Genomic DNA, 71290 nt, shown 5'->3' with positions numbered 1-71290 from the left:
GACAATGAATCACACGTAGGAATGTCACGTGTATTGCCATGTAACTCTTCAAGTTGGACTTTCTCCTTCATTTTTCGCCCAATTCTTCTTCCCAAAGCCAGGAACTTCTACTTTCATGCTTTCATACATCCACCATGCTGATGGCCTGTGCGATCAAGGGCCACAAAGAGAACATGCCCTCAAGCAGGACGTGGTCCGAGGCCCTGTGGGAGATACGGGTGAGTATAATGTGTAATTCCTGCCTCCCCGGATCTTACAGGTCAGTTACGGAGAAATGGCATGTGTGTGGGAAATAAAGTCAGTTTTCTGGGTTTAATGAAGTGTAGTGGTCAAGCTCTAGAGTAGAAGACAGATCACAAAGACAGTTCCAAAGTGAGTCAACGGACACTGACAGCTGGGTGAAGAAATGAAGGAGCTAGAGAGAGCAGCTGAGCTGGAAAGCTCCCTAGAGATGTTTGATTGGGAGCCTGAATAGCCATTAGGACTTTGCCACATCCAGCCCCTGGATGTTGAGAATAATTGAATGAATGAACACTAAGGTAAACACTTTTGATCAATGCTGGCCACACTGTTTTTTCTTGGTGGGGGGTATTTTTTTTTTTTTGTAGCACTGAGGTTTGAACTCAAGAGCTCTTGATGTTGAACCACTTGATGCATGGCCCCAACCCGTTTTTCAGATTGGGGCGTGTGTGTGTGTGTGTGTTTAAACCTGGAGCCTCAGACCATGATCCTTCTACCTATGGCCTCTCACACAGCTGAGATCATGAGCATGTGCCACCATACCCAGCTTATTGATTAAGCTAGGGTCTCACTATTTTCTAAGGATCGCCTCAAACCTATCTTTCTAATCTCTGCCTCCCAAGCAGCAGGGAGTGGTGGGAACAACTGTGCCAGGCTGGGAACTCTTACTAAAGGAATGGTATTTGCTCATGAACTACTCAAGAGTCGATTTCTTGGTGGTAACAGTGGGTTTAGGGGAGTGATGCTTCTAGAAACCCAAGTCCCATGATCTCCTGAAATGTTACTGCTAAGCTGGCCACTGGTGTCTCAATGCCTGTCATCCTAGCTACTCGGGAGGCTGAGATCTGAAGATCGTGGTTCAAAGCCAGCCTGGGCAGGAAACTCTGTGAGACTCTTATCTTCCGTTAACTACCAGAAAACGAGAAGTAGTGCTATGGCTCAAAGTGGTAGAGCACTGGCCTTGAGCAAGAGGGTTCGGGGACAGCACCAGACTTGAGTTAAAAAAAAAAAAAAGTTACTGCTGAGGTCCCACCGTTGTCAAGGTCTCTGTGTGACCCGTGTCACCAAGGGGAGGTGTTTTGCCCGGAGCAGTGGCCTGCTGAGGCTTATCCTGCCGTGCAGCCGCCGAGTTGGCACTTGAACATCTGGGAACTGAACTTCAGTTCTCTCCATACTGTCCGCTTATCCCTGGAACTCGCTCCCTTTCACTTAGTGTGTCAAAACGTGTCTAAAATTAAAAAAAAAATTGGCCTAATCCATCCCACCAGCAGCTTACGCTAATCAAAACACCAGACTGGCCTTTCTTCTCATTTCCTGGGCTGCCAGCCAAAGCTTCAGAGACCATACATTGGCCTCCACGGTGCTAAAACCACCCCCCATCAGAGACTGACTGCTCATGACAAAACCCAAACCCTGCTTTGTGGGCTGGGGTGTTGAGAGGGTGGGTGGAGATGGGCCAGCGCCCAAGAGGTCCTCTGTAGTCCCTGGTTTTCTCTACAGCCCAGAGCTGCCTGCTCTTGGACACAGGCCATCCAGGGCGGGGACTTGTGGTGAAGTTGCCGCCATCGGTTGGCCGCCCGGCTGGCTGGGTGATCGGCACAGAAGACACATCTTTGGGCCAAGGATGCTTGAAGCTCAGAGGCCTGGAGGCCAAACACCTCCCAGAAATGAATTCCAAATTCCCCAGGGTCTGAGGCCACGCTATTGGGTAGCCTGCTTCAGGGGAAAGTAACTGGCAGATTCTTTGCTAAGAGAGGTGTGTGTGTGTGTGTGTGTGTGTGTGTGTGTGTGTGTGTGTGTTTTAAAATCCCATCCATGACTTTATTACTAATCAAAGACCCTGGGCCTTCACACTTCTTTCTGAGTTTCTTAAGCACACTTGCTCTCTGAGCCTTAATTTGATTCATTCACTCAACAGTTATCTGTGGAGCCCCTTGTATTTCCCAGGCCCTGTGCCATGGTGGTTCAGTATAATCCCAACTCCAACTGACCACAGAGTGGACGGGCTGCCACCTGCTTCTGCTGCTCACTGATGGTCACTGGGACCAAGTGTTTGCTCTGCTCCTGGTCCTTCTGGTTACAGCTCTTCACTCGTGAGGTGAGGTGTTTGGCAAAATGACCCCTGTGGGTTTTACCTGCGTTAGTCAGAGTCCAGTTAGGACACAGAAACCACGAAGTATTCGGAACCAAGGGAATTTAATAGAAGGAAGTATGAGCTAACGCACAGGGAATCAGGTATTAAGGGCTGGGTACAGGAACAGCAGGTAGAGGCAGCAGCTTAGAAGCTGTCCTGGGGCTGGAACCGACTATGCAAGAAAGAGACAAGCCTGGGAGAGGCCTCGCCTGCAAGGGTGAGATCCAGAGCTGCTGGGGGAAGGAACTGCTGGACCCAGAGAATGCCAGAGGAAGCCCCTGAGGTGCTACATATTGGGGCTGGTGAGCAAGGGGGAGCTCACTGGGGTTGTGGAAGGTTCTGTTAAGAAGCTGTCCACCTGAGTGCCACTGCCTTGCTGAGAAACCTGCTGGGGGCACTCATGGAACTTGCCAGAAGCTGCAAGGAGACACATGAGCAAGAAGAAAAGAAAGCAGGCCTGAACGTGACACAGAAGCACCGTTCCCCTGTAGTATCTTTCCAGAACCCTCTACTGACAAGGCTTAGCATTGTGCCATCAGGTAAACAGAAAGGCCTACAGGGCTCAGCGTCAGGACCGAGAGCAGGCAATGAAGGGGGGCTTTGCCGATGAGCTGTGGTATAGCATCTGTCCGCATGACGATTACTCTATAACATGATTGATTCTTCCAAGTAATGTTAACACTAATGTATAAAACAACTGAGACAAGTCCTGGACATATTCATCTTTCTCACCCTCTGCCCTCCAGTAAATCACGATTCGCTTCTGAAGAAACCTTAAAACTTTAAACATTCTGGTTGGGCCCAGTAGCTCATGCCTGTAATCTCAGCTACTCAGGAGACTCGAAATCAAGAGGATCGCAGTGAGAGGCCAGCCCAGGCAAAAAATATTTTAGAAAGACTGGATGAAGACACACAGGGAGAAGACAGCCATGCGGTGACGGGGGGGTCGAGTGTCTGCTGAGCATGAAAGCCAAGGAACGCTGACCAACACCAGAACCACAAGAGGGAAAGATGGCTCTGCCAACACCTGGAGTTTAGACTTTGGCCCCAGGGCCCTGACATAATCCATGTGCGTGATGTGAAGCCACACAGTGTGTGGTACTTTGTCCCAGCAGCCCTAGCGAACTCACAAGGTGGCGTCAATGACTGGAGAATGCGGAGAGGCAGCTGGAAGGACCCGTAGGGTGAGGGGACCTGCTCACCTGGGCAGGCAAGCGCTCAGGAAGGGAATGTGAGCCAGGGGGAAGCAGAGGGAGGAGGTGAGCACAAGCGCTGGAATGCTTGGGCCGAGGCATGGGGGCTGACACAGGAAACCCGGCTGCCCAGAAGATGGGAGGCGCTCAGGGAAGCAGAGCAGGATTCTTCTGGACAGGCAGGGCGGGGCCAGGCGTGAATGCTCATCCCTGGTCTTCTCTTGGGCTGGCTTCCCTGCTGGGCAAGTGACCGCGTCTTCTGCTGCCTGCTTGTTACTTTGGTGATGGTCTGGGCTCCCAGTGCCTCCCTCATGGACCCCAGGGTTCCTTGACTTGCTTTCTCTCAGCTGGCCACGCCCTCCTCCTCAATTGGCCTCCAAGACTGTACACTTGAGTTTCTTCTTCACCAGATGCCACTTCTCCATCTTCTTCCTTTCTCCCAGCTTAATACCAGAGCATCCGAGAGCTCAGCCCTCGGTCTCCTGGTCTGTTATTTCTTTCATGACCTTGAATAGTCTCAAAGCAACATGATGGCCCTCCAATCTCTTGTCTCCATCTCAGACCTCAGCCTGAACCTCCAGATCAATATATCAAACCTGCTACTTGGATACATAACAAGCATCTCCTACTAAACATGCCGGCACTGAACTCCTGTTCTCCTCAGATCCCTCCCTTCCCCAATTCCATCCTTTCAGGTGCTCATGTTTACATTGCTGGCCATCGTTTACATCAATCTGTGAGGAATTCCCACACTGACTCCTCAACTTTATCTGGGATCCAATCACTCCTCCATTGCTGCTGTCCTGGGATGGTCTACTTCTGCCTCTCACCTGAGATGGTTTCCTCTGTCCTTCTGAGCAAAGTTCTAGGCCCATACCATATATGACCAGGCACTGGATGATTTAGACCCAGCCCCACCCTACACCCCTCAGGCCATCTCCTTGAAGTCTTTTCTTGTCTCCTGGTGCAGTCATGCTGGCACCCAGCATTTCCTCATGTGCTGCACTCAATCTGTGTCTGTCAGAGGAACACAGGTATGTCATTGCTGTAGGAAAAAGAAGTCAGAAGATCCAGGAATGGCAGGGGTAGGGAGGGCAGACTAGGTTGAGGTAGGGCTCAATAAGAGATGATATTTGAATAAAGCCAGGGGATTTGATCATGCTTGTATGTGGAGGGCAAGCAGGGTTCATTCTCCTTTGAAGACAACCATGAATCCCTAGGTTCTGAACAGGGGTTGGCAGGTGCTAGGTGCTCAGTAAATAGTTAATGATTATATAAGTATAAGTACATATATAATAAGCATATATATATATATATGGACATATAAGTATATGTAAGTGCATTTCCTCAGTCACAAATTCTGTTTTTAAGAATACTATTTCTGGGGCTGGGGATATAGCCTAGTGGCAAGAGTGCCTGCCTCGGATACACGAGGCCCTAGGTTCGATTCCCCAGCACCACATATACAGAAAACGGCCAGAAGCGGCGCTGTGGCTCAAGTGGCAGAGTGCTAGCCTTGAGCGGGAAGAAGCCAGGGACAGTGCTCAGGCCCTGAGTCCAAGGCCCAGGACTGGCCAAAAAAAAAAAAAAAAAAAAAAAAAAAAAAAAAAAAAAAAGAATACTATTTCTGGGACTGTGGATATGGCCTAGTGGCAAGAGTACTTGCCTCGTATACATGAGGCCCTGGGTTCGATTCCCCAGCACCACATATACAGAAAATGGCCGGAAGTGGCACTGTGGCTCAAGTGGTAGAATGCTAGCCTTGAGCAAGAAGAAGCCAGGGACAGTGCTCAGGCCCTGAGTCCAAGCCCCAGGACTGGCCAAAAAAAAAAAAAAAAAAGAATACTATTTCTCACTTTGCATTTTTTTTTTTGAGTCATATGTCTGGAACCTCAATTTGGGGCATCATTGACTACATTTTTACTTTAAGTGGCAAATACTGTAGTGTTCCCATAGTACCAGGAGCATTGATATTTAAAAAACCAAAAAAACACCAAGGAACAGGTCTGAAAGAAAACTAGATCCCACCCTGGAGGCTTTGTTTAACCCCGGAATCCAAGTTCTACCTGTTCTGACATGAATCACCGGTGAAACTGGGCAGTCATAATCTTGTAAGTTCATAGAGCAGCCACCCATGACTTCATGCACGCATCACTTTGGTGAGCGTGGCCACTCCTAAGCTTGAAACCAGAAGGTCAATGAGAACTTTGTTTAGGGTGGCATCAAGCAAAATCTCCATGAGCGAATCGTGTTCATTCAGGAAACTCAGCCACTTATATGAGCTAATAAATGGACATCAAATTTCTCAGGCACTTACTGGGGGGAAAACATGAAATACTATCTGAAAACATGTTTGCAGTCTCTCTCTCTCTCTCTCTCTCTCTCTCTCTCTCACACACACACACACGTGTGCACACACACATTAAAAATCCAATAGTTTTTCACCCTGAGAAGCTCTATGCAAAGTTTTTGTTATAATATTGATTGCCTTTTATTCATTCACTCTTTGCAATTCACTGGAAAAAGAATGTAATCAGACTGAAGCAGACTGTTTATCATAACTCATTTTAACTCTTAATATCAGCTATACATCAGAATCAGTATACTTCATGGCCAGAGGTCTCTTATTATTTTGTTCACTTATTCCACAGGGGGGTGGGGAGGGAAGGAGGCAGAGAGGGAGGGCTATCATCTCAGAATGACTGAAGTTCTACTGTCACAAATGTACCCCGGGAAAGCTTTTTCAAGTACTGTGCTAGAACTAACTCACAAGGGATGAGTGATAAATTCTCAAGAATTGCAGTGAGCTGTCTAATTCCGCAATAACAGCTGGACCTTCGCAGTGGAACTATGTTCACCTTGAAAACTGGCAACTTAGACAAATCAACCCTTCAGCCCCTGACTCCTACTCCCCACTGGAAAAAGCCAGCTTCCGAGCAACTGGCCAGTATATTACCACTTGATCTCTTAAGACAGTTTTCTAAGTTATCATTTTTCTACATGCTTTCTGACTTAAGTATTTGAACTTTTTATAGCAAATCATTTATGCATATACAGCATTTTATTTATATTTTAGCTTTGTAGATTTTTGTTGTTTTGGTGGTCCTGGGGGTTGAACTCAGGGCCTTGCACCTGCTAGGCAGACACTCTACCACCTGAGCCACATCTCCAGCCCCTTTCTGCATTGATTATTTTCAAAATAAGGTCCTATTTTATGCCCTGGCCAGCCTGGGCTTCAAGCTTCCTGCTTGTGCTTCCTGATCTCTGGGGATGACAGGTGTGTACCATTGTATCAGCCACTGGATGAGATGGAGTCTTGAACTTTTTTTTTTTTTTTTGTCCAGGCTGCTTCAAATGGCAATTCCCTCATTTCTGCCTCCCATGTAGCTAGCTAGGATTATAGGACCAAGCCAACAACTTGCCTAGCTGTTTTTCTAAAACATGGAAAAATCAATGTATGAACACAAACACATTTCCAGGTTATAGTTTTACAACTATTTGCCTTATTCCATTCTTAATTACATGGTCAGATTATTAATTGCTAACTCTCTGCCCTCCCCTCCTAGGCAGCTTTATAGTCTAATATTGATACAATGTAGCTGAGTAATTTCCACTTCATCATGTATAAAGTGGGGATAATAATAGTACACACCTCTCAGTCCCTGGGAGTATTAAATGACACACGTAAACAACTTATCACATGGCTTGGTGCTTGAGATTTTCACATAGCAACACGGCTGGTAGTGGAAGACATATAGTCCTCAAAAGATCTAACATGGTGCTCTGGCCGGCATATATATATATATATTTTTTTTTTTTAATTTTTATTATCAAACTGATGTACAGAGAGGTTACAGTTTCATACATTAGGCATTGGATACATTTCTTGTACTGTTTGTTACCTCGTCCCTCATTCCCCCCGCCCCCCACATATATTTTGATCAATTCCCATATAGGTTTGGAACACAAATGAAGCCTTTGTTTCTTGGTAGCTTAGAGTGGTTTTGAGTTTGGTGTCCTCTGAACTATGCACTTGCTGGTAGAAAGATACTCTCAGAGCAACTTGGCTTATCAACCTGCCACTTCAGGGTTGTAAGACTGACAAGTATCAATAAACACGTAACTTCTTAACTGTCAGTCAACCATCCCAAAGCAACTAGTTCCTTGCTGTCAATTTCCCTTTTAATTGCTGCCTGTGGCTCATGAGAAAACAAATGTAGTTGGGACCTTCCTGTCCTTCTACTAAGCATGGCAGCCTACAAATATCTGTCTTGGTAATTTGGGCCTTCATTCTGTGTCCTAGTTCCTCTCTCTTTTCACCTGCTCAAGGCTTTAACGCTTGTAGCTATTCCCTGCTCTCTTCTACCAGCGTTCTCCTTTGTTTGACCATTCTTCCAGCTTACTCAAAAGCTTTAGAGCTTCCTCCCTTAAAAGGAGAAAGCCTCCCTCCCACTCCCTTAACTGCTGTCTCATTCTCTGCCCCCTCACACCCTATCCATCATACTCTCCACCCAATCACTTCCCATTTTTTTCTCTTGAATCCGCTGGGAGCTGCCGCTCCTCTAGACCGTGAGAACGTTTAGTCAAGGCTATCCGTAGCATCCGTCTATTTTCTCTTGAATCTACTGAAGTCAACTGTCATTCCTCTTGACCAGTGGGAACTGTTTGGTTAAGGCTACTGATACTATCCACGATGAGAATTCAGGGGTCACTCATCTGTCTTCGTGCCTCTCCTTATAGAAGTACGTAGTAACCTTGACCTTCAAGACACATCTTGTCTTGGCTGCTGGGTTACCACATTCTTTGGTTCCTGGCCTACTCTAGCCATTCCCTCTGGGCTCCCTTTACTGATACTCCATTTCTTCTTGATCTCTGACTGTTCCTGTACCTATGTCTTGGCCCTTGGGCCTCTTCTTCCATAGCTCACATGGTTCATGGCTTTCAAATTCTACTTATTTGCTCGCCTCCCCCCCAATCTCTGCCTCCAGCCTCAGTTCTCTAGGGAGCGACAGTCCTTCCCATATGCTTTCTTGGAAACCAATAGGACTAACAGAATCCTGAACTTTCCTTTCACAATATGGCTTCTGTAGTGACTCTCGCCCAGGAAACAACAGCATCTCCCTAACTCGCTTAACGATCCTGCTGCTCCATCTCTAGCATGGTTTCAAACATCATCTGTGACTGACCAATAACCATTGCAGGAAAGGACGACCCTCCTGGACATGGGACAGAGTAATTCTTGTTGTTGAGGATACTTTATGACAATGCTCACTGTCCCATAAGTCAAGGCACACCCGCATGAGACACTGATTTCAGAATGCTCTACTAATATTGAGAATCTGCTCTGACTTTGGCTTCCAATGTTGGAGCTAACAAATTAATGTGTGTGTGTGTGTGTGTGTGTGTGTGTGTGTGTGTGTGTGTTTTGAAACCGAAAGCCAGGTTTCTAACTCAAGGCCAGCATTCATAGTTTCTTCAATCGTTAACACATACGTGTATGAGAAGATAGATAGGTTTATCCTGATTCATACATTATGCAATGCAGGCGTGCAGAAACATCAAATAAAAAAACTCCACAACTCTGCGCAACATTTATGTACCAGTTAAAAATGCAAAAATGGAAGTGTGATGTATACCAAAATGTGTATAGTATTGACACTGGTGGGGAGACTGGGCAGCGGCTTGTCAGGTGATTGGCTGTGTTTCCTTGTACGGGAATTCCCTAAGGTTAACTTCAGTTAGGGCCTGACTAGCTCACTAAGAGCCCAGCCCTCTGGGTATCAGGGATTTTAGGCTTATTTACATTTGTTGACTAGCATGTCACTTCAGAGTTATGGGCCAAGAAGTTGATGGATCATGAGAGTTTATTATCTTCTCACTACTCCATGTCTCAGAAGTGGAAGACATACACCTTTTAGTTTAACTTTAAAGTGGGATGCCTTGATCTTACGTAAATGCAAAGGCTACACCCTTCTTAGGTTCAAAGGCACTGTTCTTAATTGCTGTTTAGTTCCAGAGGTGGTTTTTGAAGTTTATGGTGCATAATACATACATGCTTCTCCCAACATGACAAAATTAAAATGTAATTCTTTTGAAGTCTAGAGTATATGGATATTTTAATTTATTGGTTACTTTGCCTATTTTGCTTGTGGCCACAACATTCAAAAACAGCAATAGGGAAAGCATAAAACTATTCATTATTATTAAATATTTGTACTAAAGAGACATAGGTGATATAAAGAATATAGCATGATTTATCCCTGAGGATGTACTATGGACAAATCTCCTTCAACAAAGTGTACAATGTGGAACGTCATTAGACATAAGACCTGTACTAGAATTTAAAATTTTCTCCCCATAAAGCAATAAATAGCAATTGGATGCAAATTTATATTTTATTCTGTGTGTGTGTGTGTGTGTGTGTGTGTGTGTGTGCATGCCAGAACCAGTGGGTGTTCTCTCACTTAGCTTCCTTGCTCACAGCTGGTTCTCTACCACTTGAATCATGTCTCTAATCTAGCATTTTACTGTTTAGTTGGAGGTGGAATTTCTCAGATTTTCCTGCGAGGGCTGGTTCCAACCTCTATCCTTTGTTCTCAGCCTCTTAAGTAGCTAGGATTATAGCATGAACCACTGGCACCTGGCTTATGTTTTACTTTTTAATGGAAATTTAAACACTATGCTGGTAGTCTTGAAGACAAGCCCAGAATTTTCTTTCTCATAAACTATTCTCTTTAGGAAGCGAAAGTCTGAGTCTTTTGGTAAACAAATTTAAAAAATTCAGTGACTGTGTATCATACCATTCATTAATCTTAAAATTAATCTTTTAAAGTATGCACCTTGCCCGGCACTGGTGGCTCATGCATGCAATCCTTGCTACTGAAGAGGCTGAGATCTGAGAATCATGGTTCAAAGCCAGCCTGGGCACGACTGTCCATGAGACTCTTACCTCCAGTTAACCACCAAAAAACTAGAAGTGGTGCTAGCCTTGGGTGCAAAAGCTCAGGGACAGGGCCCAGGCCCAGAGTTTGAGCCCCATAAAACACACACACACACACACACACACACACACACACACACACACAGTACTCATCTTATTTGTACTTTTATATTAACTTTAATTTTACATCAGAATCAGGATTTACACAAAGATGGATTAAATTTTCTTTTGTTCTGTATGTGGTTTGAACTTAGGACTTTGTGTAAGTGCTCTATTACTACAGCTACACCCCTACCTTTCGCTCCTAATCTTTTAAATTCAGTTTATTTTTTTTTCAGACAAGGTCTTGCTTTTGCCTTGTGCTAGCCTCAGATCACGATCCTTCAACTTCTACTTCCTACATAATTGAGATTAAAGACATGTTCTCCCATGCCTGGCATGTGTTTTGAGGTAAGAGTCTGATAACTCTTGCTGGGCTAGCTTTGAACCTCTTTTATCCTTTGAACTGCTATCTATCTCCTCTTATCTCTGTTTCCAGTGTATCTGGGATTACAGGCATGTGCAATCATGTCAGATAAAGATGTAATAATTTGTAAAGGTATTTGATAAACTAATTCAAAATAGTATGTTAAAATATCTGTAACCTCATATGGTACAAATATATTCTAGTATATAATAAATAATACACAATGTGTAAGCTTAAATATAGCTTTATTGCAACAGTACTTTCCCTATGAACTTCCTTTCAGCATAACTTAAACCAGTATACTCAACAGTAATTTCAATTTAGGTGGCTCTAGTCATTTGTTAAACAAATGTGACAAAGCTCAGGTCATTTTCCAAAGGCATCTGAAAGTGAGAAAATAAAATCTTATCCCGTCTATTCATCTGGTTAGGATGAGTAGAAAAGATTGGCACGGAGTAGCTGGTGGTATTAACCAGCCACTAGAAGTTTTATCACCCAATTGAGATTATTTACTGAACAGTTTGCCCAAAATTAGAATGTGCCTTGGAGATCAGCAAGGGGCAAGCATGTGCAAGACAAGCAAACCTACAAGTAAAACCGATGAGTCTTTACTTGCCATATTCTCAATAGAAAAACAAGCAACTTTCCTAGTCACTAATTTTAATGCTGAAGTTTTGAAAGTCATCTGGCTCTTTTTTGTGCTTATCCTGGCATCGTGGCTAAGATAAGAAAACTCCGAGGTCCAGGAAAGTTTCCAAGGCAATCAGATAGTTTCTGATCCCTCAATCGAATTCCTGGCATTTATCTAGGCTTCAGGCTGGGCAGTCTGTTTTAAATGAGGCAATCAAGAGCTTCTGCCTGGAATCAGCTCACACAATGCCATCAATCTTCTCACTAAAGGGAAGGCAATGTATTTCTGGAGCTGTGGGTAATCAAGACTGGATAACGAAAGTTTAATTTGGTTGGGTTTTCTCAATGCTAAACTTGATTGAATCCAAAGAAATAATGGTGTAGTGCTTTTAGATATAAGGTCAACATATTGGAGAACTCTTACTTTTTGTTCTTGACCATGACCCATCCTGCTTTTTGCTCCCTCTTCATGTTGACAGGAATGGCACACTCCTTCTGTCAGAGATGAATGCTAAAGATGAGAAAGCAGACCTCTTTGCGAGAGAACCAGTCTGCTCAAGATCGCTGTAGCTAAATATAATTACTCTCAGCATGAAATATTCAAAAAGCCGTTTCTGTGATGGACTGTTGCTATCCCTAGATGTTTTGGGAAATTTCACATGAAGTCTTGGGAGCAGAAGCTATTTCCTCTTCCCACTTCTCTTCTTCCCACTCTACTTTTCCAGGATGGAGTTCTTGAACAGCTTACTAGAAGTGCAGATTTTTTTTAAATTAGTGATGCCGATAACATATCTACCTACCTACCTACCTAAAAGAACTCTCTTATGCAACAGATTGCAGTTTTGAATGTGGCTAGAGAAGCAGGTGGGAGACTTGCCTTTGGGCCTCTCATTCTCAGGCTGCATGCGCTGTGGGTCGAGGTGCCCTTCCTCATATTGTGGGGGCCACATTTGGCACTGGAAGCTCTCTGTGCCTTGGCATGTAAACTAGGACAGAATGAGTGACATCTTGCAATGGTTGACTAGACTTGTGATCTGGGTTCCCTAGGAAGTCACTGGACATGGAATTCATAATTGAACCTTGTCTGTGTAAACTTAAGATTTGGTGTGTTCATGTTTATTCTTTTCTTGAGAAGCCATCTTTGTCATTTGCATCTTCTGTGCACCTCTCAGCTGTACTCTCTTCCCAGTTCTAGCAGGTCCCCCGTTACTTCTCACCTTTGTGCATTCCAAGAATGGACACCAGCCTTGGGATTTGCTCTTCATGCAAACATGTCTTCTGTGGTCCTACTGTACAACTAGGCAAGCCCAGAAGTGCTCCGTGGGACACGCTTGTTTCTATAGTGAGAGTTCAAGTTCCTTGTCAGTTGCACAATAACTGTGTTCTTCTGTGTTATTTAAGATTTCCTACTGGACACCTGTGGCTCACAGCTGTAATCCCAATGACTCAGGAGACTGAGATCTGAGGGTTATGGTTAAAAGCCAGCTTGGACAGGAAAGTTCAAGCGATTCTTACTTCTAACTAACCAGCAAAAAGCTGGTACTGGAAGGATGGCCCGAATGGTAGAGTCTTAGCCTTCAGCAAAAAAACAACAACAAAACCCCCAACACAACCACCCCCCCAAAAAAAAAACCCTAAGGGACAGTGCCCAGGCCTTGAGTTCAAGCCTCGTACTATCATGTACATGTGCAAGCATGTATGTGCACACACAAATACACATACACACAAGATTTCCTTACCATGTGTACATATAACCTATTCAAATAACCTTTAAAAGTATATTGCCTTCCATGTTACGTACATTGTTAAAAACAAGATGTCAAAAATAAAAAGCGTATTTCATACAGATTCAATACAGTAACAAATGAAAGTCCATCTAAGTTTGAGAACTGCCTTTGGCTCTGATGGGAAGATAAAATTATAAAAATAGTGACAGTAGTGAAGAAAAACAAAACCAACCTGTCTGGCTAACTGTTACTAATGGTGACTTTACTTGATATTATAGGAGGCTCCCAGACCAATATAGAAAGACTCTGCTGCAGATTCAAGCCAGTGTGATTTACTTAGTTACTCTCAAATGGAAACAAGCAGGCATCAATCAGCTATCAAGTTTCTAGCCTGGAAAACTCCACAGAGGCCACTGGACACAGACACCCCAGGGACATCATGTAGACAGTTCATAAAAATAACTTGCCCGACATTTTTTTGGAACCTGATGCAAGCTATACTTGTGGCTGTCTCTGTTTCCTTTGCTTTATCCAGTAACAACTGAAAAGATGCCAGCCACCAGGGCTATGATAACTTGGATGCTAGAGGAGACACCAGCACAGCAAAAAGCTACAATTACCTAAATAGCCAATTATACAGGAGAGACAAGGCCACTGAAGGTAATGAACATTGAAGACTCCATCAGGGGGCTGGGGGTGGGGTGGGGGTGGAATTTACCTTCAAGTTAGAACGAAGTTGACTGAGAAACACTTATTTGAACCCCAGAGTGGGGATGGAGAGGGATTGGAGTGGGGGTGGTCCTAAAACTGTATTACAAGAAAACACAGAACAACCGACCCCAATTCATACTAAGAGCTAAAAAAGGAATGCATCTGTCCATTCAGAAATAGTTATTCAGTTTTTCTCTGATTTTTAGGAGTTTTAAGGAAGTCCAGGAGGAGTTTGGACATGCCAGCAGCAAATGAAGGGCACTGTTCAGAACTCAGACTACCCAAAGGGCTGACAGATAGATCAGTCCAGCTGGGTCCTTCTGCCTTCTGTCAACAGAGGAAGGCAGAAGGAAGGGAGAAATGCTTTCCCGAGATCATCCACCTTTTTATAAACGTACAGCTCATGTACGAGTGCACACTGCATGGAGAGTTCATGCTTGCAGAATTTTCACAAACAAAATCTACTAGTTGTATGTATATTACACTAGTTATGTAACTGGGATGCTGATAGCACAAGCACAGTGCTCCAGGAACTCCCTTGTACCCCCTTCCAACCACGGTTGGGGGATCTGGGTTTTGGGAGATGAATGTACAGAGTGAACAGTAGTAGATAACTGATGGGTACACATGGAGACACTACGAGCCAGGACCCAAGTTGGAGGAATGGAGGAATGGAGGAATTTGCCAAATTGCCAGTATAAGCTGGAGAGCAAAGTTGCTCTTTGCTGGAGAACCTTAAATGCCAAATAAAGACCTTTGATTTATGTTCATTAGCTGTCAAAGGGTTCGTGTTTTTGTTTGCTTTCAATTGAGTCAGAGTTTTACTACAAAGACCAGGCTGGCCTTGAATTCTCAATCATTCTGCCTCAGTTTCCTGATTACAGGTATGAACCACCAAACAAGGTTTCCAGACCCTGAAGATTCACAGATAGTATTTTGTAAGGCTTTCTGATATTGAAGAGTAATTGATAAGTGATGGGAGAGGTGAGGGACTGGAGGTTGGGATCCTGGTCCAGAAGCTTCCATAACAGTCCAAGTATGAGATAACTTTGGCTCAGCAGTGACAAGGCAGAGAGTAACTGGCCACCCACAGACTCTTCTAAGGAGCCAACAAAAACGGAATGGGCGTGGTGGATCTTGAGAAGGGAGGGTCAAAGAGAAGTTTTTTCCACAGATCAAAGCAGGAGAAAATTTAGTAATTTTTTCCCCAAGGGCATTTATTTACTTATTTTCTTCTTTTTTTTTTCTTTTTGTTAAGCATTAGCAGTCTTCTGTCTCTCCAAGAGGGTTCTGAAAACTTTGTCTGAGTGTTGAGTAAAACCTTGCCTGGCACCTATGGCTCACGCCTACAATTCTACCTATTCAGGGAGGCTAAGCTCTGAGGTTCACAATGTGAAGCGAGCCAGGGTAGGGAAGTCCGTGAGACTCTTCGCTCCAATTAACCACCGAAAAGCTGAAAGTACAGCTGGAGCTCAAGTGGTACAGCGTCAACCTTGAACAAAAAACCCGGGAACAGAGACCAGGCCCTGAGTTCAAGCCCCAGTCCCAGTACTGGCACACTGTACTCATAATCTGACTTCTGGAATTGAAATCCTTAACTACTTAATACTGCTTAATAAAGATACATGATAAAAAAAAAACCCAACAACTATTGAGCTCTTCCAAGGAAATCCTAAAGAAAGCAACTGCCCTTTCAGACAAAAGGAGTCCTTTGTTAGAAAGGTGGACTGTCTTTTCAACCTGGCTCCTGTTAGAATAAACATGTTCTTGTAGGAAAAACTTGACTTTAAGGAAGATCTTTGAAGCTGTGGCATAAGCAGCACATACATTACTGGCTGTAGCTCACTAGATTTTTTTTTTTTTTTTTTGCTTTGTTGGTCATGGGGCCCAAACTCAGAGCTTGGGTGCTGTCCCAGGGCTCTATTGCTCAATCTGGTAGTACTCTGCCATTTTGAGCCGCAGCGCCACTTCTGGGTTTTCTGGTGGTTTACTGGAGAATAAGAGTCTCATGAATTTTCCTGTGCAAGCTGGCTTTGAACCATGATCCTCAGATCTCAGCCTCCAAAGTAGCAAGGATGACAGGTGTGAACCACCAACACCCTGGCTGCTCTTTAGATTTTCTTCCTTCATACTTTCCTGGAGCTGATTCTGCTGAATCTGGGTTCTAAAATCATGATACATTTATTTCACTGCTTAAAAGGACACAGTATGTATGTATTTATTCATTCATTTACTCATTTATTTATTTTTGCGAGTGCTGGGGCTTGAACTCCGGGCCTGAGAGCACTGTCCCTGGTTCCTTTCTGCTCAAGGCTAGCACTCTACCACTTGGGCCACAGGGCTACTTCTGGCCTTTTCTATGTATGTGGTGTTGAGGACTCGAACCCAGGGCAAGCACTCTACCACAAGGTCACATTCCCAGCCCACACAGTGTTTATTTTTATTTTGTGGCATCTTCTTCGGCTGTGTGCTCCTCGCCCCATGTTCACCTTTCTCCCCACACCTGTGTGGAGTTTTCACCTCACAAATCAATGAACACACCTCACTCACGCTTTGATGTTCTAGAGCACGGATCCGAGCCTCCTTACCTGCAGGTCCTTCTAGAACTTTCCTGTCTTTGAGGCTGTCAGTGCCTGTTGTTTTGGGGTGCGCGGGGGCTGAGTGGGGTTCTTGGCATTGAGTTCTGACTGGAGTTGCCTGAGAGCGGGTCGGGAATGTAGGGGAACCCAAGGTCGGACCCGGGGACCCAACATGAGGGACGGGGAATGGGCTCCCATCCCCCTCGGTCGGCCTTGGGCGGCCGCGAACCCACGCAGCCTCCAGAGCCCGGCCAGCACGCGCCCGGAGCCCGACCTAGCCTCCCGCGGGAGAGACGGGGTGAGGGCGAGTTTAAAAGGGAAGTCCCGCCCCCTTCCCGGATTCCAATTGGCCGGTCTGGGCCCCACCCCTCGCCAGGCTGCCGGTTGATTGGCTGCGGTAGGAGACCCCGCGGGCGGCCGGGAGAGAGGAGCCGCGGGGCCCCAGGTGGCAGGTGGGGCGGGCTCGGCGCGGCGCCCGCGTCGCCTCCTCAGCCTGCCGGCCTCGTCTCCTCGGCCGCCCGCGTCGCCTCCGCCCGCAAACGCCGAGGTCCGCGCCGGCCCAGTGAGGCGCCCCGGGAGCTGCTGGCCATGAAGAGCCTCAAGTCCCGGCTGAGGAGACAGGACGCGCCGGGCCCCGCTCCGGCCCCCGCCTCCCCCGCCGGCTCGGTGAGTCCCGCGTCGTCCCCCCCGCTCCCCCCCGGTCCCCGCGGTCCCCTCCGTCCCCGCGGCCCGGAGGCTCGGAGCCTCCGGTCCCGGCCTCCCGAGTCCGTCCCAGCGTCGCCCGAGACCCCTCTCTGCCCCGCGCGTGACCCCCCGGCCCGGCGGCCCCGGAGGTGCGGGCGGCGGACCGGGCTGCGGGCGCGGAGCCACCCCCCTCCCCGCCCCGTCCCCGTTCCCCCGTCCTCCGTCGGGGGGGGGGGCGGGACGGAGCCCACTTGTTGTGGCTAATCGCGGGGAATCGCGGTGGTGCGGGGGGGGGGGAGAGGGAAGGGGACGGACTCCCCCGCCGGTGCCCGCCCGAGCGAGTGCGGGCTGGGCGGGCGCCTCCCCGCAGTCGAGGCCGGGCGGTGGCGGAGGCCGGGCCTCCCCGAGGCTGAGGCCGGGCACCGGCGGAGCGAAGTTGGCGGGCGATCCGGAATCTTGGGAAATCGCCTGGCGGTGGGTAACTGAGATTTAGATAGTGAGGCCGAGGGAAGCCGGAACGACGGGAGCACCCGACAGGCGAGTGATGAAAACAGGCGCTGGTTTAAAGGTCTCCAAGAGACCCGGGCAGATGCGCCGCCCACATTGCCCAGTTACTTAGTAGTGGTGGCTGTGTTTATAATGTGGCAACGATTTCCTTTACTAAAGGGTTGATTGTGGTGTGTGCCTGCGCGTGCACCCCGGGGCTTGAACTCCTGGGCACTGACTGCCCTTTGGTTTTCGTTTTGGGACTCCAGGCTGGTGCGCTAACGCTTGAGCCACACCTCTCCTAGCTTCTTTTGCACATCAATTGGGGATAAGAGTCTTTATGGGCTTTCCTGCTTGGGCTAGGTTTGAACCATGATCCTCAGACCTCAGCCTTCTGAGTCGCTACCACGAGTCACCAGTGCCCAGCGATTATAGAACACAATTTAATTTGCATCTTGGCGTGCCTCTCTCTCTCTTACTTTTTTATTATTATAAGGTGATGTACAGTTGCAGTTATGTAAGTCCAGGTAAACTACATTTCTTTCTGGATAATGTCACCCCCTTCCCTTGCTCTCTCTTTATAAGTTTCTTAAATAAGAATACAAATTAATTGGTATCAGCTGTTGAATTAATTCGGACGTAATTCTCTCCACCCATTTCTGTTACTGTTTTACCTGGCCAAAAAGAAGTTGTGGAATTAGACTTTGAAATTCTCATTAAAAAAAAAAGATAAAAATAGTAGCTGCAGATGACACAGTATTTGATATTTAATAAAGCACGAAGATGTTTTATAAGCTCATAGATACAAGAGCTTCCTTTCGTTTTGCTTTTTTAAAATGGCAATGCCACGAAGATTATTTTAAAAAATCAAAATTTTTTTGTAATGCAGGCTGTGTTTCCAGCTTTACTGTTGATATACTTTCCTGCACTTATTAGCTGTAGCCCCCCCCTTTACAGTTTAGTTTGCTTTATTCTAAAGATTTACATCCCATTTGGAGGTTTATATATCTGTTTCCAGTTTTCCTTCTAGAACTGCAAAGAGTGTTTATTTTGTTAATGGTATTATGTGAGCTTAAATCCTTAACACTCATTAAATTAGGTATTCTGTTACTTCTTAAAATAATGGTGTTAAAATGAAACACATGGTAAAGAGACCTGCTTGGTTTTTTTTTTTTTAAAAAGCAAACATTTTATAGTTTTGTAAATAGTAGAGTAAGCCTTGCAAGGTGTTTAAATGAAAGTGAATGAGTCTATTGGCCACTAAAACCAGAGCAAGCATTGGTAGGATAGAATGAAAGTATTAATGCTTTTCAGTCTCGATGCTGATGTTTGATTGACTCTCATGTGTGTGTATTGTTATGATTTGGCCTAGCTGTCTTTTTCATTTCTGCCTTTAAGGGCTTTTGAATAGATGACATATCACCTGGTTTAATGTTTGCAAGGGAAAATGTTTACCACAGAGTATCATCTATATCCTTCCACCTGTTCCTCTTCCTCAGAACCCCTCGATATTAGTTGTCTGCACATTCCCCCCCAAGAGGAAGCACAAATAGGAATGGAAGGACACCCTTGTAAAAATGGCAGCACACTGTACTTACTCTGCCCTCTCCTGTGGCTTTTTTTTTTTTTTTTTTTCTTTTGGACTGGGGCTTCAACTCAGGGCCTTTCCCTCAGCCTTTTTCACTTACGGTTGGTGCTCTACTACTTAAGCCAAGCCTCCAATTCCTATCCTGTATTTTTATTTTAAGCTTTAAATTAGTCCCATTCAGAATTTCTTTATTCACATCTTTAACTATACTATAAAATATTACGATGTATAAATTGTATTTACTTCAAATATGTGCTTATAAGTGTGTATCTCTTCCTCCTCCTCCTCCTCCTCCTTCTTCTTTTTTGCAGTCCTGGGGCTTGAACTCAGGGCCTGAGCACTCTCCCTGGCTTCTTTTTGCTCTACCTCTTGAGCCACAGTGCCATTTCTGGCTTTTTCTTTTTGTGGTGCTGAGGAATTGAACCTAGGGCTTCAAGTATGCTAGGCAAGGATTTTACCACTAAGCCACATTCCTAGCCCCATAAGTGTGTATTTCTTTATGTGATTAATTTCTAAAAGTGGAATGACTGGGTTAAAGAATATTGTCCATTTCTGATTTTAAAGAATGTTGTTAGATTTCCTTTCAGGCATCATGAGTCAAATGTATGGGAATTTTTTTTTGAGCCTTTATTATCTGTTCAAATTATTTGGATCCTTTCAGGACTGGTAGGTTAAATTGCATTTGCCTTATTGTGAATGAAGTTAGCATTTTTTTCATGTTTTATTGAACTTCTTACATCTTTTCTGTAAGTTCGTTCTTCCCATTTTCCTCTTGCATTAAAAAAATTCATTTGTATTTTGTATCACTGGTATTTAGCCTGGCACTAAGATATGAATAGCTAATGCTAATTCTTTGCTGATTGGTTGTTGTGACATTTTTATAGTGGCATGTGCTATCTAGAAAGGCTGTTCGTATATAATCCAGTTTATAACCTTGTATTTTGTGACTTCTAGATTTATGCTACAACAGCAAAGTTCTCTCATGTTTCTTCTAGTTCATAAATTTCTTTATGTATTTTATTTTTGAGTGAGAACACACAATAATGTAAATATTTTCATTGTGATGTTACTCTACATGCCCATATGGAATTTATTCTCTACGTATGGAATTTAATCTGGCATAAGATAAAAGGTTATACACCTCTTAGGCAACACTGAAAGCAAGGCCTTGTGCTTGCTAGGCAGGTACTCTAGTACTTGAGCCATGCCTCCAGCCCTACTTTGCTTTGGATTTTTTTTTTTTTTTTGCCAGTCCTGGGGCTTGGACTCAGGGCCTGAGCACTGTCCCTGGCTTCTTTTTGCTCAAGGCTAGCACTCTGCCACTTGAGCCACAGCACCACTTCTGGCCGTTTTCCATATATGTGGTGCTGGGGAATCGAACCCAGGGCTTCATGTATGTGAGGCAAGCACTCTACCACTAGGCCATATCCCCAGCCCGCTTTGGATATTTTTTGAGATAAGACCTTGCTTTTTTTTGCTTTGGTAAAAAGTGATGGTCATACTTACAGTTCCGAGCATAGCTGGGAGAGTAGGCATGTAACACCATGCCCAGATTTTTCTGTTGAGATAGGATCTTGTGAACTCTTTTTTTTTTTTTCCATACTGGCCTCAAACTTCCATCCTCCTGATTTATCCTCCTGAGTAGCTGGGATTATCCAGGTATGCCTGGATAAGAGGGCCTGTCTGCATTCTCTTTCTTTCTTTCTTCTTTTCTTTCTTCTATTCCCTCAAATCTCCTGATTGAATTTTATAGTACTCACTTAATTATCGTTGAAATGATGACAGTTTGTGCTATCCAACTTGAGTGAAAAATTTTAAATGTTTCTCTCATGGTTTCTTCATGTATCTATTTCAGCTTTTTTTTTTTTTTTTCCCCGTTGGTTGTGGGGCTTGAACTCAGGGCCTGCCATCCCTGAGCCTCTAGGCTAGTGCTCTACCAGTTTGAGTCACAGCTCCACATCTGGTGTTTTGGTGGTTAATTGGAGACAAGAGTCTCACAGACTTTTTCCTGCCCAGGCTGTGTTTGAACTGTGATCCTCAGATCTGAGTCTCCTGATTAGCTAGGATTACAGGTGTAAGCTACTGGTGCCAGGCTTATTTAAGCTAAGTATCTGAGGATTCATCTGATGCCCGGCTATGTAAGCTTACTATCTGAAGATTCATAAGCAATAGACCGAGGTATGTTAGGTATGTAAATGTTTTATGACATGTTTTGGGAGATACTATATTTTAGCATAAATATAAATTATAGTTCTGTGCAGATGTGCAGGAAAAAGAAATTGACACTATTTTCAATGGCACCATATAAATATATCAATGAGTTTAGAGTTCATTCAGTGGAGATGTGTTTATAAACACATACAAATAAACTGAGTTCACATTTACAAACTGTGGTAGAATTCATTAAGGGTTACCCTTTACCAGTCAGATCATGAAATAGCTGCATCTATTCATAACTAGGGTATCTTTCTTGTCACATTTATTTTTTAATTACTGAGTTGGAGCTTCAGATTTCTAAAGGAATAATTAAATGGCTATTGATATTATACCAGATGCATGCCAATGAAACATGCTGTCAGTTATATATAATTATATGTACAAGGAGAGTAGGCTTGTTCATTTTTCTGTCTAGTTCAGATTAGAAAATTTTGGTGATGAAATTAGGTAGTACACTTCCAGAACTACAGGTATAAGTAGCGGACATTTTGGAAGTGGGGGGTGTCCACTCTAAGTCCTCCCTATGACCACCATTTGTAGTGGAATGAATTCTTGGTTGTAAAAGTAAGGCCTGACCTGCAATCTTCTGCCTTTCTCTTCTCTGCGCTCTTCTTTACATGGGGCAGTGCGGTTCATAAATGAGCAATGAAATGGGGCTGAAAGCACCTTGCTAACTAACATCTAGACACCCTACAGAAACATTGCTATTTCTAAAAGAATTTGAGTTGTCCATTCAGCAGCTGGGAAAAGCACTTGGTTCCCATCTAGGCCAGCAGAGGGAAATGTTTGGAACTCATCAGGGATTAGGCACTACTCTGACATGGTGTTATTATCATCATGACTTTTAGGTCATGTAATTAAGTCACAAATTGTAAAGTCACTATACTTAATTAGATACTGTTTACTTATTTTCATTAGAATCCAACCTTTAATTAAAAATGCTTACCTTAATTAAAAGTGCCTTGATTAGAACTTTATTTAGATAACTTCCTCATGATAGCCCCACAATATATTTTTTCTATTTCCTCTGCTCGTTTAGAAATTTAAAGTCCAGAGAAGCCCTCTTCAGACTTGGTGCTTTTGACCCCAACTTAATGTAAGATTACCAGCTCATCCTGGGTATTTGCATTATAATACAAAAGCGGAGTTGCTTTCTTGGGCCTATTGAGGCTAAAGAATGAGTAGTCAGGATTTTACATTTTTCAAGGAGGCTGAAATGATTGTCATGTCTATTTATTGTACGTCATGCACATGTTCAAATCTAGCTGAGGAATTGGACTTAATGAGTTTGAGAAACATAGATGGAATACATGAGTTATACTCAACAATGAATTGATCATTGTGTCCTCTTGGATAACTCCCAAGTTGGGAGCGGAAAAAGTTCCAGACCAGCCTGGAATCCCATGATGTGCTAGAATGCGGCAAGGCTGTGGAATATTAAGACTCTAAGGCCTCTGAGCCAGCCCGCACTTGGCCAGCAAAGGATACATTGGAAGGCTAACATCTGCCATAGCATCTTTTAAGTCTATGAGTTCATTGTGCTGATTTAAAAATACAATCAATTAATCAGTTCTGGAGGATAATAGGGAACTGATGTGCCCCCCTTCCAACCCCCGTTCCATTCTTGGGGCTTGGACTTTTAGGGCCTGGGCGCTGAGCTCTTTTTGCTCATAGCTAGCTCTACCACTCGAGCAATAGTGGCACTTCTGGTTTTCTTGTGGTTAATTGGAGATGAGAGTCTCACGGACTTTTCTGCCTCTGCTGGCTTTGAACTGTGATTGTGATTCTCAGATCTTATCCTCCCGAGTAGCTAGGCTTACAAGAGTAAGCTACCGGCGCCTAACAGGGCTAATCACTTAAGTTAGGTGGCTTTTAGTACACTTATAATGTGGTTTAAGTGCCATCTGTATCTGCTTTCAACCCTTCCCTCACTCCAGAAGGATCCCTGTACCCACAAAGCAGCTGATTTCCACCTATACTTCCCCTCCTCCTAGCAACCACCAGTCCCCAGGTGGGAGCCTCCCTAGCCCTGCTAAACAGATGCAGGCAGAGCACCCTAGGAGAGATAAAATTCCTCTTGACAGCCCAGGGAAGAGAAAGGTCAGGGGTGGGGTAGTGGGGTTGTCAGTCCAGCCAGGGAAGATCTGAGAATACTAGCAGGGGGATTGGGTGGGAAATGAGCAGGAGAGGAAGTTGGCACCTGTAAAATAAGCCTGTTGGACTTTGTCCTGGGGCCCCAGAGGTGGGGACTCTTGGGATCAAATGTGTGTACCATGGGTCACTGTGCCTCTCTGTCAGAGCACATGTAAGGGGCAGGCTTGGAACAGGTGGGTCAATGATAAAGCCGCCATGCAAGGACAGGCCAGAGCCTGCGGGGGCCCTGGACTGGATGGTGCTCATGGGTTAGAAAGAATCATTGGACACTGCAGAGTTGTAACTTGTCAAAGTCACCCCCCACACAAGTGGTTCCAGCCCCTGCCTGCCACCAGCCTGGGCGGTTCTCATGAGCCCTTGGTGTGAAGCACTGTGTAATCTCTAATTGGCAATTAGGTTCTTAAAGTTCAGAGAACACACTGCTTTCTACTCCTTCCTTCCCGAGTGTCAGCAGCGTGGTTTGTTTCATAAATACTTGCATTTATAGTTAATTTACAATACCTCCATGTTCTGATGATGTTTGGAAACAATACCCTGATACCATGTTAATTTACCATGCTATAAAACCGTCACTGTTAATCACAGATTTCTTTTGGATTTGTTTTTAATGTTTTATGAAAAATGAAAACATGCATAAAGAGAAATTTGATGAACTAGGGTCCACCTCTCTCCTTACACTGACATTTTGCTGTATTTGCTCCCTGCATGCATGTGTACATAAACAGAAACAGCCAGCACATGTGACTTTGGCTGCATTTGGAGGAAAAGGTGTAAATCTCTGTTTCATTGCTTCATGCTACAGCATGCACCACTTAAGAATAGGGGCATCTTTCCATGTAGTAATGACATTAAAAGGCAAGGAAACTTACAGGTGACAAGAGGTAAAAGCTGAGAGAGAGTTTTCCGCTTGGCAGGCCTATTTATCTTGCACTGTATCTTTCAAGTAGCAGTACTATTAATGCATTAGCTTGATGTCTTGCCACAGCCATGGAGCACTCTTGCGGTCTAAGTGATTTTGAATTGATTCATTTACAAAACCACAAATACTGAAACACTTGTTTAGAGAGGAAGGAAGTGTCAGCCACTGAGTGAAGGGGCCTGGGGAAGGGTTCGAGGAAGGGTGGGACGGGCAGGCAGAAGTGGAGCACAGACCATGAGTGCTTGCACACTGGTGCTGGCCCAAGCTTTGGAGCTGGCTCCATGCCCCAGCCCTGCTACTGAAGGTGCTCACAGAACACTCCAGAACTTAAGAAACAACAGCCTGCCAGGAGACTTACCACTTTTGCTCCCGAGACCACACTCAGAGAGATGCTCAGAGAGATGGTGGTTGTTGATGATACTGAGGCTTTGTGCTTGCGAGGCAGGTGCTCTGCCACTTGAGCCAGGCCTCCAGTTCTCTATCATGCACCTAAATAAATGCTTTCCTGTTTGTGGGTTGATATTCCTAAATGTCCCTTTATCGCTGAGGATTATAATTTATTCAAGTTCTTAATGAAATGACTATATTAAGTGTTTAAGCTGGAGAACACACAGTCTTTAAAGAGTCAGCACATATTTCTTAAGTCTTTGTGTTGCCTAGGGAACATGAAAAGTTGAGTATATGTCTGAATATGTGTTTATTTTTCTTTGAGTTCTCTTTAAAATAAACCACCTGGACTTAAATTTAATGATACAGCGCTGTTTTTAAATAGTTACATAGGTTATTGGAATATTCAGAGAAGCTTATATCAATGTGTAAATTGGAATATTAATGTGTCCTACGTTTTAATTACTAAATATTGTAGTTTGGAATAGTAGTTAATAGCTGTTTATTTTCTTATATTGGTCTTATATTGGTTATATTGGTTTTTTAAAATAAGAACAAATGCTTTTCTTTCACATAAATTACTCTGTTATTTTCCTTATTCCAGGTTTCTTCCTCTCCCTCTTTCTTTTGGATGAGGAATGTTTTGTATGGAAGTCAGTCAGCTAAATGCTGTACTTTAAGAGGCCTGCTGGCCTGATCCCAGGGTTATGACCTTAGCTGGAGTTTTTCTGTAATGATCCTTGAGTGGAATGGCCTGTGTGTGACCTCATTTTCATCTGGTTTCTTTACCCGCTCTGATCTTTTAAGTCTAGAATTAGACTGGAGTTTGTACTGTGGACATTGTCACAAGTTCAAGGGGGTCTGTACGTCTGATGTCTGTTGTTTTCTGGACGTTAGGGTTTGCACTAAAGCTTATTTCCACCTTTGTGCACCTTTTCCAAATTGTCCACTTCTTGGTTTGAGTAGAAAATTAGGGGGGGAAAAGTTGATTGCAAAAACATAATCTAGTTTTTAAGAACTAGATTAATACATTAAACTAGACTAAACTAAACATTAATACCTTTTTGATTTAATTAACTTTCAAATTCCCATAATTTCTTTCTTTCCATTTTTAAAGTAACTTTATATTTTATTTTTTCAATGTGTTCAAACACTAGATTTTTAGAATTGTATTAGAAAAGATCTTAAAGTTTTCTAGTTGGGTGGTCAGGTGACGTTTAAACTTTTTGATGTTCTGTTGTGATCCAGAACAGTGGTGGGCCCAAGTCCAGAAATAATCCACCATGATTTTGCACCCTAATTAATCCCCAGGACCTTGGATCTGATGACAGAATATACCAGTGATACGCAACAACATGTGACAGGTTTTGCAAATGTAGGAAGATTCCTAATCTTATTGTCACCAATGATCTGTCTGGAGTCCTTTTGCTGGATCTAGATGGAAAATACAAGTAGGTGAGGAGCAGTTATAGTATTGACAGTCCTGGACCCTTGGGTACCAAGGGCTCATGGGCTGAGCTAAGAGACCCAGAGGCTTATACCTTTAGGCTTTGTGATCTAGAGACTTAGGGCCCCGGGACTTAGATGCCCATAGCACAGTACTCAACAGCTAGTGAAATCTTGAGCTCTATAGATAGCTTTCCAGCCTTGAATGCTAGAACTATGGGTGTTTAAGGCCTGGAAGCCTGCGGTCTTTCTCCCACCGCTTTTCGTCTGTCTTTTGCACAGTCTTCTCTCACCATCTCTACACTCCCCCCCCCCCCCCCCGGTTGTTTCTCATCTCCTCTGCCAACCCCTTTTGTCCCCAGCTGCTCTCTGGCTGCTGCAGCTGCTGCCGCCTGCTGTTGTAGCACCTCTTTGTGGTGATACAGAGGCAGGGTAGATCAGGGAAAATGAAGCATAAGAAACAGTAGCCAGCGGGAAATGAGGGAGGAGGTAACAAATTGTACAAGAAATGTACCCACTGCCTTATGTATGAAACTAACCCCTCTGTACATCACCTTGACAATAAATAATTATTCAGAAAAAAAGAAAAAAAGAAACAGCAGCCAATAATTCAGAGACAAACACTGTATTAATGAGTAGAAAGACATATACACTACTTAGATTGCTTTAAGCCTGTACTCCCTCATAAGCTGAAATATTAGTAAAAAGAAAACATAAAGAGAAGTGATCTCCCTCTGCCCCCACTCACTTGTATCAGATAATTAGTGTGCTCTGGGAACTGAGCAAGAATACCTTAAAGACACTTATCCTGGAAACACAAACACTTGGAGAGCTCCTGAAGCATCATGGGTCACCAGTCTGCCAATAGTACCAGTTCAGTACACCCTACTGGTGGTGAAAAAAAATCACAAGTAGGCAAGAAAAAACCATTCTGGAGGAGACTCCTGTCCCAGAGCCTCAAGCAGTTGGGTAAATCTGGTATGTCTTTCATTTAGCCAACGGGGGCATTAACCAAGTGTCTACCAAGAAGTTCTTTGAAATGCAGTCTTCTCAGTCTCTGAGGCTGGAAGCAGACCTGCAAGTCAGGGAGATTTGAAGGAAGAGAGAGGACTTTGCTGGCTTGGAGATGACTGGGGCCGGATATGAGGCTGCTGGGCCTTAAGTGTCTGGGAGTCCCTCCCATGATTGCTAGAAAGGTCAACAACTGCAGGACCTGCATTCTGCCACCAACTGAGAGGAGCCTGAGAGCCCTGTCTTCTCCAGACAGGAGCCCAAGCCTGGCTGGCACCTGGGTTTTGGCTCTGAGAGAGCAGACCCTGACCCTAAAATACAGTCAGTCCCCCGTGGAGCTCTGACATACATGACCGTTAACTTAATATCCTTCTTAAGCCTCTGAGTTTGTAGTGATTTGCTACACAACAGTAGAAAATTAATATGCGAGGCCATTTTGCAGGCATATAAATAGGCTAAAAAGAAATGGAAATATCATATGTGAAAAAAAAAGCCAGAATAGAAAATACAGTCAGAATCTGAGAGTAGTCTGAAAATTCACATGGGAGAAGACTATGGAGAACTGTATGTAGTTAGGAAGGTGTGGTAGAATTATGAAACTTTAAAATTTCCACTTCTTATGAGATTACTTTTTATAACTAAAATAGACTTATCTAAATGTAATAAATATTTTGTGTAAAACCATGAACTTAATTTTATTGATTTATTCCCAGGAACATAGAGATTTATAGGCCTGGTGGTTTTAGATGTGAAAACGCTTAGTGTTCCTTGATTTTGCTTAATTACTGACTACATAAATAAGTAGATGTCAAGAATCTGCGGATAATAAACACTTCACACCCTGCAACGTTGGCCAGTTCCCTAGCCTTTCCTGTCCCGTGTGGATTAGGATGCACCGGCCTGCACAGTTTTTGAGGAGACTGTGAAGGGTTGAAGTCGCAGCTGGAATGTGGATTTCATGTTGCTTACAGATGGCCTCAGAGAAGATGTGGAAGCTGCGTGCCTGCAGCCATCTGAAGCCTGCCAACCTTAGCGAGAGAACGGGATTGCAAGGGTGCACCGAGCTGAGCGGTACCCAGCAGGGCCTCTGTACACACTTGAGGAAATAGCACAGGAAGTGTCCTCATGGCCGAGATGTAATTTCAGGCCTCCTGTTGAACTGTTTATATCATGGGAAAGGGTGAGTCAGGAAAGAGGAAGGAACCACACTTAGGGTCCATTAGAAACACTTTGGGTGTGGTGGTGTGCTTGTGTGTACTCCTAAGAAAACAGTGTCTCCTCTAACTCCACCAGGCTTGTCCCCTGTCTCGTGTTTTCTTCTTGTCTTCACCTGTGAGATAAACTTTCTGTGGCTGCTTTTGATGCTGGGAATTATACAGAACCATGTAGAGGACCACGGTTAGGGAAGGAATGCTTATACAATGCAAAGATGAAAGCCTGTTGGTAGTCATTTTTGCATGAAACTGATTTATTAAAACTGACTTTCCTAATTATGTGTTATATACCATTGCTTTTTTGTGTGTTCCTGGGTAATAACATTGGTTTAGTTAAATGACAGGAATTGGACATGATTAAAATGGCAATATTTGCACTGAAAGCCTAAACACACTGGTTTGTGAATTATAAGTCGCTTTTAAACATGAGGCCAACTTTAACAAAGGACAGGGGTCTGGAATGGCTCTTCCTACTTATGATTTCAATACTTCGTTGGCATATGGATGGCCCTTCTTCCCTCTGACGACCCTCCCCATCAGGCGCTCCCTTTTCACGGCACACAGTGCATGGCCCTGTGGTCCTTGGAAGGACACAGAGAATGCGGGGTACCTATGAGTGTTGAGACCCAGGATCTATTCTCGGGGCACAGGATGCAGGTGCCACCTTCTCAAATGCAGGTCCTGCTGTACGGAAGGTGAAGTATAAATAGCTGGGCTCATTGAGATTCTTCTCTTCTCACTCTAGTCTCACTCTAGTTCTAACAGGTATTTCCTTTTCTCTAAAGGAGGAACTATTTGGGTTGTTTTTTTTTTCCTTTTTGCCCAGAGGCTCCAGATGGAAGGTCTTTAAGTTGGTTCTTGTATATATGGTTTCACTTAGCCAGTGTTATCACAGATTTACACGTGAAAACTAAATTGTACTTGGTATACAAATATGTGCAGTATTTCTTAGTCTTTCTCTCTCTTTTTGGGGCCTGGGCACTGTCCCTGAGCTTTTTCACTCAAGGCTAGCACTCTACTACTTGGAGCCACAGCGCCACTTGCAGTTTTCAGGTGGTTGATTGGAGATGAGAGTTTAACAGACTTTCCTTCATGGGTTGGCTTTGAACCTACATCCTCAGATCTCAGCTTCCTGAGTAGCTAGGATTACAGGCGTGAGCCACTAGTGCCTGGCTTTCTTAATGTATAGTGTTTCAGAAGCCTAAGTTTTATTAAGCTAGTTTAGATGGATACATGCTAGCCCATGCTAGCCAGGCTGGTTTGCTGCTAGCCAGGCTGGTTTGCTGGTTATGGGTTATGCCAGCCAATAGCTAGCCAGTCATCACCACACATGGAAAGACCAGCCATCTACTAATCAGTTCACCGATTGACCACCAGGGAGATTTTTGGAGCCTGCCCAGCACAGCAGAAATGCCCTGTAGACCTATAAACCCATGAGCAGTCAAATAAATGGTAGCTATTTCAATCATTCCATTTGGTTTTGCAGCAGTAATTCATTCATTATGACATATGAATGATTCAGTTTCTGCATTTTCCTCTAATTAGTAATAATTCCAGATAGGACAGTGGCATGTCAAAAGCCCATGAGGCGAGGTTTTATTTGTTGTTTTTTATGTTTTTAGGAACAGGATGTCCATTAAGATTGAGGTGGGCAGAAAGGGGATGGATAGTGGAGGAGATGACTATGCCCATGATCTCTTGAGAGCCTGGACCATAAGGACTTGGGGTTATGTCTGGGTTTTGATCCAGAAGGGCATGCATTTGTATGATTGCCTCCTGATGATTACATTTAGGTCAAACATTTGTGTTGAGAATATTAACTATTAAATAGAGACAACACTATCTGACTTACAGTTGTTGTTGTTATTTAATACATTCTAATAGTGTGGAGAATAAATTGTAGGGGAGACAAGGGCAGAAGAAGCAGCTGAGAGATCAGTTAATGGGTTACTGTAAAACTCCAGGACACAGAAACCAGAAAACAACACAGAAACTAAGACAGCTCTCCTCACCATTGGGTAATATGCTAACTTTGCTATTTAGAACTTTCATTTGCACGTTTTCACATCAATTCACAGTAAAAATGGTGATATTTTTTAAAAACAATATGCTTAGCCAGGTGCGGGTGGCTCACACCTTTAATCCTGGCTACTCAAGAGGCTGAGATCTGAAGATCAGGGTTCAAAGCATGCCTGGGCAGCAAAGTCTGTGAAGCTCTCATTGCCAACTACCCAGCAGAAAGCCAGAAGTAGAGCTGTGGCTGAAGTAGTAGAGCCTACTAGCCTTGAGCAGAAAAGCTCAGGGACAGCATCCAGGCCCTGAGTTCAAGCCCAGAAAGTATAAAGAAAACAAGTCTCTAATCTCACATCTCACAGCTGTTAACCCTGGTTACTTCCTTGCATTATTTTTTCAAGTGTTTCATAGCTTAATATTGTGACCTTATGACCTTTTTATTGTGCTGAGCACTGTGGCTTTGTTCCTAGTTTAGAAGAAAAGGAAAATAAAGCCAAGTGAAATGAAAATAATTAGAGAAACTGCTTGGTGAATATTTCTCTGTAAGATCTGAATTTGGAGGGATTCAGGTTTACTTTAAAAAGAACATCAGAGCATATCTTCTAAGCTGATGAGAAAATCAGTGCCATTTGCAGTTTTTACAGTTTCCTCTTTCCACTTGTAAAAATCTGAAGTAAGTTTTGTTAGGGGAGATCCAGTATCCTGGGAAGGCCTTTTATCACCGTGATAAAGTCACCTTAGTCTTGTTTAAGGTGAAACTCAATCTTGATTGGGTTTAGAGGTGCAGAGTTACGCTAAAAGTTCACCAGTGTATTAAATGTCATCTTATTAATGTATGAGAACTAAATAGCTGTGTAGGGGCAGGTGCCTTCATCCGGGCTCTCCCAGTCAGAATCAGAACAGTGGTGATGAAAAGAGAGTTTGGTTGTATACTGTCTACCTGTTCTTACCACCCAGGTCTCCTCCATCTTTCTTGCATCATCTGCATGGCCTATGCCTGACATCCTAAAGCCATCCTTAATGCCTCTCTGGTTAGTCAAGCTGCTCATAGGTCCTTCTGTGTGCCCCCACTGTGTCTTATTGCTTGAAATGCACTGAGGTGGTTCACAGGCCACCCACCTCCTTGGGGCTTGGAGAACCAGGATGAGGAGGACCATCAAGAGCTGTCCTTCTGGTAGGAGCTGACAGGAGGTGGTCGGCTGCCTCCTTCCTCTACCATCTGTGGCATGTGTTTCCTGGGGCAGTGGAATGACCTTGCCCTCCTCCCATTACTTATCTTCAGGAACTAGGAGGTCCTGGCCAAAGGAGAGAGTGCTGACATCTGCACGTTCTCTACAGACAGGCCCCTACTCTCCCTGGACAAGACATCTCCAGGGACAGCTGGTTCTGTAGTAAATAGGAGCTGTATATTTCAAAACAACATACCAGGGGAAGAAATAATTTGTATATTTTCCTACACATCATGATGTAGCTTGTGGGGAAGTACTGGTTAGTGCTTTGACGTCACAGGATCTGTAAAAATATTCTATCAAATGAATCTATCAAATACTCCGTCAATAAGGATTTTAAAGTAAGCCTTGTCGGGCAAACCTTTTATAGCCTTTTCTGGTTGGGACTTTCCAGATTCCTCCTTTTTCTTCTGGCTTGTGTAAATAGCTATATGAAAAAGTTATCTGAGGCCAAACATTACTGTATATTTGGAAATAGTTAATATAGAGCTCCATCTAAAAAGAGTCACACTCTGAGGCAATTGTAGGTATGCTTGGGTTTAAAATACTATCATCTCTATGTCTTTGAAGGCGGCTGAGAGGCAGACATTAGCCAGTAAGCGTTCGGTCCCCATTCCCCACAGATTTCCTTGAGAAGTGGAACTGCCGCGTGTAATTATAAATACTCAGCTTTCAGACAAACTTTCAGTTGAATATTTGTTGCAGGAAGCAAACCACACCCACTAAAACTACTTTAAGTTTAAATTTGAGGTGTTGAAGTTTGCTGTTCTGTGATTAGGTTCCTGTGCTCTTAAAAATATGAAAGGGGTGACATTGATGAAGATGCATTGTATTTATAAACTGACGCGTCAAATTGGATTCCCCGTAAAACTACTTGAAGATAATTTTTTAAGACTAAATTATTTATGGAAAAATGTCTTTTAAGGACAGAGCTTCTTGTGTGAGTTTTATATTTTAAGCACATTTCTGTTTGAGCATTTTTTAAAAATCAGCCTTTACGAATGCTAGTTAATGGAGAAGAAATACAGAGCATAATATTCAAACTGTTATTTAGCCTTGCATGAATACCTTTTATTGACAGAGTTGGGTTTAGGAAGGATTCTTTAATTTCAGTATTTGTTAATTTCAGCTGGTTGAGTTATCCACTAGATAGGTAAGTTCCTCCTGTATGCACTCAAGTGGCTGATTTATTTCTGGTGGTGAGCAGAATATGTCCTGAGTCCTAAAGAACTGGCAGGCAGACAAGCTGGGAAGACAGAATTCCAGTGCAAGCAGAACTGTAAAGGGACGGCTCAGTGCAGTGAGCTGTACCAAGGAGAGGTGCACAGTCTGGAAGGCCTGAGTCTAGAGGAAGTTTCTCTGACCCAGGGGAGTTGAGATGTGACCCAAGCTAGAGTGAAGGAGCATTCAGGAAGGGACACTGTTCCCAGGTTCCCTGAGGCGATACTTTGGAACAACTTCTCTATAAAAAGAGATTAGAGGACTATAGGGAGGTTACTCTTCAGAGTGCCAAGATCATACAGGATCTGAGAGATCTTTTTAAGAATTTTGAAGGCAATAAAAACATTATTAACAGAGCATAAGTAGAAGAAGCTAATCTATTTGAATTTGATAATCATGAGACAGTTCTTTATGCTAAGTCAGTGTCCTGGTAGTAATATTCAACTGCCATTTATTTTGCGTTGTTTTGATGTCAGTAACTTTGGAACATGGCTAGAATACAAACATATTAGGTAGAATTGGGATAACAAATGAGATGGTTGATACTAGCTGATTTTACATGGTGCTCAAAGGGACTAAGTAAGTGACCAAAGTCAGTTAGCAAAGCTGGAGACCTAGTCCAGGTATTTATAATGCTAAAATTGTTTTCAGTAATAGGAATTCACTCAAACAATTGTCCATTGTACACTTTCTGGCTCAACTGGCCATTCAAATAATTATTCAAAAGAAGTTTTTAATAATGATAAATGATTACTTGTTGAATCATTTTCATTTTCCAAAGAATATTGGAGAGAAAAAAGTTTCTCATTCTTGCCACCAGAGGGAGGCAGAAAGATTCATATTTTATTTTGTTAGCTTTGAAATTCTCCAAGTCAAGAATATCTATCTGTAAGCAATTCTGATAAACATATAAAAAATTGTTTAACTGAAATGTGTTTAGTGTGTTTTTATTTTTTATTTTTTTTGCTGAAAGTATACTGTGTCTACATATTGAGAAGTCTGGGAAGATATCATTTAATGTCATCATTTAATGGTGATTTTGCTTGGTTTTTGTTTGCTTTTTCTCCCATCTCATCTTTGTCCCTTTTTTGAATACATAGTATTATTTTCTTACTTTGTGCTATGACTATTATATAATAACACTCTTCTGTAGTTGGTAGGAGGAGTTTGAAGGCATCTGAATGGCCATGAAGTATTTAAAACCTTTAATATGCTAATTCATTCCTAGTTTGCCTGGGAAATTTTTGTCATATTGAAGAGTTGAAAACTTTGGGCTTAACTGAATGCTCAAAATTCTGAATTGCTGTATCCTAGGAAGATTGAATAGAGATGAATAGTTCTTGTTTTAGATTCATGGTTGTCACGTTAGTAAGTGCATTTTAGAATACAAACGAAAAAGGGAGATTGAATAATACATTTAATAGAATGTAGACTTAGACCTGAATTATGGTATAAACTCTCTTAGATTGGTCTTATTAGAAAGGTATATTTCTGTATCCAACTCATCCTGGTTTTAGGAAATGGATTAAGAAATGTAAATAATTATTTCTTAGTCTGGTTGCTCGTATAGTCATGGAATACTGAATTTGATTCCATATCTGAGAATCGTGCAGCTTTATTTAGTGGAGAGAGGCTAGACGCTGCATTCACATCATTCTAGGTTTAAATTTAGGGCTTGAAACCGTAGCTCTTTCCTGTGCCACCGACACTAGGCCCTGGCTCTGCTAGGGCCGAGGCACGGACACACCCGAGGGCTGTTGGTTGGATGGTGGGCTCTTTCGCTCCCAGGTGTTGCTTGTAGTGTGCAGGTTCTGGTTCTCCAAAAGGGCTAGAGCGGAAGCCACAGCCTCTCTTGGGTCCTCAGAAGGCCCCAGAGGTTCCGGCTGCCGCTGGCTGTGTACAGAGCAGCCTGAGCTAGGGGTGAGCAGGGCTGCAGGGATCAGGGCATCAGTGCCACGCCTGGCTGAAGGGATGGCTTTGCTGGAGTGAAAGGAACCATCACTATCACACAGTACACCACCATGAATATGTTCTTCTTGTAATTTTATTTTTTTAAATTGTTATAAAGATGATGTCTAGTTGCAGAGGTCTAATTAGGTAATGAGTACTTTTTTTTTTGTCAGTTATAGGGCTTGAACTCAGGGCCTGGGCGCTGTCCCTGAGCCTCTTAGTGCTCAAGGCTAGCACTGCCACTTGAGCCACAGCGCCACTTCTGGCCTTTTCTGCTTAATATATTGGAGGTAAGACTTTTCTGCCTAGGCTGGCTTCAAACCATAACCCTCAGATCTCAGCCTCCTGAATAGCTGGAATTACAGGCATAAGCCACTGGTGCCCAGTTTATGAATACATTTCTTTTTGGACAATGTCACCCCTTCCCTTGCCCTATCCCAGTTTTTCCCACCCATGACACGAATGTCCCATTTGGAAAGCAGAAGAACTGACATGACTGAGGTTGAGAAGCTCTTCCTATAGTTTTATCAGTTATGTACTTGGAAGTAGTTGTTAACTAATTTGAAATTAAGAATTTGAAGTTGGGTGCCAGTGACAGTTCACTCCTGTAATCCTAGCTACTCAGGAGGCTGGGATCTCAGTTCCGAGCCAGCTCAGGCAGTAAAGTCTGTGAGACTCTTATCTCTAATTAAACACCCAAAAGCTGGAAATGGAGCACTAGCCATGAGCAAAACTTTGCTCAGGGATAGGGCCTAGGCCTTGAGTTCAAGCCCCAGGACCAGCACCAAGAAGAAAAAAGAAAAAATTAAGAATTTGAAGGAGAAACATCTTAGATATGCTTTTTATTAGTGTTAAATGGGGAAATAAGTATTGTTTTACATCATTAATTTGGTCATGCACTTTTTTTTATATGGGAGACATATTAAGACTCACTAGTAGGAAATCCTCTAAAATATCTGTGTGGGAAGAGTTATGCATTTGTATAGAGTATTCCTTGAGTATGTAAGAGGAAAAGCAATTAACTTCTAATGTGTTTACAAAAGACACTCTTTCCCATTCTGTTCCCATTTAAAATTTTCAAAAATCTTGACTAGTATGGTACTGTTGTCAGTTTAATTCTTGACAAGTCCTTTGAGTTCTAGCAAATGTGTTTTTATTTAATAAATATGTCTTTGCACAGAAAAAAAAAGGAAAGCAAAGGAACAAGAATAAAAATACCTAGTGGGTTCACTGAAGCCAGGCTGTAACAGAGGCTCTTTGACAAGCATATCTGTGTTGTTTTTTGTGTGCCTCCTAAAACTAGTGTGGACACAGGTGGTTTACACCTGTAATCCTGGCTACTCATGATGCTGAGATCTGAGGATTGTGGTTGGAAATCGGCCTGAACAGCAAAGTCTGTGAGACTTTTATCTCCAATTAACCATTAAAAAGCTGAGTGGAGCTGTGGCTCAAGTGAGCTAAAGCCCAGGGGCAGCTCCCAGGCCCTGAGTTCAAACTCTAGGGCAGGCACACATACACACCCAACAAAAAAAAATCACCAGAGGTATTACAGCCACCCTGTTTACCAGTATGGTGGGGAGGACAATGAAAGACTCTGTTTTTTGCCTTTATATTAAAAAAAAATGTATACATGGCATTTTAAGAACTCTCATTTGAACACATTTTTCTCAAACATATTAAGGAACAAGGTATACACTTCCAAATTATCAATTGTTTGCCATTTTAAAGGGGATATTGAAAAATTCTTACTTAACCAGCCAGAGAGCTTTATTCTTTCATAACATGCATTCTGCCTCCGTATATTTAATCCCTACATGTATATATTTACTTTGGAATTTAGCGTCTCTTCTTTTGAGGAAGGTGGAATAAGTGATATTAAAAGCAAATGATAGCTGGAGAGCCTTCTTTCAGTCTGTATTTTTGGTGAACTCGGGTGCCTAGATGGTTCTAATAAAGGCATGCATACCTGCCCTGGGGAGGGAGACAGTCTGGTATTTAAGCTGCAGCCTGGAATAGAATCAGACTGGGTGGTTCAGAGTCCTGGCCAAGCAGTGCTTTCTGCTACTTGAGATCCCCAAGGATCCTTGACATCCCATTGTAGGGCAGTATTTTTTTTGTTTTTCGTCTTGGCATTTATGTAGAGAAATCCAGAGAGGCTGGCTAAGCCTGTTAGTGTGGTGCTCAGAAAAATGATTTCTAGGCCCTAGCTTTGCCTTCCTTGGGCCTGTTCCATGGATGTGCAGTGTGCATTCTTATCTCATAAAGGAGGGACTGGAGAAGTGGGAGGACAAGGCTTGAGGTCAAGGAGGAAGAAGCTGCTTGCACGGCCTTTGTCATTTCCTCCCCCTCCCCCCTTTTCTTGATTGGCCCTAGGGCTTAAGCTCAGGGGCTGGGCACGCTGTCCCTCAGCTTTTTTTAGCTCAAGGCTAGCGCTCTACCACTTTGAGCCACAGCACCACTTCCGATTTTCTAGTGGTTAATTGGAGATAGGAATCTCAGAAACTTTCCTGCCTGGGCTGGCTCTGAACCATGATTCTCAGATCTTTGCCTCCTGCATAGCTAGGATTACAGACCTGAGCCACTGGCACCCTACTAAGACTTGTAAATATTTTAAGACAAGATTGGGCTGGCTATTGCTTTCTTAAAGGTAAAAAAAAAAAAAGTAACCATATGTTAGGGTGATTTTCTTTAAGACTTACTTCTATCGTGGCAAAAAGATCCTCATGAAAAAGCAGTTACTATAATCCCTGAAGAAGTCTCCTTTGGAAATGTGACAAGAGTGGAACCCTACAGTTGCCATCTGGTGGTACCTGACCTCGCCTCATCCTTACCTGGTCTGGGACCCTCTTACTGCGTCCACCTCATAGCTAGCTACACTGGCCTTTCCCACCCCCCAAGTCCCAGACTTCTTCCACAGCTTTTCTTTAGTCTTGGAGACTCTTGATCACCTTTCTTGCTCACAGTTGGCCCTCCACCACTTGAACCACACCTCTAGTCCAGCATTTTGCTGGTAAATTGGAAATAGAATCTCTCAGACTTTTCTTCCTGGCTTTGAATCTCAATTCCAAGCCTGCCTCGGTGATGATGATGATGGTGGTGGTGGTGGTGGTGGTGGTGGTGGTGGTAGTGGTAGTGGTGGTGTGTGTTGGTTTGGACCTGAGCATTGTCCTTGAGCTCTTTTGCTCAAAGCTAGTGCTCTACCACTTGAGCCAGAGTTCTACTTCTGACTTTTTGGCGGCTCATTGGAGGTAAGAGTTTCATGGACTTTCCTGCCTGGGCTGGCTTTGAACTCTGATCCTCAGATCTCAGCCTTCTGAGTAGCCAGGATTACAGGTGTCCAGTGGAGTTGATTATTTTTAAAGCAAATATCAGACATCTTGCCATTTGATCTAACAGTGTTTTCAATAGACGGGTGATGGGGTCAGGGCAGTGAACCCACTGTGACGCTCATCCTTTGGAAAAGTCATAGTTAAAGCAGCACTTGATAGTTTTTATAATTAGCCTATGGGCCAGATGTTTATATTGAAGTATCAGGAAGCAAAGTTCTCGATGAAGTTCCTATAACAGAGTCTGTACCAGGCAGCCCGCAGTCCCCCGGGCACAGCAGTGCCCTCCTGCCTAGAAACCCTCGTGTGGAACGCTCGCTTTTTCTGACCATGTCTCTCTGAAGGAAAGACAAAACTCTCCTCATGCTATTGTGGCTAAGTAGCACATGGTAAAAACAAAAGAAAACAAAAGCGCCCTGAGCTTGTGGTGCCCCGTGTTGGTGGGTGGGGAGCGATGGCACAGGAATGTGCCTGGTCCTCAGACAGACTTCCGTTCATTGTCCAGCTTGCAGTTAATGCACGTCTGTCTCTTCTGGTGTTCTGGCGCTTGATCAGTTATTTGAATGCAATGAATCCAGATCTTTTGACTTTCTACCGGTAAAATATTTACTTGTTATAGCAGGCAGGGTGCTAAACTTGGAAACTGAGGGTACAAGTTAAATTTGAAATTGGTGGAGCGCATTTGTGTCGCCGTTTCGGTAGTGCCTTGGCAGTGCCCGGCTCTTCTCGTCTGACGTGCCAGGAGACAGCCTGGCGCAGGCGTAAACTGAAACCTGCTTGTGTGTGGCAGTGGAGGCTCATAGTTCACTGAAACAGAAAATTTGGAACTGTGACCTTGTGCATTTCCTTAAATGACAGCATGACACATTTGTTTTAAATAGAGCTGTATATTCTGTTTGTCAGGGCTATTATAACTTTGTGATAGATGATCGTAAGACTGAAAGTGGGTTTAAAAATTATGCCTCTGAGCGGCGTTGTTGTGTCACGCGAGCTGTTTTGATATAATGAGCATGCTGTACAATACATTTGAGTCACTTCCCCGGGACGGGGGCTGTTCATTACTCAGAGGAGAAGCACGTCCTCACAGTGCGCGCTCAGCTGTCAAGTCCTATGGAATCTAAAGAGGCGGGCCCACACTTTACTGGCCAGTGGGCTGAGGCCAGCTTTATCTGCAGGCTGTAGAGCGTGCTCCAGGTTTTCCAAGGGGGGAGGGATTGTCTGCCAGGGCGTCTAGAGCCACCCTACCTGACGTGAGCTGCTCTTGATCAAGGGCTGTGCCGTAAGGAAGATCACGGTCAAGCGTGATGAAGGCGGAGAAGGATCCGGAGGAAGAAGAAAACAGAGCTAGAGATCCCAGCTAAGTGGAGCCCTCCAGTCCTCCAGCTTGCTTTGTGAGCAGCAGGGATTTGTAACTTAGGGCCCAGTGCTTCTCGCGTAGCTCAGCCGCGTCTAGGATGAACTGCTGGGTGTCCTGTGCCCCTAAGAGCAGAGTAGGTATTGCCGGGTCCAGTGCCACGGGCGTCTTGTTAGCGTTCAACCCAGGGCTTCCGCAACATTCTAGCTCTGCTAATTTTGGCTTCTTTCCTGGTTTGTCTGTGGAGTTAGTGATAGAAAACAAACGTCTTGGTTTTCTGGGTTTAAAAAGCCCAGGATAGAATTTTAGTCACTGGGCAGTATTTCTGTTAACTGACACTGGACCAGACCTGAAAATGGTGTTTACTGAAGTAGAGGCCACCACAGTCTAATAGGAGACTGAATCACACTTAATTACCTTTTATAAAGGCCTTCCTGGGGCTTCTACTACCTGTTAGTGATTTAAATAGTTTATTTCTTCACCAGCAAGATTACTTGGAAATAAAGACTGTTTTAATTAGTCCTAAGGATAAACTCATCAACGTAGAGCAAGTGTGTGACCATGACTCAGTGGACCAGGAATTTGGGGCTACACCCACTCCCACCCCTCAAACCCAGCACAGAGCTGTTTGTTCCAAAGTTGAACAAAGGTGCCTCCTGAATGGAGCTTAGATACACGGCCTGCAGGACGGCGTTCTCTGTGCTTGGTGTGAAGTGAGGAGGAAGGGGCCTGGCCACCAGATGTAATGAGTTTGAGACTGAACCAGTTCTAAAGTCCAGTTCTGGGGCAGATTCCACTGAGATGCTACATTGCAGGAGAAAGTTACAATTTTTTATTTCCAGCTTTCCCTGTTGTCTATTTTAAGTGTTTAATGAGTTACAGTGCTTATTGAGTGAGAACATCAGTGATCTTATTTTTGTTTTGGGGAGAAGATGAAGATATATAATAGTCCTGTTGCTGAAACACTGAGAGGATTTTAAAGTGATTCACCAGAGGTTTATTATTTCTGCAGGCCTAGGATTTGCTTTGCAAGTTATGTGAAAAATACATAGCTTTTTAAAAAATCTACAAATAGTATTGGATTTAGCTTAGAACTTAGAAGTGAGTTGATATGATATTTTAAAAGGATAAAATCTTACATGTTTAAAAAACATGCATTTTATTTCTGGATTCTAACATTTCTGTCTACTGAAAAAGATCCAAACTTTTGGCTTCAAAATGTCTTAAATATATTTTCTTCAAACAAAGCTAAAGATAACCTTGATATAATTAAAGCATATATTGTGTGATATATCCTTCTATTTAAAAAAAAAACCCTACCTTTTATGTTCATTTAAAATAATTTTCCACTGAGTTTTTGTTACAAAAACTGCCTAGTGAGAATTTTAGGTACTCCGGAAGCTGAGATCTGAGGATCAAAGTTCAAAGCCAGCTTGGGCAGACAAATCTAAGGGACCCTTATTTCCAGTTAAGAAGTAAAAAACTGGAACTGAAAGTGTGGCTCAAATGATGGAGTTTCGGCTGTGAGCAGAAAGCCCAGGGAGAGGGTGAGGTCCTGAGCTCAAGCCCCAGCACAAAAACAGAACTCTTCTTTGTGGGGAATGGCACTGTGATGCGAACCCAAGCACCTTGTTAGGCTGGCAGGTGCTCTACCACTTGAGCCACATACTCAGTCTTGTTATTGCTTCATTTAATTATTTTTTGGATATGTCCAGGCTCTTGAGTGATCCTCCTATCTGTGCCTCCCCTGTACCTGGGATTGCAGGTATGAGCCACCGCGCCTGAAAAAATTTTTTTTTAAATAATAGCATGCTGTTGAATGTAAAAATGAAGGAAGAAAATGAGTCCTCTTTAATCCTGTTATTTAATCCTATTATACTTTAGAAGCTTCTTAATATTTTTCTGCAGTTAGTCAATATATAACCATAATTAATTGTCCTATTGAGTATGTCTATGTTTTCATAATTTGCCTCCATAAATTTATTCTAATAGTACCTCCCAAATATGTGCAAGAAGAGTATGTTTTCTTAAAATGCAGACAGAGGCGCACTGCATCCAGGGGTCCTAGGAAATCTGTGAAATCATGAGCTAGGGACTGGGAACCATAGAAACCAGGCCCGGGCTTGGCCGCTGAGGTCAGTGAATGTCCCAGAGCCTTGGCTTTTCTCTGTGTTGAATGGAGGTGGTACTTGTGGTTTCCTATGACTGGCTGACTTGTTCATGCCTGGCACAGAGAGGGGGTCCAGTCATTAACTAGAAGTGTAATGCAGGCCCCATGTGGATGTCCAGTGTTTGGGGAAGGTTTGGAGCTGTTGTGCTGGTGAGGTTAGCTCAGCGGGCTGTAGTTGGAAATGAATTAAATGTTCTGCCTAACATTGTACTCCATGCTGCTTCTTTCCCTTTCTGCAGCATGCAGCGGATTGGAATAAATATGATGACCGGTTGATGAAAGCTGCGGAGAGGGGAGATGTGGAGAAAGTATCTTCAATCCTTGCTAAAAAAGGAATCAACCCCGGCAAAGTAGATGTGGAAGGCCGGTCAGCGTAAGTATTCCCTGTGCGCTGAGTCCTAAGGTAGTTCGGCTACGTCAGTATACAAATGAGGTTTGTGAATGGTGGTTATCCACATTCTTATTTTAAAAGTCTTTAAACAAGCTAATAATTATTGTCAATTTTAGAGATCCCATAAGCTCAGTGAGTCAAGCCTGTGATCCTAGTTACTTGGGAGGCAGAGATGAGGGTGGATCACACAATTTGAGGCCAATGGGGGGCAGAAAGACATTCATGAGACCCCATCTTATCTCACCTGTGGAGTCCAGTGGTTGGAGTCTCTGATCCCAGCTAACAGGAAGCACAGCAGCCGGACATGGTTGGGGCATGCCTGCCATCCCAGTGACACCTCTCTAGCCACCCCAGGTCTAGTGAGATACTTCCTTGGAAAATACCCAGTGTAAAAAAGTGCCAGACATGTGGTCAAGTGGTAGAGTTGTAGAGTTCCTTACATGCTTAGTGTGAGGCCTTGAGTTCAATCCCTAGTACCACAACAAACAAACAATTCCCAAACTTGAGAGAGGACACCAGAACTCCATCCCCCTGGTGAACCGCAGTTGTAGTTATTCTGAGGCATTTTCCTTGCCATATTGATCTCCATAAAAGAAACAGGAAGATGCTTACAGACATCAAAGAGCTTGTTCTAATCTCACGAAAAGTCACAGAGCTGAGAGGTGAACCCAGCCTCTTCACGAATCCCCCTGTAGCCGAGAACTCAGGTTTTCTCTTGGATACTTCGTGTCACCTGTGTGCCTTTGTGTCCCCAAGGAGGGCATCACGTGTTTGTGGCTTCTGTCATCCCAGGTCCCCATCGCTTCCTTTTCGGTGGGGCAGGAAGCAGTGGGTTAAAGGGCAGATCTAGATTCTGCTAAGATGCTCTATTAATTATCACAGTAGACGTCTTATCTGGGCACCCTTCCAAGGTTAGAGGTGAAAAGTCCCATTTCCTGAAATTCCTCAGCCTTTGCTTGCATGAGCCTATTCAGAATTTCATAACTGGAAACCGGGCACTAAATATAGAAATGAATGCTAGGACATGAACAATGTTTGATGTAGGTCAATGAAAATACAGTAAAGAGAGCAAAACATGACTGCAAATGAAGGCACTTTTAAAGCAATAAAGGTTGCTGTTGTCCACATTGCCTGGGTCTTTTCAAGTCTTTTTTTAATGTTTCCTTTTGGTGGCACTAGAATTTGAACTCAGGACCTTACACATTGCTTGGCTCGCTTGGTTGCTCTACCACTTGAGCAATACCTTCAGTCCTGATTTTGCTGGTTATTTTGGAGATTGGAGACGCAAAGGCTTTTCTGCCCAGGCTGGCTTCAAACCTCAATCCTCTAGATCTCAGCCTCCCTGAGTAACTAGGATTATAGGCACAGGCCACTAGCACCTGACCCATGTCCTGGTTTGTTTGTTTTTTTAAAGTTTGCAAGAGTTGATTTTCTAAAGGCAAAAATAGTATTTCTGTGAGGCAGCCTTTCATATTTCCTTTGCAGCTCCTTGCACACACTTTCTAAAGCACACCAGGATTAATGAAGCACTGTAGACGTGCCGCGATCTCTGACCTCTTGTGCTGGCGTCTGGCACTCGGGTGGGCTCTGGTAGTGTCCTTGGAGTAACGATTATTTTCTTTGTGGTCAGCTTCCACGTGGTGGCCTCCAAGGGGAACCTTGAGTGTTTGAACGCCATCCTCATCCATGGAGTGGACCTCACAGCCAGCGACCCTGCAGGTACGCTAATGGCACTGGATAGCAGGTGGCAGCAAAACAGGAAGCTGTTCCTAACCTGGTCTGTCCATCGTTCTGTGGGGGAGGGGCTAAGGATTGAACTTAGGGCCTTGCAAGTACTAGGCCAGCATTCTACCACCCAGACACTGCTAACCTTCTAAACCAGACCTAAATGGGCATAACCAGAGAAGTCCTAAATTTTCTATTTCAGAGTTCACTTCTGAAGGATCACTGTGGGGACAGGTCTGGGATAGGAAACCGGAGAAAGCATTACTGAGCAGGTGGAGACCAATTAACCACTAAAAAGCTGGAAGTGGAGCTGTGGCTCATGCGATAAAGGGCTAGTAGCCTTGAGACTCTTACCTTGAATAAACTACTCAGAAAAAAAGCTGGGATTGATACTGCGACTCTAATGGTAGAGCTCTAGCTGCTCAGGGACAGTACCCAGGCCCTGAGTTCAAACTCTAGGATCAACACACACACACACACATGCACGCACGCACGCGCGCGCGCGGGGGGGGGGGGGTAGAGGAAGAGAAACAATTACAAGGGAGTTTGGAGGTAGTATGTTCTCCACAAGTGAACCTTTCTAGAATTCAGAATCACCTTTTAGACTGTTGGGTCGCCTCCCCAGCCTTGGGTGTGCGGCCTTGAACATTACATTTTACTTCGCGCCTGATTCTCAGAGACACATGAACTTTGAATTTTAGCTGAAGAATAAACATTTGAGACCCCCTTCTGTAACCTCTCTATCTTCACTCTCTCCATGTCCACCAGCCACAGGAAATCTAGGTCTCTTCTCCTCTCCTTCCCTCCTCTACCCTCCCCTTCTCTACCTTCCTCTCTCCTCACCAGGATTTCACTACCAGCTTTGTCTGTGTGCTAAGACATGGGGGAGCATAAGGCAGAGGTCCTACTCTTTGGAGATTTATGCCATTATTTTCTTTCCCACCTTCATTGTTTTCGTGTGTTTCTCATCTCCTATTAAAAGAGCAAACTAGGTGACAAATCTTAGACACTGAAAGCCTGCTTACAAAGTAAGCTTCCTGTGATTGGCAATTGTTTTATTGTTATTATAAAGGTGATGTATAGAAGGATTGCATGTGATTGAAAAAATTGTTCTATGCAAATTCATAGACTCCTTCCCATACATTTCCTATGATTTCTTTTGTAGGGAGAAATGCTCTTCACCTGGCCGCTAAGTATGGACATGCATTGTGCCTACAAAAACTTCTACAGGTAGCTTATTTTTACTGGGAAAAAAAAATGTGTTCTTACTGTCATTTTGGAATTTGAGATCAAAGAAAATGGTAGGGTAACTTTGACTGTTAGATTACACGGTTTTTTTCCATCATTCATGAAGGAATGTGTACGACAGAGAACAAAAACCCCAGGGAAGCAAAGTACATAACTCAGCATATTAAAAATAAATAACCAAGATGACCTTCCTGTTGACCTTAGCTGGCGATTGGAATTTTCTGTTGTGTAGAACATAGCATAAGATAAAGTAATGTAACAACATGTGATTTATCTATTTCTGTACAAACATAGATAACATAAACGATGCAGCACTAACATCATTAGTGAAACTCGTCATTGACGAATCATAGCATGCTATAACTACTTGGCTGAGTGATGCCTTTGCAGGTCCACTCAGCATTTGCTGCTTAGCTGCATAGAGGAACCGACTTGTGCTTTGATTCAACAGCGCCTTTTAACTCTTGCTGAAAACAAAACAAAACAAAACCCCAAACAATAATGTATTTTCAATACTCTATGCTATTGTAATGTCCATATGTTTCCTGTTTGGCGAAATGCTGTTAAATTTGCAGTTAGATGACATTATTATATTTGTCTCATGTCAAAATATTTAGTAGATTGTCGAAAGTCTTTACTTTCTTTGATAAGTAGAATATTTGCAGATTAAATAACAGCTGTTCATTTGAGTGTGGATATTGGATTTTAAAGTAAACTCTCAGATCACCAGGTTTCTGTTTCCACAGTACAATTGTCCCACCGAGCTCGTGGACCTACAGGGCAGAACTGCACTTCACGATGCAGGTGAGCCCAGCTTGCCTGGGCGGGAGCCCCGGGTATCTGCTCATTCACGTTCAGCCCAACACGGGTCTGCTTGTCTCTGTGCTAGTATTGCTTGAACTCAAGGCCTCACTCTTTTGCTCGGCTTTCTTGTTCAGGGCTGGCGCTCTACCACCTGAGGTATGCCTCTGGTCTGGCATTTTGCTGGTTAGTTGGAGATGGAGTCTCACAGACTTTTTTGAATGATTCCTCAGGTGTCCTAAGGAAAGGTACACCCTCAACAGCTAGATATTTGAGTACTTTTTAGTTGTCTCTGAGCATTTTTGGAATGTAGTCTGACTGCTTGCCTGTCACTTCTAAATGTGAAATTCCTATAGATTTCTAGAAAGCCGAGGAAAGCCTCCTACCTACCCCTCTCGTGTATAGGGAATATTTGCATAGGTTAGAGTGACAGGTAGTAAAAATGTGGTTGTTCATTAACTTTCCTTTAGACCTTTTATACGGCCTTAATTTTCTTTCAGTTTTTTTCTTGTTTCATTTTAGGTGCTTTTATTTATTTGTTGTCCTTTCTCTCCCAAAGCAATGGCAGACTGTCCTTCCAGCATACAGTTGCTCTGTGACCATGGTGCCTCTGTGAACGCCAAAGACATCGTGAGTCCACATTTAAATGTGATCTCCCTTCCTCCCCGGCCCGCCAGCTTCCGCGTGGTTTCTGATTGGTCGTCTTGATGCTGGCTCATTTTTCTTGTTGCTTAGGACGGGCGGACACCACTTGTCCTGGCCACTCAGATGTGTAGGCCGATGATATGTCAACTGCTGATAGATAAGGGGGCCGATATTAATTCCAGGGATAAACAAAACAGGTAATTCTCTCCTCATGGCTTCTTGGTCGTGGCTGTTGATGACGAGGCCTTGTTACCGTGTTTTGGTTGCCATCACTGCAGCTCTTCATCCTTAGCCTTTCTTTCTTCCTCTGAGTTAGCCTCTATTTCCCAGTCTGTAGGGAGGAAGGAGAGGGAGAGGTGGCAGGATGAACACCGAATAAAAGCTTTGGTTGGGTTAGAGGCTGGAGGAAAGAGGATTCTGTGTTATTTTAAACTTTAAAAATACCTTTAGATGGGCTGGGAATATGGCCTAGTGGCAAGAGTGCTTGCCTTGTATACATGAAGCCCTGGGTTCGATTCCCTAGCACCACATATATAGAAAACAGCCAGAAGTGTTGCTGTGGCTCAAGTGGCAGAGTGCGAGCCTTGAGCAAAAAGAAGCCAGGGACAGTGCTCAGGCCCTGAGTCCAAGGCCCAGGACTGGAAAAAAAAAAATACCTTTAGATAGACACTGGTGGTGCATGCCTGCAATCCTAGCTACTCAAGAGGCTGAGACCTGGAAGATCATGGTTTGAAGCCAACCTGGCTGGAAAAGTTTTTGAGAATCCATTTGCAGCTAACCAGGAACATGCTGAACTGGAAGCACGGCTCAAGTGGTAGATTACCAGCCACGAGGGAGCAAGCCAAGCAACTGTGAGGCTTAATGAGATGGGCACAAGTAAGAAATGCAGGGGAATAAAAGAAAGCCCTTTGAGATTCTCTGAAGTGAAGGAGGTGCTCTTGGCGCCCTGTGGCTTGCTGGCTCTGTGTCAGTTAATTTCCTAGGTGTTTTCAGCTCATCCAGCCGGGACCTAGTGTTGTCATCTGGGATTTTATAGACAATTATGAATAAAGTCATTCTTTTTATTTGATTTCATTCTTCTGAACGTTGCATCCTGTTGTTTGTAACTTATGGGAAGTAGAAAAACAGAGTAGTCTTTGGATTTTATAGTTTCCATTGTTTTTATTGTTCAGACATCTCAAAGAAGGAAATTCTTAAGCAACTAAATCATTGGTGTGACTAACAAAGGTTTTATTTTTTGCTTTTCTTAATATTAGCTTTTTTTCATTCAGTATAAGCTGGTTCCAAACATGACTAAGAATATTTGATTTTAAAGGTTAAATTTTACCTGAGGGGCAAGGAATTACTACTGTAATATTTTATGGTTGTTAGAAAAACAATGTAAAAGGCCCACCTAGTCCAGAATAAATACAGTGTTTTTTTAAAAAGATTAAATTTTATGAGAAGAGAGAGATAATCTAGTTATCAATGAACATGCCTCGTGTTTTTATAGACCGTATATTTTTAAAAGGACTTTTTTTCCTCCCACTAGAGGGTAGAGGGTCACAAAAACCTCAGTAAGGCAGGGCAGCATGTGTTCTGTAATTTAATAACTGATGGTTTAAAAATAGAGTTTTGACATTATATTTAGGGTTTTTTTCTTGTTTCATCCTTAGCAGTTTTAACCTAATAACAAAAACTTCAGTTAAGCCCTTAAAAAAACAAACAATTTTAGACCAGCAACTAAGGGAAGGGAGGCTATATAAGAACAAGAGCATACATCAAGAAAGGCAAGCATAAGTGTTCACATGAAATAATTGTGTTTCAGTGTCCACAACTGAAAACAGAGTGAGACACGGGATTAGGACTTGATTTCAATAGGTGTTTCTTCCCCTCATGAGTAAAATTACAAGATTTGATAAAATGGCTTCTAGGATCCTGGCAAGTTTCCACAACAGCTTCCGGCTATTACTGCATAGTTGTGCTTTGCCACTGTACCATGAGGTAGTGGGTTTCTCCTGGTCGAACGAAGCAGTGATCCACAGGAGCACTGAGACAAGTTTCCAATAAAGCCTGCCTGAAGACCTGAAAGGTCTCCTTGTAGAGGAAGCAAGAGGACCCCATGAAGAGCACCGGCTTCTTCACTGAGAGGAGAGAGTTTTCTAGGGGAAGTTTGTATGGTGTGGTTCAGCTCACGGAGGGACCTTGAATAGAGGGTTACCATTTTGTAAGTCACCCTCCCTCCATTTCTGCACCCTATTTGCCCCCCCCAAAAGACAACAACAATAATCCCGAAAGCAAAAACAACTACCATCACTGCCACCACCAATAAACCATGTGCTTCCATTTCCTGAACTTTGTTAATGTAAATTGTATTTTAAATGTTCAGAGGAAAATCGTTGGGTTTTGAACAGACCCTGAGGGCTGACTGTCGGACATTGAAGAACTGGAATAAAGTGGGTTAGTTTGGTGGCCAAAGTATAAGATGGCAGAAGATTCTGTGCAAACAACACAAGGCAAATGCTTTTTATAAAGGTGCAACCTACGGGATGAAAGTATAAAGTGAAATCTGTATCTGCAGCAAGTGTCACTTCTTAAAGTGCTTATTGCTTCTTTGAGAGGTCCCTGGCAGTTATTCTGGACTGTGCTGTGAGGTTTTCCTCAAGATCTTGTCTTCTATCTGCCTTTCAGAACTGCTCTCATGCTGGGTTGCGAGTATGGCTGCAGAGACGCGGTTGAAGTCTTAATTAGAAATGGTGCTGATGTAAGCTTGCAGGATGCCCTTGGCCACGACAGCTCTTACTATGCGAGAATTGGTGACAATCTGGACATCCTCACCTTGCTGAGGACTGCCTCAGAGAATGCCAACAAAGGTACAGCCCTTTCCGTCGCCAGGGAATCTAAGATGACTTGGTCAGTAGTGATGCTAAGCCCTGGTCCCCCACCGTCTGTCATGATTGGCTTAATTATGTCATTGTCACTTGTTGCCAGGCAGTTTTGTCACATATGGTTGAGTTTATCAAGTGAACTGTGATCTCTGGACCAATCTAAGAACTATGGCACAAGAGGCAATTCAGATGTCTTTACTAATATTTTACCTATAAAAATTACATTGATTTTCTTTCTTTTGATAAGGAGTGAAACTCCTAACTTTTTTTTTTGCCAGTCCTGGGGCTTGAACTCAGGACCTGAGCACTGTCCCTGGCTTCTTTTTGCTCAAGGCTAGCACTCTACCACTTGAGCCACAGTGCCACTTCTGGCCTTTTTCTATATATGTGGTACTGAGGAATTGAACCCAGGGCTTTATGTATGCGAGGCAAGCACTCTACCAGTAGGCCATGAAACAATTACTGTTTCTACACGCATAAAACAGTCAAGTACTACATACTGAATGTTTGTGGATATTTTTCTGCTTATGAAAGAAAAGTTGGAAAATATATAAAGGCCCAGTGCATATAGCCACTCGTGGAGAACCCTTGGTCCTTCCATGCACGAGCTGGGGCCCACATCTCCTTGCAGTCTTTCTTCCCACTCATTTTGGGGCTAACCTGTAATTCTGAGTAAACTTTTTTTTTTTTTTTGCCAGTCCTGGGGCTTGAACTCAGGGCCTGAGCACTGTTCCTGGCTTCTTTTTGCTCAAGGCTAGCACTCTGCCACCTGAGCCACAGTGCCACTTCTGGCCATTTTCTATATATGTGGTGCTGGGAAATTGCACCCAGGGCTTCATGTATAAGAGGGGAGCACTCTCCCACTAGGCCAAATTCCTAGCCTCCTCTGAGTAAACTTTTTGATGGCATATTTGAGTTTGACTTTTCCATTTGCAAAGATTTTTCTATAGTATCTTTTCTCTTGATGGACATAAGATCCCATTTATTTAAATTTAGTTCGATAAAGCTTCTTTCTACAGGAGGTGTTGAAGCAATGGGGGGCTTTCACTGATTTGTTTGTATATGTAAATAGTTGCAATATTTTTATTATCCCCGCAAGGTCAGTTCCTAGGAACGGAGTCACTGGGTATTGGGGGTGTACACTTTTTTTTAAGGTTTTTGATATTTATTAACAAATTGCTTTTCAGTTTGCCTTAATACTATCATACTTGCTAATTTGGTAGGTGAAAAAATGTTATCTTGTCATAGGTTTTGGCAGGTTTTCGAGGAAAGCTTAAAATGTACTTGCTAACTGTTGACTCACCCAACTTACCCTGTCATCCCACTGGTTTTCTCTCTCTTTAATCTTCAGGGAGAGACCTTTGGAGGAAAGGACCCCCTTTGCAACAGGTAGAACTTCATTTTATTTTTCACAGTGATGTGTGCTGTGTGGGTTAAGTCATGGGCTTGGGAAGGCTGGTTGGAGATGTACCACCGCAGTGAGCCTGGGCAGGCTGTGCTGCCTGTGAAGACCGCTGGGGTCATGGTGTCCCGATGTTCTGTGAACTCAGCCCAGTCTAGTTGATACCTCCCATGGAGGGTGGGCAGCCCCCCCTTGATCACCCCCTAGTGTGTGAGGTCCCAATCCTTACTGAGTGATGAATTTGGGCCTGACAGGTACTGCCTCCCCTCCTCTCCTTTCCAACAGATTCTACCAGCACACTAAGAAATGCTAACTGGGGGATGGGCAGGGGGAGGGGCGGGCACTTGTTGTTGGTGTTCTTGGTCTTTTGCTTGGGTCTTGTTTTTTCTGAGACTGGGTCTCACTCTGTAGCCCAGGCTGGCCACAAACTCTGGATCCTCCTACCTCAGCCTCCTGAGTGCTGTGATTACAGGCAGGCCCCTCCACGCAAAAGCAGAGTTCAAAACTAATTATAATGTTATGATTTTAATACCGCTCTTAACGCTTTTCTTTTTAGTCTTTCTTCCATGTGGGTTTAGTTGAGGACTCCACCTTAAAAAATAACATAGTACCTGAAACAGTTCATGCTTGGTACTAATTTTATTAACAAGCAGTATAACCCTTTGTGTCCCAGCTGGAGTAAATGTGTCCTGTTCTGCTCTCCTCTCTCGAGCTGACATGGTTGTGTGACACTCTGGCTCCAGGCTAGCGTTAGGCAGCTTTCTTCCTGCACTGGCTCTCTGCTCTCCTCCAGCACCTCTAGTCCCTGAAGAGATCGCCCTCAGGTACCGCCAGCGCCTCACCCTCACCCTGTGTCATCTCATCGTCCACCCAGTCCCCTGCTGCACTCAAGCTCACCTCCCTTCCCTGTCTCAGTGTGCAGCAGCCGCCCTCCCATGGCTCATGTCTGTGGTCTGTGCCCACCTTCCTTTCCATCTGGGGTAACTTTCTAACCGCTCCTTGTTCCTCTGCTAACCAGTCTAGGATAATAGAAGGAGAAGGAGAAGGAGAAGGGAGAGGAGGGTGAGGAGAAGAAGGAGGAAGTGGGAGGAGAGGAATAGGAGGAGGGAGAGGAAGAGAAAGAAGAAGAGGAGGAGGAAGAGGAGGAGGAAGAGGAGGAGGAGGAGGAGGAGGAGGAGGAGGAGGAGGAGGAGGAGAAAGGAGGAGGAGGAGGAGAAAGGAGCCCAATACAGTATCCACTGCTCAGTCTGCACCTGCTACCTCGCATGGAATCCAGGCAAACTGCACTCTGAAGTGTGCATGCTTCGTAGAAGGCACTGTTGGATGGAAGTGGTGCCCAGCTCCCTGCTGTAGGGTATTTGAGTGAAAACAAGGAGCTTGTGCTTTACTGGGAACACTAAGACCACTGGCTCTGAAGTGCTGCGTTTCCATTTTGTGTTGAATACTTTGAGAATCCATGCTGTCCATGGGATTTATTCTGGTCCTAAGGAACATGTCCTTATGATCAGCAGACTGCCGAGGTGGGGCTGGGTAGGGCCTGCAGACTGCCTGCCCCTGCCTGCTGGGCTGCAGAAGGAGGCAGGAGAGGCCAGTCAGGTAGCAGGTGCTGAGTGAAGGACTCTGCACCCATTGCTGGCCAGCAGCAGGTACTGGGGCCCCATCAGTGGCGCGTGCCCTGCCTGGGGAGCCGGGGTGCCAGGGAGGGACTTTCGGAATGTATCAGGAAGCTAGCTGGTCCTAGCCTATCTGAAGAGCTGGGGTGGGGAGCGGAGGCAGTGCGGAGGAATTGTGGAAAGTGGGGAGATGAATGAAGCAAGCTGTGCCAAGATGTCAGACTCCGCTGGTAAACAGGCCTCTGGCAGAAAAGTAGCCGGAACCAAATTTGGACCAGACCTTTAATGTTTCATCAGACTCCTATAATGATGACTAGTTATAACAGAAGCCTTCAAAGAGCCAGATACAGAGTAGCTTTTTTTAAAAAATAATACCTTAGTTCTCCTCTGGACACATTAGGGTGTCCGGACAAAACAGGGTGAACCTTGGGGAAAAAAAAAAAACTTTGGAGTATGAACACAATCTCTTAGAAAAACCTCAGGAAGAGACCTTTCGCTTTCTAAATTAGTTATTCTGCAGCTATCAAGATTAGTTCTGGAAAAAAAAACAAAAACGGAGGCTATGGGTTGGTCTGTTTACTCACCATGTTGTGTTTTTGTTAAAATAAGTCTCTAAGCTGCAGGAAAGTTGCGCGGCAGTAAGTGTACACAAACAATGTTTACCTGTGGCAGGCTCTGGCCATTTGGAGAACTTTTGTGTACTTGGGTTGCCCGGCTGTCTGTCTCCTCCGTAAGCCACTCCTGAGATTGGGTCTCAGCAGGGCTGGAGGGAAAAGCGATTTGTAGGGACCCCTGCTGTCCTTACCACTTCATGCCACCTGCTATGTAATTACATTCTTATTTGGGAGTGGTAGGTGGGGCTTTAGCACAGCTTCTGTGTGTGTGTGTGTGTGTGTGTGTGTGTGTGTGTGTGTGTGTGTAGTACACATTTTCCCTTTTAAAATGTCGTAGTTGTAATCCAAACAAATTCGTAAGTTTTAAAAATTCTAGTATTTAAAAATCTGCTGCACTTGTCTTAGGAAAGCCTGTTTCATTGAAACACTTTGCATTTTAAGTGGAAATGCCGCCCCCTGGTGGTATGTGCAGCCTCACTGGCTGTTCACTAAGCTTGTCCTCATGCATGCTAACTTGCATGTTCTTAATGTTTCTCTAAAGTGGAACTTGAAAGAGGAAGTCAACATGAAGCCGAATCAAAGAGAGCGTCCCAATGTTCAGGTACAAAGAAGAGTCAAGTTGGTGCTTCCTTTAAGAACAGGTGGTGGTATAGCAGGTGGAGTGAAGAAGGGCGTGGTGGGGTGGGAGGATGTCTTTCCCAGTTTGTTCTACCAGAATTGACTTTGGGTGTGGGAGAAACTAGGGCTTGAATTCAGAGCCTAGGGCTTGTTAAACATGTATGTTCTGTTGCTTGAGCCAGACCCCCAGCTGTAAGGATTGGCTTGTTATGAGTTTTGGGTCTGTGTAGTAGTAATGATTAAATTTTATAACATTGGACTTATAATGTAAAAGGGTTGCTTTACTATTTATTAGAAAAAAGCAAAAGATTTAACAGTGTTATGTAACTGTTGGTTCAAATGTGTCTTCATGAGATAAACCATGCATTTATGTTCATTTTGGAAAATTAATTATGGTAATAAAAGTTAAATTGAATCACTGTTCTTAAAGTTGTTTTATATACATATATAGGTATATATGGTAGTGAACTGCTTTTAAAATTATCTTCTGTAATTGGTCTTTTTTAAGACTAAGTTTTGTTTCTTTTTTAAGGATTTGGAGATTGAAAATGAAGATTTGAAAGAGAGGTTGAGGAAAATTCAGCAAGAACAGAGAATATTGTTGGATAAAGTCAATGGCTTACAGTTACAGCTGAATGAGGTAAGTGATCTATCTGATTTTTTTTTAATCCCTAAATTGTTTTACTGTTATAGTCATTATCAGAAACAAATAGTCATCTTTTGCCTATTGATTCAAGTCCTGGTGCTAAAAGGTAGAACAGGTCTGAGCATAGTAACACACATGTATAATCCCAGCCTCTTGGGAGGTGGTTTGAGGTAAGCACAGGCAAAAATTTAGTAAGATTTTATCTCTACTTTTGTTTTTAAACCATAATATGTTTTATAAATTGAGACTGGTATTGTAGAAGAGGCTTAGGTCCTGAATTGACATGGAGAGGCTTTTATTTCTAGTTATTGCTTAAAGAGAAGAAACCTGGGTGTGAACATTGTGTTCGATGTCATTTTATCTAGTGCGGTGTTGCATGCCTGTGGTCCAAGTACTCGGGAGGTTGAGGTAGTAAGGTTGACATTCAAGATCAGCCAGTCTTGGCAAAAAACATGTAGACCCAATCTGAAAAATAACTAAAGCAAAAAGCTTGGACCATGGCTCAAGTGGTAGAGTGCCTGCTTAGTGTGCACAGGACCCTGAGTTCACACACTAACACTGACTTCCCCCCCAAAGAAAACAACAACAAGCAAACAAAACAAGCCAAACTGACTTTGACTTTGATCTGTAACACTGGATGTGAGAAAACGTGGGCGTGGGGAGAACAAAGAGCCACATCAGGACTTGGAGAGGAAGAGAGACGTGAAGATTGGAGGAGGGAGAGCCAGTTCTCGGGTTCTTTTGTCTTGAAAATGCTTGTGGAGTAGGGAGAAGGTTGAACTGGTGCCCATGCCCCAGTCGGGGTAGCACACCCCCATCCCTCCTCTGAATGCAGCCCGCTGCTTTCAAAAGGTGTTTGGCAAGCTTATGCCTTTTAAGGCAAACTTTCAAGAGCTAAAGTGCATTTCTTCTTCTTCTTCAATCTAGGAAGTAATGGTTGCTGATGATCTGGAAAGTGAGGTAGGATGATACTTTTGTTTTTACACCATAATAATGTCTTACAAATTGAGAATGGTATTGTAGAAGAGGTTTAGGTCCTGAATTGACATGGAGAGGCTTTTATCTCTAGTTATTGCTTAAAGACAAGAAGCCTGGGTGTGAACATTGTGTTCAATGTAATTGTCTGTGAATCTTGATAAAAATCCTAAACATTGTAAAATCAGAAATAATTGATTTAAAACAAGAAAAGTTATAATTTTATATCATTTTATGAATATATGTACACATATACACACACATATATAAATATAAATCATTGTAAATAAAAAATAATTGATTTAAAACAAGAAAAGTTAGAATTTTATATCATTTTATGTATATATGTATACATATACACACATATATAAATATAAATCACGTTTTATTAGGATATTTATATAAGCTAGCCACTCTGCCAATGGTCAAATTAGGCCTGATTGGAGATGTCATTAACTCTAGTCCTCAAAGTCATTTCAGTTCACCTTTTCTAAAACATACTTTCAACCTAGTTAAAGCGTAGGGTAGTTTTACTTTCTTCTGTATTTATTGTTTTCCATTTCAGAGAGAAAAGCTGAAGTCCCTTCTGGCAGCTAAAGAAAAGCAACATGAAGAAAGCTTAAGAACTATTGAGACTCTGAAAAACAGATTTAAATATATTGAGGTACAGAAAACTTAAATTATGCCCTATAACTTAATGGGTAGCAATACGGCTTAGCATCTGACTTGAACCGGAGTCCCAAGTCTGTGGCCTGTGGCCTAATCTCAGGCTGTTTAACTGAGGTCTCTGAGTTGATTGCCCCCCCTGGCATGGTCTGAGGAATTCCCCCCCTTGGCACACGTGCAGAGGCTGAGCCATTCCAGAGATCCTCCAAGGCTGCTAGCACTTCCCCCTCTGCCTTCCCAGCTTCCTTCAAGGCCATTCTTTCCTTCTCAGGGCTTCCATTCTCACCTGCCACTGCAGGAGTTGAGAAGGTCCTAGAGTAGAGCGCCAGGTGGATGAGTGGTAGGGTGTCCAGGGTTGCCAGGAATGATTGTGGCCATGGATTAATCAGGACATCACAGAGGGTTCGGGACATACACCCATCTTTGTTTGCATTAGTTAGCTGTTAGTTTTTCTAAGGTCCAGTTTTAGCTTTTAGCTGAAATACAATATCCATGAAAAAGCATGCCTGTTAAAACTACTCCAGTTGATCCGTTTTCATAATTTTAATACACCCAGGTCAAGAAACCAAACATTACCACATCCAGGAATCCTGGCTTCTTGACCCCACCCAGAGGGGAGCCACTGTCCTGACTCTCTCTCTGCACAGTTATTCTGCAAGGCCACAGTGTATATTTCATAGATGTCACTGGTCACTGGAGTCTTGTATGCACTGGTTCTTTATGGCTGCTGTAGGCCTTGGCCTTGGTTTCGGTTCTGCTATCTGTCTTCTTTTGCCTTCACAAGTAGTCAGTGCTTTACAAGCGCAGTCTCTGGGCAGCGAGGTGGACCGTCCTCCAGCAGCGCTGAGGTGCATATGGCCCTGCCTTTTTACATGAGGCAGCAGCAAGTGCTAGAGATTGAAAGTTGCTTGCTTTAGAGCAATGAACTCTTTCCTTAAAACTCTGGGCCGTTCTCCTGACAGTGCTCAGCGAAGCAGTTTATTCCCAGCTGATCTCTCCTTGTTGCCGGTGCTGTGTTTTGGGAGCTAGGATAATATTGAGGAGAAACAATGTCAGAAATAAGGTTTTAATGATAATCGTTTAGAGTCAACATAGAACGTGTGACAAAATGCTGTAGCATCTACCTAAAATGTTGTGATTCTTGTTTCTGGTTTCAGAGTGATCCTTTAGGCTCAGGAAGTCATTTCAGCAACCGTAAGTATGAAAGTAGAGCTGCCAGCACAGCTCTCAGTCCAAGTACAAAAGAACGTGTGCACCGCCCTGTCTGTCCAGCCACACGGGCTGTGCCCACCCCCTTGTGAGCCACACGTCCCCAGGGACAGGGAGAGGCACCCCCCCCCCCAGCAGCCCTGCCTTCCCTCACTCACTTCCGTGTTGAAGTGACATACTCTCTAATTATCTAATTTGGACTTGTTCATTGGCTTGTCTTGTGACATTTGGGGCTGGTTTGTTATGGAAAGAAATAGTTTTCTGGCTGGCAGAAATCCGTCTCAATACTGGAGCATTTTAGAAGGATAGGTGCTGTAAATAACTCAATTGATAATTGTTTTAGGACTGTACATGTAATGAACCTTCACATTCATTTGTTCTCCAGTTTCACACAATTCCTCTAGAACCCCTTTTTCCCTTTCTTCTAAGTATTAAGTTACCTACTAACTGTCACACTAATATTTACCCTGCAAATTTCAAAGAATATAATTTTAATTTTGAATGTGTACTTTATAATAGTCAAGCAATCCAGTTAGCATAACAATCATGCGTTCTCCTAAAAACTGACAGTAGCTGAGCTTCCGCGGCTGATGAGAATGGGAAAATAGACTTTGAGGCCAGTTTGGGCCAAAAAGTTGACAAGGCCTTCATCTCAGCACAGTGGTGCGTGCCTGTCATCCCAGCTCTGTGGGAAGAGAGTTCCAGGCCAGCCGAGGCAAAATGAAAACGTGAACAACTCCATCTCAACAGGAAAAGGAGAGTGGCGATTCAGCCTATCACCCTAGCAATGGCAAGAAGCAGTGAGAGCCTAGCTCACAAATAACTATAGAGTAAAAAGGGCTGGAGGCAGCCAGGTACTAGTACAGGCTCATGCTTGTCATCCTAGCTACTCAGGAGACTGAGATCTGAGGGTCATGGTTCAAAGCCAGCCTAGGCAGGAAAGTCTGTGAGACTCTTATCTCCAATAAACTACTCAGAAAAGGCTGGAGGTAGTGAAGTGGCTCAAGTGGTAGAATGCTAGCCTTGAGCACAGAGAGGCTTAGGGACAGAGCCCAGGCCCTGAGTTCAAGCCCCCAAGACTGGCAAAAAAGGGCTGGAGGCATGATTCAGGCAGCAGAGCACCTGCCTAGACAATACCTTATTATCAGTAGGCTTCAGGTATTTCCCTTGTATTTGTAGAATTAATAAGAAAAATATCAATATTTTAGAATAAGGATAATATCCTGTTGTTCCTCCTGGTTCTCTTGATCATATAATAAATAAGTGGTAGAGGAAATGAAACCAACTTTATACTTGGCTTTGGTGTGGGTAGCTTGTTAACATATCATTTCTTTGGACAGGAAAAGAAGACATGCTTCTTAAGCAAGGTCAGATGTACATGACGGATCCACAGGTAATTCTGTTTTTATTTTTTATTTGTTTTTGTTTTTGGCCAGTCCTGGGCCTGAGCACTGTCCCTGGCCTCTTCCCACTCAAGGCTAGCACTCTACTACCTGAGCCACAGCGCCCCTTCTGGCCGTTTTCCATATATGTGGTGCTGGGGAATCGAACCGAGAGCTTCATGTGTAGGAGGCAAGCACTCTTGCCACTAGGCCATATTCCCAGCCCCTGTTTTTATTTTTTAAAATATTTTAAAGATTCTGGGTGCTGGTGGCTTATGCCTATAGCTACTCAGGAGACTGAAATTTAAGGATTGCTGTTTGAAGGTAGCCCAAGCAGCCCAAAAATCCAGACGTGGAGCTGTGTCTCAAGTGGTAGAACACTAGCCTCAAGTACAAAAGCTTAAGGACACACCAAGGCCCTGAGTTCAAGCCACAGGACCAGCAAACACACGGAACACATTTGTGCATATGTAAAAAAAACATGCATACCTGGAGTAAAGTTTTCGTTGTCATAGCTACTCTTGAATACGGTTTTCATCATCATAGTTGGTCTTGCTTTCTTGAGTTTAATGAAGGCAGATCTGGCTGCTTGTGGTACTCTAGAGTGACAGTGGCCTAAGATGGAGAGTAGGGTTTCTATCTCCTCATCTTTGGTAGCAAGCCTCCTCTTTTCACCATGGCTTGCTTACCACCTCATGTTTGCTATATAAAGGAGAAGATATAGGATCTTTCCAAAGCAATCTGTGTTGGCTTTGAAGTACATTTTCTTTTGCTGTTAAATGTATGTTCTGCTTTTTGGAAATTCACATCAGAAACACCAAAACCAAACTTCCAAGAGGTAGCACGTTGGCTGCTTTTCTTAACTGCTTACTCCTCACCTTTATTTTCCAGTAGATGCAGGCTTGCCTTTCTGGCACCTTCAGAAGCCTGTTTTAGGGGCTGTTTTTATCTAGCTGCCTCCACAGGCAGTATGAGCAGGCTAAGGGAGGCCCAGTGCTCAATTCCAAGTAGCGACATGGACAGAGTGGTCCTCAAGCGACCAGTATTGAAGAAGATTGGAGAAATGCTCGGTGGTGATGTGCATGGGAGATGGGGTGTAATTATGGCAATTTACAGTCGTGTTAGTCTATAATAATGGATGAATTGAGAGAGAATTCAGAAGCAACAAGGCTAGGAATGGTTCTTTGGTGTCCATTTGCTTTCTCGCCATGCAGAGGAGGACGGCTTCGGTCCGGCTGACAGCTGTCACGTAGTAGGGGCTCACCACGGGCCGTTGTCGATGAGTTACGCTCACAGGCGCATCTACTGGCCGTGCAGGGCCACAGAGCAGTCACGTGCTGTCTTTCAGGACTATGTACTGCTTTCTGAACTATTTCACCCCACATTTAACTCAGCTTCTTTTTGCCAGCCCTGATTAATAGAACAAAATAGCAATCAAATTTCATGTTAACTTCTCAGTTGTTTTCCTGAGAGAATCCATCTCTTCTGTGAGTTGACTGGCATTCCCCTGACCCCCCGCTCACAGTAGCTGTCTTTATTTGGGGGGTATTTTCTAAATTTACAAAGCACTGTGTTGGAATTGACAGTGAGGCTACTCAGAAATAGTATTATTTTATTAGAAGTCTTAGTAGGTAATTCCGTGACATTTGCATATTTGAAATCACAGTACTTTTATTCAGGGCTCTGATGGCCCTTTAGACTGGAGTTCCAGATACAAAGTAACAAAGCAGATAAGTGGCGAGTGGGTCTTGGTAAGGTTGATGTTCTGTGTTCTGGGTAGGTATCAGAAGTAGCATAAGGGAAGAAGGGAGGGGGGAGGGAGGGAGGGGGGAAAGGCTAGAACCCAAAAGCCACAGCTGCCTTTCTTTTGTTCTGCAGAAGTAGGCTTAAGAGAACATGAAGTGGACAGAACCCTCCAGGGGTTCTGAGTGCAGTGAGGGGATTCATGCTGGAATGGATTTTCTTGTGCTGATCCCTTCCTCCCTCCCTCCCTCCCTCCCTCCCTCCCTCCCTCCCTCCCTTCCTCCCTCCCTCCCTCCCTCCTTGTACAGCGTGGAAATGTCTGTGCATTTCTGTAATTTAATTACTGTTGCCGCCTCCGTTGATGCCGTCCTTCCTTTTCAGGGTGCTCCCCCGGGCACGGCCGCCCAGGTGCAGAGCAGGTCTGTGCTACGACCCCTGGAGCTGGCTCCCCCCGGTCAGACCTCCTACTCGGAAAGTGAGATTCTAAAGAGAGAGCTGGAAGCCATGCGGACCTTCTGCGATTCCGTGAAGCAAGACCGACTCAAGCTCCAGAACGAACTGGCCCACAAGGTGGCTGAGTGCAAGGCCTTGGCCCTGGAGTGCGAGCGGGTCAAAGAGGACTCGGACGAGCAGATCAGGCAGCTGGAGGACGCCCTGAAGGACGTGCAGAAGAGGATGTACGAGTCGGAGGGGAAAGTGAAGCAAATGCAGACCCACTTTCTGGCCCTCAAGGAGCACCTGACCAGTGAAGCCGCCTCGGGGCACCCCCGGGCCCTGGAGGAGCTGAGGGACCAGTTGAAAGACATGAAGGTCAAGTACGAAGGCGCCTCCATGGAGGTGGGCAAACTGCGGAACCAGATGAGGCAAAGTGAGAGGCTGGTGGAAGAGCTGAGGCGGGAGGAAGGCCGGCTGAGGGAGGAAACGGCGTGGCTGCAGAAGGAGCGGAGCACGTGCAGGCTGGAGCAAGAAGAGGCAGGGAGGAAGGTTTCGGAGATGGAGGGCCAGGTGAAGCAGCTGCAGGCACAGGTGGCCCTTGCCGTCCCCACGGAAACCTTCGAAAGCATGAAGAGTGCATTGTCCAGCGAGGTGAGCGAGAAAGCCAGGAAGCTAGCGGAGGTGGAAAGAGAACGCGAGAAGTCACTCGCTGAGGTCCGACAGTTGAAGAGAGAGCTGGAGAGCGTCAGGGCCCAGCTGGCTGAGCGTGTCCGGCCCGAAGAGCACGAGCAGCTCAAACGCCGGTGGGAGCAGAAGTCTGGGGAGCTGGGGAAGAAAGTCACCGAGTTGACGCTGAAAAACCAGGCCCTCCAGAGGGAGCTGGAGAGGGCGGGCGTGGACAGCCAGTTCCTCAGCCGGCAAGTTCATGATCTGACCGTGGAGATGAAGAATCACTACGTTCCTCTGAAAGTCAGCGAAGAAATGAAAAAGTCACACGACGTGAACATTGATGATTTGAATAAAAAGCTTTCAGATGCCACACAGAAGTACACAGAAAAGAAACTGGAAACCGAGAAACTGCAGATGGAAAATGACAGGTTAAGCAAGCACATTAGCCGCCTGGAAACTGTGTTCATATCTCCTGAGAAGCATGCAAAGGAGCTGGGGGCTCTGAAATCCAACCTTGTGGAACTTAAGAATCAGCTCTCTGAACTGAACAAAAAATGTGGCGAAGACCAGGAAAAAATTCACACACTCCAGTCTGAAAACGCTAGCCTGAAAAAGACTCTGAACCTGCAGTACGTGCCCGTGAAAACCCACGAAGAGGTGAAGAGTGCATTGAGCGGCACGCTGGAGAAAACCAAGCGAGAATTATCAGATGTGAAGAAAAGAGCTGAGGACATCAATCAGGAATTTGTGAAAGTCAGAGATGAGAACGAAATCCTCAAAAGGAACCTGGAAAATACTCAGAATCAAATGAAAGCCGAGTACGTCAGCCTGGATGAGCACGAGGCCAAGCTGAGGGACATGGGCCAGAGGCTGAAGGAGGCGCAGGAGGCCAGTGCTGCCGCCCTGGCTGACTACAAGCGAGGCCAGGAGGAGGTCCTGACGCTGCACGCGGAGATCAAGGCCCAGAAGAAGGAGCTGGACACCATACAGGAATGTATTAGGCTGAAGTACACGCCGATTATCAGCTTTGAAGAGTGTGAGCGGAAGTTCAAAGCAACGGAGAAAGAACTGAAAGAGCAGTTAGCGGAGCAGGCACAGAAGTACCGTGTGCGAGAAGAAGAAGCCCAGAAAAGCGAGCAGGAAAACAACAGGCTCAAGAAGGAGATTGCCACTCTTCAGAAAGAGTTGAAGGACACACAGGCTCTGATGGGGAATGCCCGGGAAGCGGAAAGAGCGTTAGGTAGAAAAACCGAAGAGCTAAACAAACAGTTGAAAGATCTGTCACAAAAATATACGGAAGTGAAGAATGAGAAAGAGAAGCTACTAGAGGAGAAGGCCAAACAGACTGCCGAGATGCTCGCCACGCAGAGTCTCATGCAGAAGCGGCACGTCCCGGTGGAACAGGTGGAGGCGCTGAAAAAGTCTCTCACCAGCACCATTGAGAACCTAAAGGAGGAGCTGAAGAGCAAGCAACGGTGCTGCGAGAGGGAGCAGCAGGCGGTGAGCAGGCTGCAGCAGCAGCTGGACACGCACAGGACCTCCTCCGTGCCCCTGGCGGAACACCTGCGGGTGAAGGAGGCCTTTGAGAAGGAGGTTGGGATCATGAAAGCGAGCTTGCGAGAAAAGGAGCAGGAAAGCCAAAATAAAACGGAAGAAGTCTCCAAGCTCCAGACTGAGGTTCAGAGTACTAAACAGGCGTTAAAGACATTAGAGACCAGAGAGGTGGTAGATTTGTCTAAATACAAGGCAACAAAAAGTGACTTGGAGGCCCAGGTCTCCAGCCTGAATGAAAAACTGGCCAATCTGAACCGGAAGTATGATGAAGTGTGTGAGGAGGTTTTACATGCCCAAAAGAAGAAATTATCCGTGAGAGAAGAGAAGGAGTCGATACGCTGCAGCCTCGAGCAGGAGATCGAGGACCAGAAAGAGCGGTGTGATAAGTCTCTGACTACCATCTCAGAGTTACAGAGGAGAATCCACGAATCTGCGCAGCAGATTGAAGCCAAAGATAATAAGGTAGGTGTAAGTTTGCATAATAACAGATTGGAAAGCCCGGAGCAGGACTGCCGGAGGAGGCCACAGTATCCCACAGCAGACTTACAAAAGCCTGACCAAGAGTCACTTTTCCGGTTTGACTACTGCTGTGCAAAAAAAAATCCCGAATTAAAGTACACAAAAAGCAAAAGCAGTTTTCCTTCAGCCGGTCCAGATGGGAGACCTGAGACTTGCCTGACAGATAAATCCAGTTGGTTCATGGCATCTGGAAAGCCAGTGGGGTGGGAGGAGAAAAGCCCTGTACGGGCTGCACGAAAGCAAGCCCCTGGGGAGTGTCTACCAGCGGTACCAGTACATGAGCCCTCCCAGGCCTTGGGCCTCCTCCAAATCTTTCTGCACAGTGATCCTTTTACCCTTTTCCTCCTTTCTGTGCCAACTCCCATGGACCCTGAAGACTTCATTCTCCTTCCCGCATTCTCCTACACTCAAGTGGTTCCTCTTCCAAAACGCCAGCTTTATTTGGCTTTGCCATCTATATAAAAAATTTACACTACCAAGTTCAGATTACCTGGCTGATCGGGGTTTATAACATCCTCATGGCACCGTGTGCAGAATACTCACTTGTGCTTTTGAAGCATAGTCATAGAATGTGGAGGCGAAGACAGACCGCAGCTCTCCCCGTGCATGAGTAATTATAGCTGCTGTTGCCCTCCCCAGTGGACAGGCTCAACACTAACCTCTGGCACATATTCCTGTAAGATCTAGAATTTCAAGCTTTTCAGCGTATGTGGAAGGTAGGAATATGGTTATATAGAACTGTAATGGCCAGTTACTGATTTCTTCTGCATGCTGCTATTAATTTGACGACTCCTGAAAGGATCCAGGCTCATAGGTCAGTTCCAGCTGCACCTGAGCTGTGCTCCTTTACTTTCCCTTCTTCCACTTTTCCTGCAGTTTCTATACCTCACAGGTCCTTACTCTGCTGCTTAAAAGTAAGAAGAGTAAATTCTGCCCAACTCTGAAGACTGTACATGGCATTTATTTTTAACTGGATAGTACCTTTGTAGGGAACTTATTGTAGGAAATTTAACTCAAGAAATTACACTCGTTGCACATTGTCTGTACCTTTGTCTATAATCCTGGCAGTTTTCTGGTTTGTGAGGGTAAAGTTTATATCTCAAGTCAAGAGTGATTTCTGTGCACAGATGCTCATTGGCAATGAATACTGCACATTTCTCCTGTGCCTTTTTTCTCTTTCAAAAGATAACAGAGCTGCTCAATGACGTAGAGAGACTGAAGCAAGCGCTCAATGGCCTCTCTCAGCTCACCTACACCAGCGGCAGCCCCAGCAAGCGGCAGAGCCAGCTGGTCGACGCCCTGCAACACCAAGTGAAGGCCTTGCAGCAGCAGCTGGCTGTGAGTGGCAGGCACTGGGGGTGGGCCTCGTGCTGTGAGTGGCAGGCATGCGCACTGGGAGGGCGGGGCCTCTTGCTGTGCGTGAGGCTGAGGCGGGAATCTGGGAACGTGTGGGTGTTCACACCTGGAACTGTCTAGTGCTTGTATACCCTATGCCCATAGGAATTCAAAGAAGGCACCCAGGTTTGGAAGCTGAAGCTGACGTGAGTCCTGCCACTTAACGGGAGTGGCACAGAACACTCTTCAAACCTTAGCTTCCCGTCCATGAGACAGGAGAACTGACCGCTTGCTTGTTCACGTTCTTGTGGAATCAGCGAGTGCGCTAACATTTTCCCTTTCTGTAGGAGTCAGGAGTTGGTTTGGGGTGGGAAGTAATTGCTGTAATTTGGATCTGGAGACAGCCCCCCTCCACCTGTGTTCAAGACTTAGTCCTCTGTGTGTGCCTTGTCTTGGACTCTGCTGTTGGGAGGTGGTGGAACCTTTTAAGGAGAGTCAGGGCTTACAGGGAGGTCTCCTGGCCATTGGAGGGTGACCTGAAAGGGGGTACAACTCCCTCTTCTTCCCTTCTGTCCTGGAAGGGTGTCTTCCCACTGTGATGCGCTCTCTTGCTGAACCTTTGGAACCTGTGAGCCAAAATAAACCTTTCCTCTTTTTAAGTTGATTATCTTAAATGTTTTGTTTCAGTAACAGAAAGCTGACTAGTGTAATTATTTTTTTAAGTGTCCACTTGTAGCACTCTTGGTCTGCAGACTAATAATGGTAAAATGTTGCCGTCAGCATACCTAAAGGTTAGGGTGTCCCCCCCACACCCCCGCCGGCAATCAGAAGTACTTTGTGTATTCTGTACATGGCACTGTGGCCTTCCCTGTCCCCATCAAGATTTGAAGTTAGAGCGGCCAAATGCAGATCCAGGAAAATAGCAAAACGAGATGTTAAGTACGGACTTGCGATTTAGGCAGCACGTTTATAGTGAGCGGAACCTCATTTGGTTTTGGTTCTGGAGACGAGAAACCAGGGCACTGCGCATGCGGAGGGCAGGAGGAAGGCATCACGAAGCGGCTGGCGGCTGCTTCCTCCTTGGGGTTTTTTGGTGTCTGTTTGTTTTTCCTGTGATCATGTCGTTAATCCATCACCAAGAGGTTGCCTGATGGATCACCTCTTCCAGATTCTACTTCCCAGCACTGGTGCACTCGCTGGAGGGAAAACGTGTGAACCGTAGCACACTAAGCACCACTTCCAGGAAGGAAAGAAAGACTGCTGGGAGGGGTGGGAGCTAGTTCTAAAGGCCAGGACTTATACGACAGGTGGTTTTGGAAGGTGAAAGAATCGTCCAGGCAAACAGTGGTGAGGACAGGGCCGTGGGGAGGAAGGTGGGGGGCAGGAAGAGTGCGAGGGATGTGGCCAGGCGTGCTGGCAGGCCTTAGTGGATCTGGGGCCCGCATTGTAGACATTGAGACCCAAGCTGATGGCCTTGGGTTTTCTCTTCACATAAGGGAGTGTCAGCCAGGGTGGTTGAGCTGAAAGCCATGTGAGGAAAGAGCCGCCTTGGCTCAGGGAGCAGGGTCGGGAGCACCCGCAGCGGTGGGAAGCAGGGTCGGGAGCACCCACAGCTGTGGGAAGCAGGGTCGGGAGCACCCACAGCAGTGGGAAGCAGGGTCAGGAGCACCCGCAGCGGTGGGAAGCAGGGTCGGGAGCACCCCCAGCGGTGGGAAGCAGGGTTAGGAGCACCCGCAGTGGTGGAAAGCAGGGTCAGGAGCACCCGCAGCGGTGGGAAGCAGGGTCTGGAGCACCCGCAGCGGTGGGAAGCAGGGTCGGGAGCACCCGCAGCGGTGGGAAGCAGGGAGAAACTTGGAGTGATCCGGAGTGTACATTGGTGAGCATTTGTGCAAGTCTGTGCAGCAGAGGTAAACTAAGGCAGGAATTCCAGATGACTTGGGATATTGTGTAGCACAGATACCCCCCCCACACACACACACACATTTGTCAGGAAAGTTTATCCCAGTTCAGATTAGGGAATTGTGCATGGCAGGATGCCTTAACACCAATGCTGTGTTCTGTAGCTTCAAGCTCAGCGTCCTGGGATCAGAAAAGGTGAATGCTGATATTCTGATCTGTCCATCTGTCCACATTCCTAGGATGCTGACAGACAGCACCAAGAAGTAATCGCCATCTATCGGACACACCTACTGAGTGCTGCCCAGGTACAGAACTGTTGCTCCTTTGGAAAGGCTAATGTTTTCGAGAAAACAAAATGCTGTTTTATTTTTAAATAAATTTATGCGAACGTAATTGACGTTTAAAGTAGCTGTACCCCATATGCTTATTTAAAAATAATTGTGTTTCTTTTAATCGTGGCTTGCGTATCTCCCAGAAAAATTTACAAAGCTATATGGAAACACAACATCTTAAATTTAGTGTTGTCACCATCTGCTTGTCACTCATTCTTTAGACAGTTTGGCAACACACAGTGGTGGCGCCTGTTAACAGTGCCGTAGCTGGAGGCGGCACCCTGTCAGCTACACGGGCCCTCAGCGAAGGGGGGAGGCGGGAGGTGCAGGGTCGTCATCTGCTTCCTGATTGCCGGGGAGGTTTTCTTTGCAACGCAGGGAATACCAGAAAGGCATGCAAATGACAAGCAGGGAGTGCGTAGAATTGGAATAATTAAAGAGGTAACCGATAATCCTGTTTATTGAGCCTGAAACTCAGAACTTAAGATTGTTAGTTCTCTTCTTGAGGGATATGCTGAGAAAAACCATTTTTTAAGAAGTCATACTAAGAAAATATTCACAGTGAAAGGATTCAGTGTGAATGCTCAGTGGCAACCATGTGAACAGCAGGAATGAGCTCTTCAGGAAGACGTGCTAAAAGGGATAAATGTTAGCATGACAAGTGAGAGATAATAGGAATTATTTGGATTTGAAATTTATGAGGTCATTCTGTTCAGAAAGGAAAAAAAAGAGAACCAAGCAAGGTAGCTTCCCCTTGTCATCCTAGCTACTCAGGAGGCTGACATTAGGAGAATCACAGCTTGAGGCTAACTGACTGGGCAGAAAGTCTGAGAGACTTCGTCACGACCAGTAGCTGGGTGTCATCGTCCATGCCTGTCACCCCAGCTGTGTGGGAATCTGAAGGAAGAAGTGGGGTGTGGTGGCACTTGCCTTTCATCCCATCTACAGCTGGAGTGAGAAAATAGTAGGGTTGAAGTCGAGGCATACACCGGGCAAAAAGTAAAAGCCAGTCTCAATCACTGCTGAAAGGGGCCGGGGGCGTGGCTGAGCACGAGAACACTGCCTGGCGAGCGCAAGGCCCTGAGTTCAAACCCCAGTACTTCCCACCCTCAGAGAGACAGAAGGAGGGAACAAAGAAGGATGTTAAGAGGAAGCTTCAGAGTAAGAGACCTAGATGAAATCATAAAAAGATGATTTATGACACCCAGTTCTTACACTGAAAGTCCCTCCCTTTCTGTAGGTGATATAGTAGTGGCTACGGGCGGGAGCCAAGGCTTGAAACTTAAACATCCTGCTACAATAACAGATTCTGAAAGCAAAATTTGATGCCAACAGAAATGTTGTGAGCTGGAGGAGGAAGTAGGGAGAGAGGAAAGAGGGAAGGAGAAAGATGGAAGGAGAGAGGGAAGCAGAGAGAAGAGAGGGGGAAGGAGAAAGAGAGAGAGAGAGCGAGAGCGCAAGCTTTGCCCATGTTTCTGGTTATGGATGTCAGGAGCAAGTGGTGCCTTTGTGTGCCCTGACCTTCCTGTGTTCGGGAGGGAGCGTGGCTCTGGTTCCTGTCGCCCGTCACCGAGGTTGGTCAGAGGCCTTAGCCTGCGTGGGACTTGGCCTGTCTGAAGCACAAGGCACCTGGGCCCCGGGTAGAGCCATCGCCTGTGGAATTCCTGTTTGAATGAAGATGACACGAGCTGTTGTCTGCTCTCTTGTCCCCAGGGTCACATGGACGAGGATGTCCAGGCGGCCCTCCTGCAGATCATACAGATGCGCCAGGGACTCGTGTGCTAGCGCCAGCACCACCACCCCTGGCGTTCCTGCCCAGCTGCCCAGCCCTCCTCGTGCCCTCGGTGCCTCTCCGGGCCTCGCTCCGCTAGCACAATTACAATAAAATATGTTGTGTTCCGTCCGTAGGTTTTTATTTCTAATTAGAGGAGTATGTTGCTGAGTCTTTCTGTCTTCTGTTCTGTGTATTTGTTTTACAGGTAGGCAAACAACCTTACACTTTGCCCTGTGTTAACTACATATTTTTTAAATGTTTGAACTCCTAATAAAACATGAGCCATCTGAGCAGATCCGTATGAAGAGGGCTTGGGCCGAAATAATCTTCAGAGAGATTAGTTAGGTGGTGGCCACTTTTAAGAGGATTAAAAGACGTAGTTGGTCCTCAGCCCTAATGTGGTTTGAGGGCCAGGGTGTAACTTGGCTGGCCAAGTCATGTCTTTATTGAGGCAGCATAATTGGTGCCTTTCACTTCTTTTGGAAGTACAGATTTTATTTCTTATGTGAATAACTTCTGTGTCTTTAAAAAATATTGTTATTATAAAGGTGCTGTACAGAGGGGCTACAGTTTCATAAGTCAGCTAAAGAGCATACTTCTTTTTGGACAGTGTCACCCCTTCCCTCTTTTATGTCTTTTTAAATAAATTTATTTTCATATAAATGTAATTTGCAGTGCTAAATTACATTTCAGTTGTGAACAGGCAAGGGCAGAATGCTTCAGGAATTTATAAAAAGATTGCCTCATCATCTTTATAACAGTGTCTTCATTTTCTGCTTGTGGTGACTTTTCTTGCCATGGTATTTAAAACGAAATTAATGATAAAGGAGATGCTAGGTTTTTGAAGATGCCAACACCACACTTTTTTCTTTCTTTTTTTGGCATGACTTTGACATTTGCTACTCTGGTAATCAAGTACTCATGCGTGCGCACACCACGCCACGCATTCCATGCTTATTTATAGGAAAGTTGTACTAATGAGATTAATAATGTGAAATGCAAGTTTCTCACAAAATTTGCATCAGAGAATTAATTTAGGAAATAAACCTGTAAGGGTTATATAGCCAATAATGCAACCAACTGTGAGAATATAGATGGAAAAATAATAAACTTGGACATGGTTATAGTAAATAACTATTTTTACTAACTATATATATCTCACGAAGGAAAGTTTACAAATCTTGCTACTTTGTTATTTTTCAAATTTTCCACTCAGACCGAAAATGACTAATTTGACTGTAAGGAAGTCACCAAACAAGAGGGTCATTTCAGCTGAGTTGTCTTAAGTTCTTAACCGTCATCTTTGAGTGTCCTGAGCTCAGTTTTTAAAATCCCATCACATAGCTGCTCACGCCAAAGAATACGCCTCGGTATTTCTTCAGTGTAGAAACACAGTGATGTGAAGTTGGCTTGACTTCTGCGTTCTCCGGTTGACTGGGTACAGCTTCTGTGAGTGAGGTCTGTGTCTTTATTGTGCTCGCTGTTGTCTGTCATTGTGAGTACTGCCGCCTGGACTCTCGGTCACCCATTGAAGCTCCACAGGGGAACCACATTCCCAACGGATCCTTAAAGGTGGGAATAGAACTGTATGCATATTTCATATGTCTTCAACCATCAATAAAATGTTTTCTGTTGACTGTTATTTGGACATCCTTTTAGAAATAGATTTGGCTGATATCTAAGGCAAAGGTTGCATTCACGACACTGAAAGCTTTTCAGTGGGCAGATAAGCAGAACATAGATAACAGATGATTGTGGCCTCTAGCTTTCTATGTTCTGAAAGACTGGGAAGCTGAAGAGCAGTTGTTGCCTAAGAGGTTGGCAGCCAGCTCTCCTGGACCCTCCGTTCTTCAGGAAAGCTCATTCCTTTTGCTCGTGTCAGTGTTCCAAAGAAATACCCATTAAAACCAACTCTGCATACCGTGAACACTTTAAGCTTTAATATTATATAGTGTGTGTAATCACTAGCTGTCCCTGTGTTCTAAAATCCCAGATGAATTTGGCTTAGTCTTCGTTACTGCCTGGGTCTTAAGTGTCCCCCAGAAGCCCAGGGGTCACCAGCCAGTGGCCTGTTGGGAGGCAGCACGTTTTCAGGAGGCGGAGCCTGATTAGGTTGGGCAGGTTGTGCCCATGCACAACTAGGGCCCCTTTCTCGCTGCTTCCTGGCTACCATAAGATGAGCAGCTTCCTTGAGAGCATTGCCCCCCCCCCCCCCCCGCAGCGCGTGACCATAGACAGA

At 44.5% G+C, this 71290-nt stretch overlaps 1 protein-coding gene across 4 annotated transcripts; it reads left to right on the top strand.

The window, feature by feature from the left end:
- The first annotated feature begins 17046 nt into the window (after positions 1-17046).
- Positions 17047-69180, top strand: Uaca (uveal autoantigen with coiled-coil domains and ankyrin repeats). Of its 4 annotated transcripts, none has more exons than XM_048368790.1 (19): positions 17047-17286; positions 42229-42362; positions 44011-44099; positions 45271-45335; positions 46100-46157; positions 46714-46784; positions 46890-46996; positions 49470-49651; positions 51018-51055; positions 53837-53896; positions 54446-54553; positions 55487-55519; positions 56100-56198; positions 57358-57394; positions 58750-58802; positions 60916-63654; positions 64897-65049; positions 67185-67250; positions 68991-69180. In XM_048368790.1, exons 1-19 carry the CDS (start codon positions 17209-17211, stop codon positions 69060-69062), a joined length of 4242 nt encoding a protein of 1413 aa, XP_048224747.1. In that variant the 5' UTR covers positions 17047-17208; the 3' UTR covers positions 69063-69180. The 4 variants fall into 4 exon arrangements, with proteins under 4 accessions (XP_048224747.1, XP_048224750.1, XP_048224749.1 ...); XM_048368793.1 differs by lacking the exon at positions 17047-17286 and adding an exon at positions 21426-21556; XM_048368792.1 differs by lacking the exon at positions 17047-17286 and adding an exon at positions 38929-39856.
- Positions 69181-71290: the final 2110 nt, after the last annotated feature.

The sequence above is a fragment of the Perognathus longimembris genome, chromosome 20 (assembly GCF_023159225.1).
Source record: "Perognathus longimembris pacificus isolate PPM17 chromosome 20, ASM2315922v1, whole genome shotgun sequence".
NCBI classification, from domain to species: Eukaryota; Metazoa; Chordata; class Mammalia; order Rodentia; family Heteromyidae; genus Perognathus; species Perognathus longimembris.
The sequence above is the reverse complement of the archived record's forward strand: the minus strand, read 5'-3'. Positions and strand labels throughout refer to the sequence as shown.

Coding starts and splice junctions, on each gene's coding strand:
- Uaca (XM_048368790.1), top strand. CDS start 17,209: ATGAAGAGCCTCAAGTCCCGGCTGAGGAGACAGGACGCGCCGGGCCCC. Junction 54,554..55,486: donor TACAGTTACAGCTGAATGAG/GTAAGTGATCTA, acceptor TCTTCAATCTAG/GAAGTAATGGTTGCTGATGA. Junction 67,251..68,990: donor ACCTACTGAGTGCTGCCCAG/GTACAGAACTGT, acceptor TCTTGTCCCCAG/GGTCACATGGACGAGGATGT.